General features: G+C 46.7%; 1 protein-coding gene across 4 annotated transcripts; it reads right to left on the reverse strand.

Annotated features, from left to right (window-relative positions):
* Window positions 1-32,753: 32,753 nt before the first annotated feature.
* Window positions 32,754-48,782, reverse strand: SLC52A3 (solute carrier family 52 member 3). 4 transcript variants are annotated; one of them, XM_019016684.4, is made up of 6 exons: window positions 48,564-48,782; window positions 40,922-41,107; window positions 37,829-38,446; window positions 36,180-36,685; window positions 34,383-34,506; window positions 32,754-33,920 (listed from the first exon to the last, which is right to left on the reverse strand). In XM_019016684.4, the coding sequence occupies exons 3-6, from the start codon at window positions 38,393-38,395 to the stop codon at window positions 33,708-33,710; spliced, it is 1,410 nt and encodes a 469-aa protein (XP_018872229.1). In that variant the 5' UTR covers window positions 38,396-38,446; window positions 40,922-41,107; window positions 48,564-48,782; the 3' UTR covers window positions 32,754-33,707. The 4 variants fall into 4 exon arrangements, with proteins under 4 accessions (XP_018872229.1, XP_055228351.1, XP_055228352.1 ...); XM_055372376.2 differs by having other exon boundaries at window positions 40,922-41,104; window positions 48,564-48,622; XM_055372377.2 differs by having other exon boundaries at window positions 37,829-38,958; window positions 48,564-48,622.
* Window positions 48,783-71,405: the final 22,623 nt, after the last annotated feature.

The following is a 71,405-nucleotide window of genomic DNA, read 5'->3' on the forward strand; positions in this document are numbered from 1 at the left end:
GGTGCGCAGGCACACAGGCTTGATGGCAGGGCACGCCCAGGCTGAAGGGGCCAGGTGGGAGCTAACGTGTGGTCTATGGTAGCCCAGCCTCTTTCCTCAGCAACCACGCCATGAAAAGATCCCTACATTATTTGTCAGGTAAAATAAAGCGACCCGTAGCTAGTAGCGCGAGATTCTATCCAGCTTAATACGTGTGTATGTGCAGACCCATTTATGAGAGTGCATGCAGACAAAACTCTCTGGGGAAATACCCCCTAAACTGACAGCCATGGGGAGTGAGGATGAAGCGGAAACAATCTTGTAAAAGAAATTCAAAAACCGAAGCCCACTGCATTGTTTAAATTGGTTACGTCCAACTTGTTTTCCTGTGTTATCTGTCGCCTCTTAATACGCACAAACACACACACATAATAGAATGGGATAGAATACATATATATATAGAGAGAGAGAGAGAGAGGGAGGGAGGGAGAGACGGAGTTTCGCTCTTGTTGCCCAGACTGGAGTGCAATGGCGCGATCTCGGCTCACCGCAACCTCCGCCTCCCAGGTTCAAGCGATTCTCCTGCCTCAGCTTCCCGAGTGGCTGGGATTACAGGCATGCTCCACCACGCCTGGCTAAATTTTCTTTTTTTTTTTTTAATTTTTAGTAGAGACGGGGTTTCTCCGTGTTGGTCAGGCTGGTCTCGATCTCCCGACCTCAGGTGATCAGCCCGCCTAGACCTCCCAAAGTGCTGGGATTACAGGCGTGAACCACCGCGCCCGGCGGGATGGAATATTTCTATAAGGCTCTCTGGGGGACCGGGAAGGGACTGGTGCTTGCGTGCGGGGCTTTTCCACTGCTTCCCTTCTGTACTCAGGCTTCCACCGCTGTTGTTATTCCCTCAACGGGAACACACCTCCACCGCCGTCTCCGGGACAGACCCCAGTCGCGTGGGCCGGGATCCGGGACGCGCGCTCAGCTCGGGCCCCGCGGGGGCGGCGCGGGAGGGAAGAGGGGCGGACCCCGGAGGCGCCGCGGGAAGCCCTCGCCCACCCTTCCCGGCCGGGCCGGGTCCGCAGCTGACGGCGGGGGTGGGGAGCAGATGGACGGGGCGCCGGACGGCTTGGGGGTCCCCTGGTCCCGTCCAGGTGGCTCGGGCCGACTCCGGGCCAGCTGCGGGGGCCGGGGAGGGGACCCCGTTTTCCATGACAATGCCGAGGCGGCGCGCACAAAGGCGCCGCGATCAGCGTTTTATTGGTTCGAGTTAATTATCTGAGGCGCGGAGCGGGCGGGCGGGGCGAGGCGATTCCCTGGTGGGGCTGGGGAGGGGGCGCTGGGAGAGCAGCTTCTCCGTCTCCTCCTCCGCCCCGGGCTTCGTGGCCAAGCGCCGTCGCCGCCTGGTGGGGCCTCACTCGTTCCTCACTCCCTCATTCGTTCACCCTTGCTCAGCCTTGTACCGGCTTGCTCTACGGTACGAGTTTAGGGTAAAGTGCTGAGAACACGGCAAGTGGACCATATTTTTAAATGCCCTGTCGGGAGCTGGGCCCCTCTCAGTGGCCATCCTCACCAGGAAAGGGCGCTCAGCCTCGCGCAGCAGATGGACTTGTAAACAGACCATCAGAATGCAGCCCTCCCTGCACGTGATAGAGTAAGGGCCGCACGGGGGATGAGGGCCCGGGGAGGCCCTTCGGGAGAGGAAGAGTCCCAGATGGCTCTCTGGAGGAAGTCTGGCCTAAGATGACCAGGTGAAGGGGTAGGGGTCAAGGGAGATGAGGGCATTGCAGGTAGAGGTTTCAGCTATTGCAAAGGGGTTGCAGTACGGGCAAGTAAGGTGCACTCTGGGGAGAGTAACCTGTACTTACTGTGCGAGGGGAGTGGAGGTGATCAGTGAGGTACGTAAGTGGGCCAGGGCCAGATGGCACAGGGCCACCTGCAAGCGTGGGCTGAGGGTGGGTTGTCAGGTCGTTTCATCATTTCCAGTTTATCCTTCTCCCCTTTAGATTTGGAGAGGATTTGGCTGCCCTCACCCTTGTAAGGGTTTAGGCATCATTCGCCCTTGACTCCTGTCCAGTTGTCTCACTGGTCTCCCTGTATCCCTTATTTTGCCCTTCAATCTGCCTGCACCCATCCTCCAAAATGACCTTTTTAAAAGCAAAGTTTGGTGGCACTACTTTTCAAAAATCACAAATGCACAGGATCTGTAACCTGGTGGTTGCACATGACAGAAACCGCATAATAATCATGGTTTAGGCCGGGTGTGGTGGCTCAAGCCTGTAATCCCAGCACTTTGGGAGGCTGAGGCAGGCGGATCACTTGAGATCAGGAGTTCGAGACCAGGCTGGCCAATATGGTGAAACCCTGTCTCTACTAAAATACAAAACTTTGATGGGCGTGGTGGTGTACATCAGCTACTCAGGAGGCTGAAGCACGAGGAGAATCGCTTGAACCCAGGAGGCAGAGGCTGCAGTGGGCTGAGATCACACCACTGCACTCCAGCCTAGGTGACAGAGCGAGGCTCCTTCTAAAAAAAAAAAAAAGTCCTGGTGTTAGAGGCATTTTTCTTCTCCTCCTCCTCCTCCTCCTCCTGCTTCTCCTCCTCCTCCTCTTCTTCTTCTTTTCTGAGACAGAGTCTCCCTTTGTCACCCAGGCTGGAGTGCAATGGTGTGATCTTGGCTCACTGCAACCTCCACCTCTTGGGTTCAAGCGATTCTCCTGCCTCAGCCTCCAGCTAATTTTTGTATTTTTAGTAGACATGGGGTTTCACCATGTTAGCCAGGCTGGTCTTGAACTCCTGACCTCAGGTGATCCACCCGCCTTGGCCTCCCAAAGTGCTAGGATTACAGGTGTGAGCCACCACACTCAGCCAATAGAGGCATTTTTCTGTCATGTAAATAAAGTCTAAAGCAGGCAGTCTAAAACTGGCATGGTGCTCTACAGTTCAGGAACCTAAACTCCTTCTGTCTTATTACACTACCCCCTCAGTACACGGTTTCCACTTCATGGCCCAACATGGCTGCTCAAACAGCAACCCTCACATCTGCATCCCCAGATGGAGAGTCTTTTTTTTTTTTTTTTTTTTGAGATGGAGTCTCCCTCTGTCACCCAGCCTGGAGTGCAGTGGCCTGATCTTCGCTCACTGGAACCTCCGCCTCCCAGGTTCAAGTGATTCCCCTGCCTCAGCCTCCTGAGTAGCTGGGACCACAGGCACGTGCCACCACACCTGGCTAATTTTTTGTATTTTTAGTAGAGATGGGGTTTCACTGTGTTAGCCAGGATGGTCTCGATCTCCTGACCTTGTGATCCACCCGCCTCGGCCTCCCAAAGTGCTGGGGTTACAGGCGTGAGCCACCGCGCCCAGCCCCCAGATGGAGAGTCTTTTAGTCATTAGAAAGGAGAAAGGAGCCAAGGAGGGAGGGAGGTTCCCTTAAAGACTCTTTCGGAAGTCACATACAATCTTCTTGTTGATGTTCCATTGGCTAAACTTGATCACATCACTACACTAAGCTACAAAGGAGGCTGAGAAATATGATCTGTGTTCTAGGCACCATGTGTCCGGATGAAAATTGAGGCTCTTATTTCAAAGGAAAAAGTTCAGTCCATGGCCAGGTGTGGTGGCTCATACCTGTAATCCCAGCACTTTGGGAGGCCGAGGCCAGTGGATCACCTGAGGTCAGGAGTTCGACACCAGCCTGGGTAACATGGAAAAACCCCGTCTCTACTAAAAATACAAAAATTAGCCGGGTGTGGTGGCGTGTGCCTGTAGTCCCAGCTGCTCAGGAGGCTGAGGCAGGAAAATTGCTTGAATTTGGGAGGCACAGGTTGCAGTGAGCTGAGATCACGCCACTGCACTCCAGCCTGGGTGACAGAGCAGAACTCTGTCTCAAAAAAAAAAGTATCAGAAAAAGTGCAGTCTGGATATTGGGAAATGACCATCAGTCTATGCATGCTCAGGAGTTCCATGTCTAGCAGTGTGTCCTATAGGTTTGCTTAACCCATGTGACATTTGACACGTTTACAAGGTTATTCACTGCAGCATTGTGACAGCAAAAGACTGGAAACAACCTAAGTGTCCTGTAATAGGGGACTGGTTAAACAAATTATGGGACATTTATACAATGGAGAATGATGGCCACAAACACACATGAGGAAACTCTCAATGCACTGATATGAAATGGTATTTAAGATGTTTCACTTTGGAAAACAGTTTGGCAGTTTCTTATAGAGTTAAACGTACATCTCTCCTATGACCCAGCAAGTTCACCCCTAGGTTTTTGCTCAAAATAAAAATATATATGTATATATAGCTCCACAAGGACTTCTATGCAAATGTTCAACAGAGTTTAACATGTGATAGACAACAATTGGAAGCGACCCAAGATCGAACAGCCAATGAATGGCTAAACTGGTGAGTCAAATATTACACTGGAGTTTAAATGAGTGATCCAATGTCTGCAACCACATGGATGAATCTCAAAACATGCTGAATGAAAACAAGCTGGATACAAAAAATAGCATGTTGTAATGATGCCGTTTATATGAAATTCTAGAAGAGGCAAAACATACCAATCTATGATGACAGAAAGCAGAGCAGTGGCTGCCTCTGGGGTGGAGGGATGGACTGGGAAGGAGCATAGAAGAATTTCTTGGGATGCTGGAAATGTTCTGTATCATGATTGGGGTGTTGATTACACAGGTGCATTTCACTGCATGTAAATTATACCTTGATATTTTTAAAAAGCAGGGTGCAGAACAATGTTTAAATTATGGAATCCGGTATGTTTAAAAAGCAAGGAAATTTGCTTGTATCTGCATTGACTGTCTAGAAGAGACTTGTAATAGTGATTGTCGGTGGGAGAGGAACTGGGTAGCTGGGGGCTGGGGAAAAGGGACACTTTGGGCCATATCCTGTTATACCTGTTGAATCTTAAGCCAGTTGAATGTACTACCTAATTAAAAACTAAAACTCAAAAGATCAGTTAGAGGCATACGTGACATCACCACATTCATGTTTTAAATCTCCTAATGGCTCTTCCCGGCAATCTGGACGAAGTTCAGACTCTGAGCTGTCCTGGCCTTATGTGGCCCCACTCAGGCAGCATCCTCTCCAACCACTTTTCTGTTCCCTGCAGAGACAGCTCAGTGCCTGGCTCCCTCTGGTCTGCCTAAGTGCATATGTGCCATTCCCTGAGTGCTCAGCTCCTTGGTGAATTCTCCCCAGCCCCCTGCCTGAGTTGGCCCCTCGGGTCTCACTGGACCTGCTGCACTTTGCATTCCCGCTTCCTCATCTATCAGATCAACACGTGTTTCCCAGAGCTCTCTGTGAGCTGGACCCCAGAGTCCTGGAGATGTGTGGGAGCCACCTTTATGGGGGAACCTGCTTCCTTGTTTCTGCTTCAGACAGCAGGCTTCTCCTGCCCTGAGACTCCCAGCAGCGTCTCCTCTTCCCAGGCCCAGATCTGGCCTGGGGTAGAAACTTTGATAAAATGTGCTGTCTTTAAGTTAAATATGGCTCCATAAAGAATGCATTCATGGCAAGAACCAACAGAGCCCTGGTTTCTTAGAAAATATAGAGAAAACACACTGTTGTGGGAGAATTGTGTCTGCCAAAAAGATACATCCCAGCTCCAACCCTGGGACCTGTGATTGTGACCTTATTTGGAAACAGGGTTTAGGCAGATGTAGTCAGGTCAGGGTGAGGTAATACTGGATTAGGGTGGGCTACTCCAATGACTGGTGCCCTTGAAGAGGGAAACAGACAGAGGAGAACACCACGTGACCACAGAGGCGAAGATGGGAGTGATGCATCCACAAGCCAAAGAAGGCCAAGGAGGCTTGCAGTCATAAAAGCTGGGGAGAAGCGAGGAAGTGTCCTCCCTTAGGGCTTTCAGAGAGAGCATGGCCTTGCCAGCACCTTGATTTCAGACTTTTAGCCTCCAGCACTGTGAGAATACATTTCAGTTGTCTTAACCTACCTGGTTTGTGGTTATTTGTTCTTTTTTTAAATTTTTTGTTTATTTATTTATTTTTGAGACAGAGTCTCACTCTGTCACCCAGGCTGGAGTGCAGTGGTGTGATCTTGGCTCACTGCGACTTCCACCTTCTGAGTTCAAGTGATTCTCCTGCCTCAGGCTCTGGAGTAGCTGGGATTACAGGCACCTGCCACCACACCTGGCTAATTTTTGTATTTTCAGTAGAGGCGTGGTTCCACCATGTTGGCCAGGCTGGTTTTGAACTCCTGGTCTCAACTGATCCGCCTGCCTTGGCCTCCCAAAGTGCTGAGATCACAGGCATGAGCTACCGCACCTGGCCTGTGGTTGTTACTGTAGTCCCAGGAAATGAATACACACACAAAACCAGTTAATACCTAAGACAATTCCAGCTAGTGGCAAGTGCTTTGGAAAAACAAAACAAAACAAAACAAAACAAAACAGGTGAGAAGGGCATGGGATGGAGAGGGACTGGGAACGGTGCCACATTAGCCAGGATGGTCAGGGAAGGCCTCTTGGAGGAGGAGGCGTTTCAATGGAGAGGAGAAGCCCAGCATGTGAGGACCAGGCAGAGGTGCTGGTGAGGGGGCACTTGGTGGGCGTGAAAGCTACTGGATGCAGCTCTGACAATGGAGGATACCTGACTGGGATTTTGGGGGAAGTCTCCAGGAATGAACCAGGAAGGGGCTATCCTCTCTTTGCCTCTGCAGGTCTCAGAACCTGCTGCATGGCTGCTGCAGGCTGTCCCTCGGCCTAGGCCGGCTGGCAGCCGATGAAGGAGGCCAGCCTCGCAGCTGACATGCTGCTCTCTAATTGTGATTAACTACCAAGTCCTCTCCTGCTCGGGCCTGAGGCCGCTGGTGTGACAGCTGCAGAGTGAAGCAATGAGGCCAGGAAGGGGTTAATGGGCAGCCCCTCCATCTGAGCCCTTCAGACAATAAGGGGAGGTGGGGAGGCCTCTGGTGGGGGTGTGTGGCATCAGCTGGGGTGAGTGAATGGAGGGGACAGAGGCCTTGTCCCTGGGGACAGGGTGTGAGTGCTCTGTAGGGAGAGGGGTCAGACCCCCCTCCCATTATTTTCATCCACCTCCATCGTCCTCTCCCCTCCCCCACCCAGCCAGAGCATCCCAGACAACTGCCCTCTTGGCTCCAAAGTGTGCAGCATCTTCAGCCTTACGGAATTCTGAAGCAGAAATTCTAAAAGCCAAAGAACTGCAGAATCGTGACATGTCACCGCTGTGGGAGAGTCCGTCTAGTCCTGTCATTCTGAAACTTTCTTTTGCAGTGGAACCCACAACTCCCACCCCAGCTTATTTCTCCCCAAAATAATAGTGCATTGATAACATTGAGAACAGACTCTGGTAGCAGCCTGCCTCATTCATCCTTCATTCAGCCCTGGTTCTACCACGTACAACTAGGGTAACTTGGGGGTATAATGCATAGTTTATAGGGTTGTGTGTGTGTGTGTGTGTGTGTGTGTGTGTGTGTGTGTGTGTGTGTGTTTTCCCTAGAGACAGAGTCTTGCTATATTGCCCAGGCTGGTCTTGAACTCCTGGGCACATGCAATTCTCCAGCCTTGGCCTTCTGAGTGGCTGGGTCTTACAGGCTCACACCACCGTATTCAATAGTTCCATAGGTTTTGACAAGTTTGTAAGTTATGTAACCACCACCACAATTAATATATAGAACATTTCCATCGCTGAACAATGTTGCCTCATGCCCCTTGTAGTCAATACCCTTCCCTGTATTACCTGATATGGTAGCATGAATAAAGGTCATCTAGAGTTAGTGACTCTAGGCCGGGCAGGGTGGCTCATACCTATAATCCCGGCATTTTGGGACGCCAAGGTGGGCAGATCACTTGAGGCCAGGAGTTTGAGACCAGCCTAGCCAATATGACAAAAACCCATCTCTACTAAAAATACAAAAATGAGCCAGGTGTGGTGATGCACACCTATAATCCCAGCTACTCTGGAGGCTGAGGCAGGAGAATTGCTTGAACCCAGGAGCTGGAAGTTGCAGTGATCCGAGATCACATGACTGCACTCCAGCCTGGGCAACAGCAAGGCTCCGTCTCAAAAAAAAAAAAAAAAAAAATTAGTGATTCTAATCTTTGAATTGTGTAAATGTTACCTTATTTGGATAAAGGATCTTTGCAGATGTAATTAAGAGGCAGAGGTTGGAGTGATGTGGCCCAAAGCAAAGAACACCAGGAGGCACCCAGAACCAGAAGGGGCAAGGAATGGATTCTGCTCTAGAGCCTCCAGAGGTAGAGTGGCTCTGCCAACACCTTGATTTCAAATGCCTGGCTTCAGAACTGAAAGAGAATACATTTCTGTTGTTTTAAGCCTCTCAGTGTGTGGTACTTTGTTACAGTAGTCTTTACAAACAAATATACCTAGCAACCACCATGCCTTGTTTTCTGTCTGTATAAGTTTTGCCTTTGCAAGAATGTTACACAGACAGAATCCTGCAGTATGAAGCTTTTGTGAGTTTGGCTTCTTTCACTCAGCATAACACAGTTGAGATGCATCCATGCTGTTGCATGCATCAGAAGTCTGTTCCTTTTGGATGCTGAGTAGTAGTTCACTGCTGGATACACCACAGCTTATCCATTCACCAGTTGAAAGGCATTTGGGTCACTCCTAATTGGGAGCATTATAAATAATGCTGCTATGAACACGTGTGTATAGATCTTTGTGTGGACATACACTGTCATTTCTCCAGAGTAGATACCTTGGAGTAGAATTACTGGGTCATATTGTAAGTGTATTTATAATTTTATCAGAAATTATTACCCGGGCATGGTGGCATGCACCTATAGTGCCAGCTACTTGGAAGGCTGAGGCAGGAGAATCCCTTGAACCCAGTAGGTGGAGGTTGTAGTGAGCCAAGATCATGCCACTGCACTCCAGCCTGGGCAACAGAGTAAGACTCTGTCTAAAAAAAACCAAAAAAACAAAGAACAAAACTACAAAGAATCTGATGTGGCTCATGCCTGTAATCCCAGCACTTTGGGAGGCCGAGGTTGGAGGATTGCTGGAGCTCAGGAGTCTGAGACCAGCCTGGGCAACATGGCAAAACCCCATCTCTACTAAAAGTACAAAAATTAGCTGGACGTGATGGTGAGTGCCTGTAGTCCCAGGTACTTGGGAGGCTGGGGTAGGAGGATCACTTGAGGGTGGGAGGCAGAGGTTGCAGTGAGGTGAGATTGCGCCAATGTACTCCAGCCTGGGTGACAAAGTGAGACCCTGCCTAAAAAAACCCCCAAAAAACAGAAAGAAACTGACAAACTGTTTTCCAGTGTAGCTATGCCATTTTGCATTCTCTCCAACACTTAGTATTGTCAGGTTTTAAAAAATTTAGATATTTTAGGCCAGGCGCTGTGGCTTATGCCTGTAATCCCAGCACTTTGGGAGGCAGAGGAGGGCAGATCACTTGAGGTCAGGAGTTCGAGACGAGCTTGACCAACAGGGAGAACCAGATACTTGGGAGGCTGAGGCAGGAGAATTGCTTGAACCTGGGAGGCAGAGGTTGCAGTGAGCTGAGATCACACCATTGCACTCCAGCCCTCCAGCCTGGGCATCAAGAGTGAAACTCTGTCTCAAAAAAAAAAAAAAATTAGATATTTTAATAGGTATGTAACAGTCATAGGGTTATTGTGAGAATGAAATGAACATATCTGAGAATACTGCCTAGCACACGGCTCCTGGCTTGGAAGGGTAAGCTCCTCTTATTGCCATCACTATGGGGTTATGTCCTGTCCAGGACAAAACCAGAGGTGAAAACTCAAAAAAAACTCAGGTGGGCCAGGAGGAGGCTGTGGGGACCAGTGAGCTCATGTCCCATCTTGAAGGTCAAGGTCCCGGGAAGCAGCTCCTGAGATGGAAATCTGCATGTGGGTAGTTTTCCAGGTAGTGCTCTTAGGATCTTGGAGAAGCCAGGGAAGCAGGCTTGGGCAGTTGCAATAGAGGCCTTGACCAGTCCCATCAGGAGCTGGGCCAGCCCTTAGGACATGTCACAGCCTGAGACAGGGAGGTCACGCCTCTGTACTCTGCAAGATCAGACTTTGGAGTGGTTGCCCACAGGAGAGATGTTATTAATATCTTGGGTGAAGCAGCCCTTTTAAGCTGGTGCCTTGATCCGGGTGATGGCTTTGAGGTGGAAAACAAGCCTGAGTGGTTTCAGCTTTCAGCTTTTCAAGAGAAGCTATGTATCTAGATTTTGATGTTAACTCTCCAAACTTTTTTAAAATGCTGGAAATTCTACACTTTTCAAACCTCCTGTGAGGGGCTCACATGCCAGGCACAAGGGCTGGAGGGGGCCTGAGGCTGCCTGTCGATGCCCCTTGATACAAAACCAGGCTGGGCGCAGTGCCTTATGCCTGTAATCCCAGCACTTCGGGAGGCCGAGGTGGGTGGATCACTTGAGGTCAGGAGTTCGAGACCAGCATGGCCAAAGTGGTAAAACCCCGTCTCTACTAAAAAATACAAAATAATAATAATAATAATAATAATAATAATAATAATTAGCTGGGTGTGGTGGCTCACCCCTGTAATCCCAGCTACTCGGGAGGCTGAAGCAGGAGAATTGCTTGAACCCGGGAGGCGGAGGTTGCAGTGAGCCGAGATCGCGCCATTGCACTCCAGCCTGGGCAACAAGAGCAAAACTCTGTCTCAAAACAAAACAAAACAAAAAAGGAAAACCAAACAAAAAACCCCCCAAAACCTGCTGTGTCATCTGACATCACGCTAGTGTCTGGTTGCCGCACTGGAAAGGACACCCCATGGGGCAGGAATCTTTGGGTTTTGATCTCCACCACATCCCCAGCATCTAGGGCAGGGTCCAGGCCTGGATGCAGCACGAGAGAAGAAACGCAGGGCCCAAATGAGTGATTTGCCTCAGTGTGCAGGTTATTTAATTGCAAAGAGAGGAAAAACGACAACAAAAAACAACCAAATGAAAAAATGAGCAAAGGATTTGAATAGACATTTCTCCAAGGATGTACAAGTGGCCAATAAACAGAGGAAAAGATGCTCAGTGTCACTAATCATCAGGGAGATGCAAATCAGAATTGCAAGCACGAGATACTGCTTCACACCTATTAGGATGCCTATTAAAAAACAAAAACAAAAAGCAAAACAAAACAAAACAAAAAAATCAGGCAGAGTGCTGTGACTCACACCTGTAATCCCAGCACTTTGAAAGGCTGAGGTGGGCGGATCACCTGATGCAGGGAGTTCGAGACTAGCCTGACCAACATGGAGAAATCCCGTCTCTACTAAAAGTACAAAATTAGCCGGGCGTGGTGGCGCATGCCTGTAATCCCAGCTACTCGGGAAGCTGAGGCAGGAGAATCGCTTGAACCCAGGAGGTGGAGGTTGCAGTGAGCCGAGACCACGCCATTGCACTCCAGCCTGAGCAACAAGAGCGAAACTCCGTCTCAAAAAAAAAAAAATCAGATCTGACTGTGTGACCTTGGGCAAGTTGCTTGACCTCTCAGTGCCTCCATTTCCTCCTCTGTAACGTGAGAGTAAAAATACTACTCATACCTACCTCATAGGGCTGTCATGAGGGTTGAATAAGTGCATAGGTACAGACATGCTTAGGACAGTATCAGCATATGCAGGAATTACATGGGAGTTGGCTGTTAATATTATTACAGGAGTGGATCAAATCCATCTCTGCCATGGACTTGCTGTGTGACCTAGTGCAGGTCACTTTGCCTCTCTTGGTCCAGTTTTCTCACTTGTAAAATGGGACCATACTGCCACTATCCATAGGGCAAGTGTGCGGATTCGAGGAGCTCATATGTGAAAGGCCTCCTTCAGGCGCAAGGTTGGTCCTTGGTTATGCACGTATGTGAGCCTCTTGGCGTGCCTTCATATGTGGGGCATAGGCAAGCACTCACGTGGCCTGGACTCCTATCTCGGCTCTCAATGCCCCCGCTTCCTGGCCTGGGATCAGCAGGACCTCAGTGGATCCACCATCCAGGCACATCCCTTTCTTTCCCTGCTTTTTTCCTGCTTCTTGGGCGGCACCACCACCTACTGGCCCAAAGCTACATTGCAGCCAATGTGCACAGGAGGGCGGAGGGAAGGGAATATGGCCTTGGGCAGCTGCTGTGCGCAGAATATTTACCTCTGTACACGCTTAGGGAGCTGAGGCTTAGGGAGCTCACACGGAGAGAGCCAGCTGTGAAGCTGGGGTTAGAATCCCTGTCTCCCTTTCACCTCACTCCAAACACCCTCTTAGAATGGGAACCCAGTTCAGGTTCTGCCTTGGGCCCTAGACGATCCACCCCTCCCTTCTGAGCGGGGAGCCAGGAGCTGAAGTCCAGGGTCCTTGGAAGTATGTCAGGGTTGTCCCCCCAGGGTCCTGATTACAGAAGAAAGAACACGGGACTCAGAGTCCAGAGGTTGGGGGTCTAGCTTTGCCTTCCCTACCCCCAACTATCAGCAAAACAGCCTTTGGAAAATCCTCACCCATTTATTCTAGCACTTGTCATTTCGAAATATATTTACTGTGGGAGAGCATTTAATGTGAGTGTTAGGTTCTAACGCAAGGAGAAAATTATAAAAATAAACAAAAACTTTTAAAGAACTCCTAAAAATCCTTTAAGTCACTCATAAAGTATAATATGGGCAGTTTCCTAAATATAGTCCTTTGCAGCAATAAATGCACGAACCGTAAAGAACAGCAGTGTATGGTGGTGATTGCATGCATTTGCAAACTGTAATTTTAGGTTCTGTTCTCTCTCAGGGGTGTGTGGGATTCCAAGCTGTGGATCCACACCCCCACATCTCGCTCACAGCTGGGATCATGTCCAGGCAGAATCGCCCACATTGTGTACATCATTCTCCCTTCTCTCTCTCTTTCTGAGCACACATAGCTGCATTTCCGAAGTTACGTAATAAAAACAGCTAACATTTATTGAGCTTTCATTATGTATTAGGCCTGCTCGGAGCCCTTTGCTCATGCATTAATTCATTAATTCAGATAATCCTCCTAACAATGTTATGAGGTAGGTAGTATTATTATCTCTTCTCTTTACAGATGAGGAAACTGAGGCACTGAATGGTTAAGTAACTAGCCCAGGGTCAAACAGTGTACCACCCAGCCCGAAGGCGTTCACCTTGTTCCCGGGTAGGTTCGCAGAACTGGTTAAGCTAGGTTACCAATCTGGGTGGTGTCAGCTGATCCATCAGCTGCTGTAGTGCAGGGTCTGCAAAATATCTCAAGCACTGATCTTAGGTTTTGCAATAGTGATACTGTCCCCAGGAACAACTTGGGGAGGTTCAGACCCTTGCTGTCGGAGGCTGCATGGCCCCTAAACCTTGATTTCTAATCTTGTAGCTAATTTGTTAGTCTTACAAAGGCAGACTGGTCCCCGGGCAAGAAGTGGATCTTTTCAGGAAAGGGCTATTGTCATAATTTCCTCAGTTACAATTTTTGCAAAGGTGGTTTCAATAGCCAGTGAGTGGTACAGCCTGAATTTGAAGGCAGGAAGTCCGGGGCGAGAACCCACACTCTTGACTGGCATGCTTGCCACCTGAATGGAGGCTCCATAGAGCCATGTGTGCATGCTTGTGTACCTGTTGTCAGCCTGCAAGCTCCGTTAGGCAGGCTAGAACCTGATCCAGGTTAACTTTGCATCCTTAGTGCTGGTTCTTTCCATCCAGGGCCCCACTCAGGGTATATGCTCAGTGACTGTTGTACAAATGCATAAAGCTCAGTTTGCATAAAGCTCACTTCAGCTTCTGTATCTGTAAGACAAGAATCAGAGCCAGGCACAGTGGCTCAGGCCTGTAATCACAGAACTTTGGGAGGCTGAGGCGGGTGGATCACGAGGTCAGGAGTTCCAGGCCAGCCTGTCCAATATGGTGAAACCCCGTCAGTAGTAAAAATACAAAAATTAGCCAGGTGTGGTGGCACGCATCTGTAATCCCAGATACTCGGGAGGCTGAGGCAGAAGAATCACTTGAACCTGGGAGGCAGAGGTTGCAGTGAGCCGAGATCATGCCACTGCACTCCAGCCTGGGCGACAGAGCGAGACTCCATCTCAAAAAAAAAAAAAAAATCGAAATCAGCTCTTCAGATTGCTGGAGGCTCCGACAAGCCCATTGGTGGGAAAATTCTCTTTAAAGACACTGATGTGGGCTGGGCACAATGACTCATCCTGTAATCCCAACACTTTGGGAGGCCAAGGTGGATGGATCACTAGAGGTCAGGAGTTTGAGACCAGCCTAGCCAACATGGTGCAACCTTGTCTCTACTAAAAATACAAAAAATTAGCCAGGTATGGTGACATGAACCCATAATCCCAGCTACTCGGGAGGCTGAGATGGGAGAATTGCTTGAACCCAGGAGGCAGAGGTTGCAGTGAGCCAAGATTGCGCATCTGCACTCCAGCCTGGGTGACAGAGCAAGACTCCATCTGAAAACAAACAAACAAACAAAACACTGATATAGTTTGGATTTGTTTCCCCTCCCAAATCTCAGGTGGGGTTGTAATCCCCAGTGTTGGAAAAGGGGCCTGGTGGGAGGTGATTGGATCCTGGGGGCAAACATCCCCCTTGCTGTTCTTGTGATAGTGAATGGATTCTTAAGAGATCTGCTTGTTTAAAAGTGTGTGGCACCTCCTCCTACCCCGCTCCAGCCGTGTAGAACGTGCCTGCTTCCCCTTCGCCTTCTGCCATGATTGTAAGTTTCCTGAGGCCTCCCCAGTCATGCTTCCTATACAGCCTGCAGAACCGTGAGCCAATTAAACTTCTTTTTTTTTATGAATTACCCAGTCTCAGATAGTTCATTATACCAATGTGAGAACAAACGAATACAGACACTAAATTTTTCCTTGCCCACCTCCTGCTTGGTCCCTTCTTGAATTTTCAAGCTGCTCAACCAAGTGGCCTGCACCAGCTTGGGAGAGCTAATTGTGTGTATCTGTACCCAACTCTACATTCAGTAACATCACGTTTGTAGCTTGAAATCAGCAATGGTGAGTATTTACACTATGGCAATTGGCAAATGCTTCAAACAGGAGTTTTCCCCTCTAGAGATGTTAAACGTTTGCCAGGAGGAAATCAATCCTCTAATGGCCACCTTCAAGGAGGCAGCACAGTGGAGTGATCATGCTTGTTGGCTCTGGAGCCAGACCACCTGGGTTCAAAGTCCAGCTCTACCACTTACCAGCTGTGTGACCTTGTTCAGTTACTTAACCTCTCTGAGCCTCATTAGTCTCATTCATGATTACCTATTTCATTAGGGACTCAATGCCATCTTCCATATAAGTGATCTCTCAATTAATGTTATATATTAATATTATCAATCAACTTAGGAGGTGGGGAAACTTTCTTGTTTTCCATCCTAGGAAAGGGGGTGCTGAGGACAGGACTTGCAGTGTCAAAAAGGAACCTCAAAAATGGCAATGTGTAACTCCAGGTCTGGGCCATTTTTGAGGGTCTCTTGAGCACTGGCAGACCAGATCTTTATAAGCCAACACAGGCTGTGCATGTGGGGGTTAGAGGAGGAGAGGCCTTCTCAGTTCTTTGCAGGAAAGGCTACTGTTAGCTCTAGAGCCCAGAACAGATTTAGGGGGAGAGGTGATCTAACCATACTTTCCCTCTGCCCTCAGCTTGCCAGTCTTCTCACTAGTGAACACTCCCAGTGTGAGGTAGAGGGTTCCCTGTTCCACCTCCTTCCTCCCTCTGTAGAGGAGGTATGCATTGGGGCAGGTGTGTGTAAGGCCCTCCTGGGGTACCCCTCCAGGGAATCTTCCCGTCTTCTCCAGTACTGCCCCATCTGACATCCTGCCTGAAGCCACAGGTTTCCCTTGCAATCACTAAAGAAGCAGGAGGGAACCAGCAGAACTCCCTGCCCATGTGCACAGGAGGTGATCCAGAAACTTCAAGGGGAAAAATCCTGCTCTCCACCCCAGCAGGCATTGATTTTTGGCTGCCAAGATTACAATCTCTCTCTCTCTCTCTCACACACACACACACACACACACACACACACACACACACTCCCGTGTGCCAGGAGGTTCCTGGAAGGTCCTCACTCCTTGCACTCAGGTGCTCCAGGGCTAGCCCACTCCTGGGAGGTGCCCACAACTGACCACGATGCCCACAAGACTGTGGGAAGGGTTGCCCCATGTGCCTTCGTGCCCCTCCCACTGAATCCCAACGAAGGCTCTTTTCAGAACAGGAATCAGAGCATGTCACTCCCAACCTGCTTAAACCCTCCAATGACTCCTACCACTTTTGATCAAGACCTAAATCCTTTCTGAGTCCACCCCATCCTTACAGGGTCTAACCTTGCTTCCATCCCTGTCTTCACCCCTTATTCCTCCCTCTGGGCTCCTCTTCAGGCCCTTGAGGTGCCAAGCTCACTCCTGCCCTGGGCCTTTGCTGCTGCTGTCCTCTTGGCCTGGAGCACTCTTCCCTGTCCTTTTTGCCCATGTGAGGCTGAGAGGCAGACAGAATCATGGTTGCTAGTGTAGAGAGGCCACACTACTGGAGTTTGTATTTCAGTTCTGTCACCTTGAACTGGGTGACCTCACCCATCTCTGCCTCCCTTTCCTCCCTCTATACAGTGGGAAAGATAATAGCACCTACATCTTAGGGTGTTGTGAGGACTGATTGAGATAATCTATATGGTTTGTGGCAGTTTCTGAGATGCACTGTAAACTGTCTGGTTCTCCTCCCATTGGAAGGTGAGAATCTGACTGCTCCCCTTGACTCTGGGTGAGAGGGTAGGGCAACAGCAATGCTCCATGATTTCAGAGGCTGGGTCATAAAAACGGTCTGCAGGGGATTCACTTCCAGAACAGTGGAGTGAGGAACACTGCAGACTGCTTTCTGGTGAAAACAACTGATGATGATTTCTAGAAAACAATCATTTGAAGTCTCTGGAAATTGTTCTAAGAGCATACAGCAAGTGAAGAAACACTTATTCAAGAAAATCTACTAAATCTAGGTAAGAACAGTGAATTTGTAGAACTTGAAACACAATCCACTCTCTGTCTCCCCTCCATTCCGTTTTACTGTTATGGAAACTCAACTGTGAGCAGCCAGGGCCAAGAAGACGGGAGTCATTTCCCCCCAGGCTCCTAGTCGATGGGGTACAGCATCTCCCCAGGAAGGGAAGGCTGCCAGCATTTGTCATCCTCCCCACAGCTATATCTTACAGAGGCTAAACTCCAGGTAGGTGTGGCTGGGAGACTGGGATCTTCCTTCCTCTACCCAGTCCCCACTCATAGGGTGGTGGCCACGCCAAGTGCAGCAGGCTAAAAATATTGAAGCCCCAGTTGCTTTTGTCTTAGCTTACTTGTTAAAGCAGAGGTTCCATGCCTGGAGATGCAAGCTGAGAAGACCAGAGACTAAGACTACTGCCCCAACTGAGCCCTGCTCATAAAGCAAGAAGGTTACTCTGGGAGAAGTGAACCGTTGTCCCTGCCCCCAGCTCCAGAGCAGTGTCACAGATGCTTTGCCCAAGAGAGAGGCAGGTCATAACAACACAGATCTTTAAAGTTGTCCATAAAGGAACTGACTTTCTTTAGAACAGAGTATGCAGAAATTTAAGCCTAAGAGTGCCCTCAGAAGCAGTGGCGATTTTGGTAGTGATCAGGGACCCAAAGTTGCTATAATATATCATCTTAAATGTTGATTTTCCAGCAAAGAATTTCAAGACTTGCAAAGAAATAAACACATGTGACCCATACACAGGGAAAGACCAGTCAACAGAAACTACCTGTGAGAGTGCTCAGAGGTCAGACTTGCACAGACTTCAAAGCAACCACTGTAAATATGTTCAAAGAAATAATGGAAGCCATGCTTAAAGAATAAGGGAAGGTAGGCTGGGTGCAGTGGCTCATGCTTGTAATCCCCGCACTTTGGGAGGCCAAGGTGGGTGGATCACCTGAGGTCAGGAATTTGAGACCAGCCTGGCCAACATGGTGAAACCCCATTTCTACTAAAAATACAAAAATTAGCTTGGCATGGTGGCAGGTGCCTGTAGTCCCAGCTACTCGGGAGGCTGAGGCATGAGAATCACTTGAACCCAGGAGGCGGAGGTTGCAGTGAGCTGAGATTGTGCCACTGCCCTTCAGCCTGGGTGACAGAGAGAGACTCCATCTCAAAAAGAAAAACAAAAACAAAAAACAAGAATAAGGGAAGCTGTGATGACTGTGTCTCATGAACAGAGAATGTAAACAAGAAGATACTATTTTAAAAAACTTAATGGAAATTTTGGAGTTGAAAAGTGCAAAAGAAAAATTCACTAGAGGGGCTCAACAGTAGACTTGAGCCAGCACAAGGAAGATTCAGTGAATCTGAAGACAGATCAATAGAGATTTCGCAGTCTGAAGAACAGAGAGAAAAATAAGAAGAAAAATGAACAAAGCCTTGGAGAAATGTGGGACACAGCTAGGTGCACCAACATATGCACAATAACATATATAACAGAAGGAGAGGAAAGAGAGAAAGGAACAGAAAAAAATGTGCAAAAATAATCACTGAAGCCTTTGCAAATTTGATGAGAAACATGAATTATGCATTGAAGAAGCTTAATGAACTCCGAGTAGAACAAATGCAAAGTGGTCAACAACCAGATACATAAAAGGAAAATGTTGAAACGCAAAGATAAAAAGAAAATCTTGAAAGCAACAAGAGAAACACAGCTCATCACATATAAGGGAACACCAAATAAGATTGACAGCAGATTTCTCATGTGAAACGATGGAGGCCCTAAGGCAGTGGGACAACATATTCAAAATGCATAAACAAAAACTACCAAGCAAGAATCTTACATCCAGCAAAATTATCTTTCAAAAGTGATGATGAAAGAGATATTTCCAGATAAACATAAACTGAGAATTTGTTGCCAGGAAACTTACCTTACAATAAATACTAAAGGAAGTTCTTCAGACAGTAATTTGAATCCACACACACAAAAGCCAAAGTGCTCTGGGAAAGGCAATTAGGTCGTTATGAAAGGCAGTAAGAATGCATATTTATTCACCTTCTCTTAACAGATTTTTAAAAATAATTTGTATATAATTGTATTGTGGGGCCAAGACATATAGAAATGTAATATATTTTGATAATAATAGCACACAGGAGGTGAGTGGGAGCAGAGCTGTATTGGATTAAGAAAGTGAGACCAGATGGGAACTGGAATCCACAGGAACAAATAAAGAGAACCAGAAATTATAAGTAAGAAAGTTAATAAAACAAAGTCTTTTAATATATACTTGCTCTCCTTTCTTCTCTCAGCTTCTTCAAAAGACATAAAACTATATAAAGTAATAATTATAACAAAGTACTGTTGGTTTTGTAACATATGTAGATGTAATATATATAAAAAGAATAGTGCAAAGAGGAAGAAGAGAGAATAGAGCTATATAGGAGTCACCGGGCACGGTGGCTCACACCTATAATCCCAGCACTTTGGGAGGCCGAGGCAGGCCAGTCTCTTGAGGCCAGGAGTTCAAGACCAGCCTGGCCAACATGGTGAAACCATGTATCTCTACATATAATACAAAAATTAGCCAGGTGTGGTGTCATGTGCTGGTAATCCTAGCTACTGGGGAGGCTGAGGCATGAGAATTGCTTGAACCCAGGAGGTGGAGGTTGCAGTGAACCAAGGTCATGCCACCACACTACAGCCTGGGCAATAGCACAAAAATCTGCCAAAAAAAAGAGATAGAAATATGTAGGAGTAATCTTTCTGTATATCACTGGAATTAAGTTACTGTAAATCTGAAGTCAATTCTGTTAAGTTAAGATGTATATAGTAAGCCTAAACTGGTCATTAAGACAAACAAACAGAACAGTGAAAACGCTATTAAAGAAATTTAAGGCTGGGCACGGTGGCTCACACCTGTAATCTCAACACTTTGGGAGGCCGAGGTAGGTGGATCACCTGAGGTCAGGAGTTCGAGACCAGCCTGGCCAACATGGTGAAACCCCCTCCCTACTAAAAATACAAAAAATTAGGTGGGTGTGGTGGCAGGCACCTATAATCCCAGCTGCTTGGGAGGCTGAGGCAGGAGAATTGTTTGAACCCGGGAGGTGGAGGTTGTAGTGAGCCGAGATCATGCCATTGCACTCCAGCCTGGGTGACAGAATGAGATTCTGTCTCAAAAAAACAAAAACAAAACAAACAAAAAATCCAAAAAACAGAAATTTAAATATTACACTAGAAAATATTCGTTTAGTGTAAAAGATGTCAAGGAAGAAAAGAGGAACAAAAAAGACATGAGACATATAGAAAATAAAAAGTCAAATGAGAGACATAAATCCAACTTCTCTCAATGACAGCATTAAATGTGATTGGATTAAGTCAAAAGGGAGAGATTTCCTGACTAAATAAAAAGCCAAGATCAACTATATACTGTGTGCGGAAGATACACCCAAGATTCAAAGGTTAAAAGTAGGTTGGGCGTTAAAGGCTGAACAAAATATATCACGCAAACAGCAACCATAAGAAAACTTGATTTGCTATATTAATATCAGGAAAAAGACTTTAAAATGAAATACGTTACAAAAGACAAAGGGGAACATTTTATAATGGTAAAAGGATCAATCAATCCATTGGGAAGACATAAAAATTATAGACAGATATGCCCCTAACAACAAAGCCTCAACATGTGTGAAGTAAAAACAGACAGAATTGAAGGGGCAAATAGACAATTCAAAAATAATATTTGGAGTCTTCAAAACCCCACTTTTAATAATGAATAGAACAACTAAGCAGAAGACTAAAGAAGGCAATAGAGGCTGGGCGTGGTGGCTCATGCCTGTAATCCCAGCACTTTGGGAGGCCCAGGCGGTCGGATCACCTGAGGTCAGGAGTTCGAGACCAGCCTGACCAACATGGAGAAACCCCGTCTCTACTGAAAATACAAAATTAGCCAGGTGTGGTGGCGCATGCTTGTAATCCCAGCTACTCAGGAGGCTGAGGCAGGAGAATCACTTGAACCTGGGAGGCAGAGGTTTCCATGAGCCCAGATCACACCACCGCACTCCGGCCTGGGCAACAAGTGCAAAACTCCGTCTCAAAAAAAAAAAAAAAAAAAAAAGAAGGCAATAGAAGACTTGAACAACACTAAACCAACAAGACCTAAAAGACATCTATAGAACATTTCACACAACAACAAGATAATACACATTCTTCTCAAGAGTACGTGAAAAATTATTTAGGACAGATTATATGTTAGACCACAAAACAAACATCAATGATTTTTTTATCTTTTATTTTTTTTTAATATGGAGTCTTGCTCTGTTGCCCAGGCTGAAGTGCAGTGGCATGATCTCAGCTCACTGCAACTTCAGCCTCCCGGGTTCAAGCAATTCTCGTGCCTCAGCCTCCAGAGTAGCTGGGATTACAGGCACCCACCACTATACCCAGCTAATTTTTATATTTTTGTAGAGACAGGGTTTCACCATGTTCGCTAGGCTGGTCTTGAACTCCTGACCTCAAGTTATCTGCCTAAGTCGGCCTCCCAGAGTGCTGGGATTACAGGTGTGAGCCACCGTACCTGGACAATAAATTTTAAAAGATTGAAATCATACAAAGTACCTTCTCTGACTAAAATGGAATGAAGCTAGAAATCAGTAGAAGAAAACCAAGATAATTCACGAATATGTGAAAATTAAAAACACACCCAAACAACTAATGTGTCAAAATAGAAATCACAAGGGAAATTGGAAAACACCATGAGGGAATGAGAATAAAAATATAACATACCAAAACTTATGTGATTCAGTGAAAGCAGAAAAATGTATAGCTGTAAAGACCTGCACTAAAAAGGGAGAAAGGGGCCAGGCGTGGTAGCTCACTCCTGTAATCCCAGCATTTTGCGAGGCTGAGGCAGGCAGATCACTTGAGGTCAGGAGTTTGAGACCAGCCTGGCCAACATGGTGAAACCCCATCTCTACTAAAATATAAAAATTAGCTGGGTATGGTGGCACATGCCTGTAATCCCAGCTACTTAGGAGGCTGAGGCAGGAGAATCGCTTGAACGCAGGAGGCAGAGGTTGCAGTGAGCCGAGAGCGTGCCACTGCACTCTAACCTGGGTGACAGAGTAACACTCCGTCTCAAAAAAATAAAAAATAAATAAAAAATTTTTTTAAAAAAGGAGAAAGGTCTCAAAACAACCACCTAACTCTACACCTTAAAGAACTACAGAAAGAATACAAAAATTAGCCGGGCATGGTGATGGGCACCTGTAATCCCAGCTACTCTGGAGGCTGAGGCAGAGAATGGCGTGAACCTGGGAGGCAGAGCTTGCAGTGAGCTGAGATCGTGCCACTGCACTCCAGCCTGGGCAACAGAGCGAGACTCCATCTCAAAATAAATAAATAAATAAATAAATAAAAAATAAAAAGAACTAGAGAAAGAAGCACAGACTAAACCCAAAGCTAGCAGAAGAAAGGAAATAATTAAGATTGGAGTGGAAGTAAACAAAATAGAGTATAGAAAAACAGTGGTAAAAAATCATCGAAGCTGGGCATGGTGCCACATGCCTATAATCCCAGCACTTTGGAAGGCAGAGGCAGGTGGATCACTTGAGGCCAGCAGTTCAAGACCAGCTTGGCTAACATGGTGAAACCCCATCTCTACTAAAAACACAAAAATTAGCTGAGCCTGGTGGTGCACACCTGTAATCCCAGCTATGCAGGAGGCTGAGGCAGGAGAATCACTTGAACCTGGGAGGCAGAAGTTGCAGTGAACTGAGATCATGCCACTGCACTGCAGCCTGGGCAACAGAGCAAGACCCTGTCTCAAAAAAAAAAAATAAATAAAAAAATAATAAATCAAACAAACAAAAAATTGATCAATCAAATTGACAAACCTTTAGCTAAACTGGCTAAGAAAAGAAGATTCAGATTACTAAAATCAGAAATGAAAGTTTGGACAGTACTACTGAACTTACAGAAATAAAAATAATTATAAGAAAATACTATGAACAATTGTGTACCAGCAAATCGGAGAACCTAGATGAAACGGACAAATTCTGGCCAGGCGTGGTGGCTCACGCCTGTATTCCCAGCACTTTGGGAGGCAAAGGCAGGCAGATCACAAGGTCAGGAGATTGAGACCATCCTGGCTAACACGGTGAAACCCCGTCTGTACTAAAAATACAAAAAATTAGCCTGGCATGGGTGGCACGTGCCTGTAGTCCCAGCTACTCAGGAGGCTGAGACAGGAGAATTGCTTGAACCTGAGAGATGGAGGTTGCAGTGAGCCGAGATTGTGCCACTGGACTCCAGCCTGGGTGACAGAGCAAAATTCTGTCAAAAAAAAAAAAAATAAATAAAAAGAAAGAAAGAAAGAAAGGAAAGAAAGGGACAGATTCCTAGATACACATGATACACCAAAACTGAGTCATGAAGAATGGAAATCTTTATAGACCTGTAATGAAGCAGTGATCAAAAGCCATCCAAAAAAGAAAAACCTTTGACAAGTCCCTGGTGAATTCTACCACACATTTAAAGAAGAACTATCATCAATCTTTCTCAAACTCTTCCAAAAAATTTAAGAGGAGGGTCGGGGAACTGGGAGATCCAACATGACCTCATCCACATGACTGGCAATTGGTGCTCATCGTCAGCAGGAATGTCTGTGTTCTCCTCCTTGCGGTCACTCTTGCTCTGTTAGGTCAGACATCATCCCTTACATAGAGGCCCAAGGGTCCAACGGTCCAAGTCCAAGACTGAAGCTGCAAGGTCTCTTGAGGCAGAGGCTCTGAAAACCACATGATGTCACTTCTGTCACACGCTATTGGTCAAAGCAAGTCACATGGCTCACTCAGATTCAAGTCAGTGGAGAAACAGACTCCACCTTGGATGGGAAGAATAGCAGAGTCACATTGCAAAGGGCTGTGGATAAGGGTTGGGAGGAATGTGTGGCCATTAATTTATAGCAGATAATGTGAGTGTTTGCACTCTACAAGGTCCACAGGTCCACTGATAAAGTTTGGCTCTGTGTCCCTACCCACATCTCACCCTGAATTGTAATAATACCCACGTGTCATGGGAGGGACCCCATGGGAGGTAATTGAATTGTGGGGCGGGTTTTTCTTGTGCTGTTCTCGTGATAATGAAGACATCTCAAGAGATCTGATGTTTTTATCGGGGGGAGTTCCCTTGCCTGCCACCATGGAAGATGTCCCTTGACTCTTCCTTCATCTTCAGCCATGACTGTGAGGCCTCTCCAGCCATGTGGAACTGTGAGTCCACTAAACTTGTTTCCTTTATAAATTACCCAGTCTCAGGTATGTCTTTATTTTATTTTATTTTATTTTTGAGACAGAGTCTTGCTCTGTCACCCAGGCTGAAGTGCAAGGGCACCATCTCGGCTCACTGCAACCTCCGCCTCCCAAGTTCAAGAGATTCCCCTGCCTCAGCCTCCTGAGTAGCTGGGACTACAGTGCACGCCTCCACACCCGGCTAATTTTTGTATTTTAGTAGAGACAGGGTTTCACTATGTTGGCCAGGCTAGTCTCGAACTTCTGATCTCATGATCCACCTGCCTCGGCCTCCCAAAGTGCTGGGATTACAGGCATGAGCCACCATGACCGGCCTCAGGTATGTCTTTTTTAGAGCGAGAGAATAGACTAATACATCCACCAACCCTAGGAAGTCAGTGGAAGGGTATTTCCGTATTTCATATGGAAGTCATTTCCATATGAAAATTTAGCCAGAGGATTTCATGCTGGTTGTCTGAAAGACAGGAGCTTCTAAAAAACTTTCAGGGCAGCTGTCTAAGCATGACCTTATGTCATCCTGTTGTGAGTACTAAATTAGTTAATTCAGGGAAGGCACTTAGAAAAGTGAAGAAATGGAAATCTTTCTTATATAAATCTTAGAAATCTTATAGAAATCTTAGGAAAGTGCCTGGCATGCAGTAAACACGTGATACATCTCAGCTGTTATTATCTTCACAATAATTTTTTGGGTCAGGCTTGTTATTTTCCCTGTTTTACAGATGAAGAGGCAGAGACTCAGAGATGCGCAGTAAGTCGCCTGAGGGTTACGCAGCGAATAAGCAGGGAAGCCAGATGAGAACCTACATGAGAGAGTCACCCATGTGTGAGACTCCAAAGCCTCATTCAGGTGCACAGAGAGGCGGGTATGAGGACGTTCACTGCTGCATTGCTTTCAGTAGCTTAACATCAGAAACAGTGCAGATGTCCACCAACAGGGGCCACCCAGTAAACCCCAGCACGCCCAGCCAAGGAGTGCTTTGTGCTGGTTACAAGAAATGAGGTCACGCTATACATAGGACATGGGATCATCTCCAAGACATTCTGTTCAGTAAAAAGAACATCTGAAAAAAAGTTCCATAACCCACAGAAAATACTGCCAAATATTCCAAAAAATCTAAGTCCAAGTGTGTGTGTGTGTGTGACCTCTGGAGGCTGATCTGAAGCAAATGTAGGTGAATTAAACAATAGGATCTATTTATAGGACTCTTCTTTTCCTACTTTTCTTTATTTTTGTTGGATTTTGAAACATGTTCAAAGAAAAATTCAGAGTACAATAAAGTACCAGTCAGGCATGGTGGCTCACGCCTGTAATCCCAGCACTTTGGGAGGCCGAGGTGGGTGGACCACCTGAGGTCAGGAGTTCGAGATCAGCCTGGCCAATATGGTGAAACCCTGTCTCTGCTAAAAATACAAAAATTAGCCGGGTGTGGTGGCAGGCACCTGTAATCTCAGCTACTCGGGAGGCTGAGGCAGGAGAATTGCTTGAACCCAGGAGGCAAAGGTTGCAGTGCCACTGCACTCCAGCCTGGGCAACAAGAGTGAAACTGTGTCTCAATAAATAAATGAAAGAAAGAAAGAAGAAAGAAAGAGAGAAAGAAAGAAAGAAAGAAAGAAAGAAAGAAAGAAAGAAAGAAAAGAACCAAGAAGAAAAAATAATCACCCGAGATTCCTCCCCTCCCCTAGAGCTAACTAGGCTAACATTTTGGTATATATCTTTCCAGTCCGGATCCTGTGTGACTGAGTGTGTATATGCATATGTATTATTTTCAACTGTTGGCTTCCTCCTCGTGGTTCAAGACAGCTGCTCCAGATTTAGCCATTACATCTGTTTCCTGCCAGCAAGAAAGGGAAAATGGGAAGTAGAGGGCCTCTTAAGTATACAACCTAGAATTTACACACATTATTCTTTATCACATCTCATTTGTCTAAATGTAGTCGCATGGCCATCCTGGCCAGCAGGAAGCCTGGGAAATGTGGTCTTTCCTCTGGGCTGCCTTGTGCCCAGTGAAAAGTCAGGGGTTCTCTGACTATGAAAGAAACAGGAGAAAGGCTATTGCGGCAACTAGCAGTGCCATTCACCTTTATTCTCTCAATGGTAATATTTTTCCCCATCAAGAGGGGAAAATTTGTGTCTTACATCCTAACCACTGAACTCCGAGAGAGGACACTGGCCTGTGCCATTCTCTTGCGATGGAGTTTCGCTCTGTCGCCCAGGCTGGAGTGCAGTGGTGTGATCTCAGCTCACTGCAACCTCCACCTCCTGGATTCAAGCAATTCTCAGGCCTCAGCCTCCCGAGTAGCTGGAATTACAGGCACCTGCCAGCACACCCCCTTTTAGACCACATAGGGTAGCTTCAGACTGTTGCCATGGCATTTGTGAATTGTCATGTGCTGGTGGGAGTGTCTCTTAGCATGCTAATATATTATAATTAGCATATATATTATAATGAGCAGTGAGGAGGACCAGAGGTTGCTTTCATCACCATCTTGGTTTTGGCGGGATCTGGCCAGCTTCTTTACTGCATCCTGTTTGTTTTATCAATAAGGTCTTTGTGACCTGTACCTTGTGAAACCAGTCCTGCCTAAGGGAGGGGGGCTGGCGGTTGTTCAGAGTGAACAATTCGAAGTCAGGTCCTCCCTCTTGGAGCTCAGAGACTTGAAGAGCAAGGACCACTGTCAGGACACAACCCCATTTGCAAGGCCGGGACACACATACAGACCCACAGGCCATTGTAGAGAAAGTGTTAAAAGATGTAAGTCAAGCCACGGCCACTGGAAGCGGTGTGCCCTGAGAGGCAGAGGGTTCTCCCTAAGCCAGGGAAGGACAAGGCAGGGCAAGACAGAAACTGGGCCTGGGGCCAGGATTCCTGAGCTGGGGCTAGATTTGCCCAAATCTAGGGCAGGGCTGACTGGGTCAAGCACAGCAGGGGGCCAGGGTGGGTAGATCCCCCTGCCACACACTTCATTCTTCTGGCTCTGGTTTCCAGGCAGTTCTAAAAGCCTCCCAGTGGCCCAGTGCAGTGGCTAACGCCTGTAATCCCAACACTTTGAGAGGCCGTAGGCGAGCAGATCACTTAAGGCCAGGAGTTCGAGACCAGCCTGACCAACACGTCAAAACCCCGTCTCTACTAAAAATACAAAAATTAGCCAAGCGTGGTGGCAGTGCCTGTAATCCCAGCTACTTGGGAGGCTGAGGCAGGAGAACCCAGGAGGTGGAGGTTGCAGTGAGCTGAGATTGTGCCACTGCACTCCAGCCTGGCTGATAGAGCGAGACTGCATCTCAAATAAAATAAAATAAAATAATCAAATACAATAAAATGTCTCCCAGAATACACCACCCCAGCAAAATGGCAGGAGGGAGTGTCACCTGGGGACCTCCACTTTGGAGGTTTGAGTGGGCAGCTTTAAGCTGGAAGTCACTCTTGCTGTGGGTTCTCAGGGCGGAGACTGAGCCCCCACCCTGCCTCCTCACATGCATTTCCTCTCAGCTCCCACCTGCCAGCCCAGGAGAGAGGGAGGGCCATTCTGTCCTTTTCCTGCAGAGTCCGTTTGTTCAGTTGGTGACCAACATCCTGAAAAACATTCTTAGGAGATCAAAAAGAAGAACATTTTGGTCTATGTGGTAGGTTGGCCCAGTGCACCACGCCCAGTGCAGGTCCCTCTTGAAACCACCTTTGCAAAATTATGACTGAGACAATAAGAGATCTTTTTTTTTTTTTCCTTTGAGACAGAGTTTCACTCTTGTTGTCCAGGCTGGAGTGCAATGGCGTGTTCTTGGCTCACTGCAACCTCCATCTCCTGGGTTTAAGTGATTCTCCTGCCTCAGCCTCCCGAGTAGCTGGGATTACAGGCACGCACCATCATGCCTGGCTAATTTTTGTATTTTTAGTAGAGACGGGGTTTCTCCGTGTTGGTCAGGCTGGCCTCGAACTCCCAACCTCACACCTGAGGTTGCCTCAGCCTCCCAAAGTGCTGGGATTACAGGCGTGAGCCACCACGCCTGGCCCACAGTAAGAGGTCTAACTTAACCTACTCTACCTTGCTTCTAACCTCCAAGCTGTCCTTGTTCATTCCTGGGCGTAAGCTGAACTAACCTTGGGAGAAACTTAGTTTATACTTTAAACAGCCCTTTCCCAAAGCAGACCTCCTTCTTGCCTGGGGACTAAGCTGCCTTTGTAGGACTAACATTAGCCACAAAATTAGAAATTTTGGTTTAGGAGTCATGCAGCTGGAGGCTACAAGATTCTGACCCTCCCTAAACTACTCCTGACATCAGTGCTTGAGACATTTTTCAGACCCTGCACTGGATGGATCAGCTGGCACCACCCATGTCAATAAACTGGCTCATCTGATCTTGCGGCCCCCATCCAGGAATTGATTCAGCTCAAGAAGACAGCTTCGACTCCCTGTGATTTCATCCCTGACCAATCAGCACTCCTGGTGCACTGGCTTCTCCCCACCCACCAAGTTATCCTTAAAAACTCTTCTCCCCAAATGCTCGGAGAGACAGATTTGAGTAATAAAACTCCGGTCTCCCACGCAGCTGGCTCTGTGTGAATTACTCTTTCTCTATTGCAATTCTCCTGTCTTGATGAATCGGCTCTTGATGAATAGGCAGCCTGCAAGGTGAACCCCTTGGGCGGTTACACTCTTTGCCCAGGGTGATGTTATTTCTCTCCAGGATGGCTGCAGTGGCTTCTGAGCCTGCTTGCATCTGGTGTGGTCCCTTTCACTGTCACGCAGGCCAAAGCAGCCCTCCATCTCTCCATGAGCTTGGCTTCCAAGGTACTCTGTCCCTCTCTCTGGGTCCCCATACTGGCTTCTATCAGGCCCTGGAATGCATCCTGCTGGTTCTATCCCTTGGCCTTCAAAAGTGCGGTTTCCTCCTGGAAGGCACCTTCTGCTTTACCTCACACTTCCTTCCCTCCTACCTGCCTTGAGATACCTGCTTGCAGGGGCATTCTTGGGAAAGCCCACCCCTTGGACTGAGTCTGGAGTTTTGATCTCTCTCTCTCTCTCTTTTTTTTTTTTTGGAGATGGGGTTTCACTCTTGATACCCAAGCTGGAATTCAATGGTGTGGTCTCGGCTTACTGCAACCTCTGCCTCCCAGGTTCAAGTGATTCTCCTGCCTCAGCCTCCCAAGTAGCTGGGCTTACAGGCATGTACCACCATGCCTGGCTAATTTTGTATTTTTAGTAAAGATGCGGTTTCTCCATGTTGATCAGGCTGGTCTCGAACTCCCAACCTCAGGTGATCCACCTGCCTTGGCCTCCCAAAGTGCTGGGATTACAGGCATGAGCCACTGTGCCTGGCCTTTTTTTTTTTTTTTTTTTTTTTTGAGATGGCATCTCACTCTGTCACCCAGGCTGGAGTGCAGTGGCACCATCATGGCTCACTGCAGCATTGAACTCCTGGGCTCCAGCAATCCTCCCACCTCAGCCTCTTGAGTAGCTGGGATCACAGGCATGTGCCACCATGCCTAGCTAATTTTTATATTTTTTTTGTAGAGACAGGGTCTCATTATGTTGCCCAGGCTGGTCTCAAACTCCTGGGCTCAAGCAATCCTCCTGCCTCAACCTCCCAAAGTGCTGGGATTACACGTGTAAACCACCACATCCAGCCCTGATCTCATTCTTCAGAGAATTTACCTAGCTGGTCACTTGGTGTCTGTAGGAGCATCGCGTGTCTCAGGCCTGCCTCAAAACTGCATTTCAGTTGGGAGTGGGGCGGGGGCAGGCAGAGTGTAGTTTGGGGACATCAAGCGTCTGTGGTGGATCTCCTCCCAAAGTGAGACAGCTTTTTAACGATATTTATTGAGCACTTACTGTTTGCCAGTGCGGTGCTAAGCACTTTGCACATGCTAGCTCAGTGCATCCTTACAGCAATCCTGGGAGGGAGGTGCTTTTCTCATCCGCATGTGCTGACAAGGCTGAGAAGAGCTGGGTCTTGCAGGGTACCTTAAGGGCTAAAGACCTGCAAGGATGGTGCATGAAAGCAAACCCAGAGAGGCGCCTTTTCCAAATGCCAATGCACCCTCCACCCAGTCCTTCACAAACCACATCAGCATGGATAGCGCCACACTCCACATGCTTTTCTGCATCTCCTTTGTGTGTGTGCACACGTATAATTAATTCTGGGGCAACTTCCTCCATCAGTACAGAGAAACTCCTTGATCATTATCCACTTCAGCATCCTTCCTGGGAGGGACTGACTGGAAACCCAAATGCCCTTGTAAGGGCAAATATAAAAACTAAAATAATTCTCCCTGGTGCAGAAAAAGGAAAGAACCCTCCCGTTTCCTGTTCTTAAACACTCTAGAGCAAACACTTCAGAAAACTTCTCAATTATTTCTCTGTTCCTTTAAGACGTGAGTCTTTTTAAAAGCCAGGTGAACCTCCTGCCAGTTTTACACGCCAGGAATGTTTTCCCAAGGACCTAGGAGCCATCTCTTTGGAAGGTAAACATCAAGATTGCACCCTTCTCATCCAGTCTCCATGGGCGGATAGGAGCCTAACTTCAGTGCCTGGCTCCAAGTTGCAAAACAATCCATCGTCTATCATAAAGATGTGAGTTTATATTTTCTCTGGATAAAGACAATTAGCTAACACAGATGGCCACTCCAATTACCAGGTGAATTCAGGATGAAATAAGTTGCAAATCGTGTTGTGCAGTCATCTGACTCGAGAATTATTTTTTTTTTTGAGACAGAGTCTCACTGTGTTGTCCAGTCTGGAGTACAGTGGTATGATCTCAGCTCACTGCAACCTCTGCCTCTCAGGTTCAAACAATTCTCCTGCCTCAGCTTCCCGAGCTGGGATTACAGGTATGCACTACCACATCTGGCTAATTTTTGTATTTTTAGTAGAGATGGGGTTTTGCCATGTTGGCCAAGCTGGTCTCGAACTCCTGACTTTAAGTGATCTGCCCACCTTGGCCTCCCAAAGAGTTGGGATTACAAGCATGAGCCACCACCACGGCCCTAGTTATTATTTGAGGACATGTATGCAATAGGTTATACCTGCTTGGTTGTATAGGAGGATGAAATGTATTTCTCTTTGTAATCTCTTTTGTGGATTGCCTGTGACGCCCACTGCAGTCTGGTTTAACGCTTATTTAATAATAAAACTGTTTTCTCTTCTACTTTTGTGGAAAGGTTTTCTGGATTAGATCTTTAATTTTGTCTCCAGCATCTTCAAATGTCTTTCTGCAGAGGGCTGGTTAAATAAATGTGGCATCTCCACAAAAGAGAATACTACACAGCCATGACAAAAACACAAGGAGCCTGTTTTCGTTGTTGAATGAAAAGTGCAAGGTGCACAACAGTTTACTACTTTTTCTGTAAAAAAAGAGGTCTGAGAAGGCTGTATTTGCCATTTGTATAATCTCTGGAAGGGTAAACAGGGACTGATAAAAGTGCTCGTGTGTGTGTGTGTGTGTGTGTGTGTGTGTAAGAGAAACTGGGCAGATGAGGGAGAGGAAACGGATGAAAACCTTTCTCTGTACACCTTCTATTTTCTGATTTTTTGAAACACGTGACTGTATTACCTATTCACAATAAGTTAACAGGGAAGGGAAGCATGGTGGTGGCAAGCAAACGAAACCTCTAAAAAGAAGTCCCAGGGGCCAGGCGCAGTGGCTAACTCTTATGATCTTAGCGCTTTGAGAGGCCAAGGTGGGCAGATTGCCTGAACTCAGGAGTTCGAGACCAGCCTGGGCAACATGGTGAGACCTCGTCTCTACTGAAAATACAAAAAATATGCCAGGTGTGGTAGCGCGCACCTGTAGTCCCAGCTACTCCGGAGACTGAGAGGCAGGAGAATCACTTTAACCTGGGAGGCAGAGGTTGCAGTGAGCCGGGATCACACCACTGCACTCCAGTCTGAGCAACAGCAGGACTCTGCTTCCAAAAAAAAAAAATTAGCCAGGTGTGGTGGTGGGCACCTGTAATCCTAGCTACTCAGGAGGCTGAGGCAGGAGAATCACTTGAACCTGGGAGGCAGAGGTTGCAGTGACCTGAGATTGCACCACGGCACTCCAGCCTGGGTGACAGAGCAAGACTCCATCTCAAAACAAAAAAAGCCCCAGAACCAGACATCCTTAAGCACTTCATTCTGTTCATTTCTGAGCTGAGCCTTGAGCTTAGAACCAAGTGAAAACTAATTACACATTTTGGGAGTTCACATTAAACTTCTTCTTTTTAAAATTATTATTTTTGAGACAGAATCTTGCTCTGTCACTGAGGCTGGAGGGCAGTGGCACGATCTCAGCTCACTGCAGCCTCCACCTCTGGGGTTCAAGCAATTCTCAGTCTCCTGAGTAGCTGGGACTACAAGCATGTGCCACCATGATCAGCAATTTTTTGTATTCTTAGTAGAGATGGGTTTTTGCCATGTTGGCCAGGCTGATCTCAAACTCCTGGCCTCAAGTGATCTGCCCGCCTTGGCCTCCCAAAGTGCTGGGATTACAGGTGTGAGCCACTGTGCCATGCCTGAACTTCTCCTTTGAAGGAAGATGTGAGTGTAAAAGCAGGGAATGCCTTTATTTAAAAAAATGAAAAACAGAAACTAAAACAAAATAACAATCACCTCTGTTGCCTCCATTTGAGAGAATACTTCCAGGGGCTCTGCATGTCTGGTCCCCAACCTGGTCAGGGAGTTCACTTTCAGAGGCTCAGGGATGGGCCTTCCCCAGCCCCACCGGCAAATCATCTCTCCCTGCTTCCAGGAGGGTACTTACTCTCCAACAAGTGGGCTTTATGGGCCAGGAAGGATGACAGGAAGGGGTGTGTGGGGTAATACATCCCTCCACACTGAGAATCCGAAAGCCAAGATGCCCAAGATTCTACCGCTAGCTGCTTGTCTTGTAGAAGCCCCTCTGTGAGACTGAGGGGCAAAGGAGAGAGGGCAGGGGCCTGTCTCAACCCTTCTGGCCACTTCTAGGTTGTGCAGACTGCCACTCTTGTTACCACGATGGACTGTCAGATCAGCAGGTGGCCCAGGAGGGCTTGCTTGATGCCGGCTGCTTTTTCCTTTTGTCTCCGTGCCATGCCTGTGAGGTAGTTGGTACTTACTGGAATCCCCATTGCATGCATGAAGAAACAGGCACAGAGAAGCCAAGTGACTTTCCCAAGGTCACACAGCCTGAAGGGACAGCTGGCCTTCCCAGCTGTTTCCCTTCTAACACCCTTGGGCCTGCCTCCAGCTAGATGCTGCAAATCAGTCCTCTCTTGAGAGTCAAAGCAAAGGAGATCTGAACTGGTAGTCACATGTACTGTGACACAGAGTTGGGGATAGAGCTGCACCTTGCATTTCCAGGTGCCATCTTCCCCACAGTCCCTAGTGGGCACTTGCGTTCATGATTCAATTACTCAGGCTCTGTCTCTGTGTTCCTGCCACTTGCTCTGTGACCTTGCCTCTCTGGACCCCAGTTCCGTCCGTTAGCGATGGGGGCGGGGTCGGTGGCCTGCCTAGGCGGGACAGTGCAGATTGCAGAAGTCAGCGGACGAGAAGAGCCGCAGCACGTTGACCAGAGGGAACATGAGCAGCGCTCCGAGCAGCGAGCCCAGCTGCACCGCCGCCCCGCACCACAAGAGGGCGCTGCGGCTGAGGTCGCGCAGGATCACGCCCAGCATCACCTTGACGTAACTGAGGCAGCCGCTGAAAAGCACCCACGAGGCCACCTGCGGGGACGGGAGGGAAGAGGTGCAGAGTGACGGGGCTTGCGGGGCGAGCGCCAGAGCAAAGAACTCTCACAGGGCTCAGGGAAACCCACGGAATACTCTCTAGGTGCAAGGAGAGCCTTCCGGGGGTGATCCTGCGGGGCTGACGGGTCCCATGAGTTGACCGCCCGGGGGCAAAGGAGAATCCAATGGCTTTTCTGGGTTCATGTGCCCATGATCAAGGCAAGGGCCCTTGAGAGAAGGCCACTGCTGAGGTACACATGGTGGGAAGAGGCCTACCAGTCACCTCGATTCCCTAAGCCTCCACTCCCAAATGAGGAAGGGGCACTTCTCCCACCTGGGGCTTCCTGGGAGAGCCCTGCAGACCCTGCTCGCTGGAAAGGGCTGCGCCCAAGCTCTCCCAGGCCTTGGCTAGGGGTGAGGGGTACAGAGCGGGAGCAGCCCCACCGGCCGGATACTCACAATGAGGACTTCCCCACCCCAGTGGCCCTGCAAGAGGGGGCAGGGGCTCATCACCGCCATGGCCATGTTGTAGCCCCCAAAGCAGGTCCCAAGCATGGAGAGGACCCCCAAGAACAGCAGAGACCTAGAGGAAAGTAGGGGAGGTGAGTGGAGGTGAGAAGCCTGACCTCTGACCCCCCGCCCCACTGGGCGGCATGTGGATGGCCAGTGTCTCCATAGTTAGTTTAGACCCGTATGGAAAATTCCAGGTGGCCTGGCTCACGTGGGTCAGGGAGGCCCCTGAGCGGGCAGGGCTGGCCTGAGTCATCCCCAGCATTAACGGCAGGACCTGGCACCCCAGCAAGAAAAACATAATGGACTCTGGCACCGGATGGTCCTGGTTCAAATCCCAGTTCTACTGTTTAAGCTGAGACTGGCCTCTGAGCCTCCAAATCAGAGTTTTGCAAGGCTGCATGACCTCCAGGAGCAGAGCATGCAGGCCTGGCTCAGCTGTGGGCCCACCTGGTGTTTACCTGCTGGCATTTCCTCCTGCAACACACCCTCAGCCTCAGCCAGGAAGCTGAGTTGAAGTGAAGATGGCTGGATCGGGCATTGGCACAGTAGGGTTTGCTGTGCCTCCTCAGGGGACCCCTCCCCGTCTGGCCTCAGCTACCTGCGTCTGCAATGTGGAGTTTGCTGATCTCCAGGGGTCCTGGCAGCTGGCTTGTTGCTGCTAGGAGCATCTCTCTACAGGTGGCCTTCCATGCAAACCTACATCTGGGACCACTGTCCTTCCTCAGAGGTCTTTGTCCCTGGGGTCCCAATCTCTAGAACCCCAAGACTGGTCCACACCCTGGGTAAGAACAGACGGAGGTCTGCCTATACCCTTAAAGACTCTTTCTGCTCCAAGATTCTTGGATTCCATGACTCAGATTCTGTAATTCTAATATTTGGGGTTTCTTGGATTTGCAGGTCTGAGCCTTTGGTCCTGCTTCCCTCAAATCCTCCATCCTCTTTCCAGTTTCTAGGTCCCAAGGTAGAAAATCCAGCTTCCTGGCAAGCTTTCTGTCAAGCTCTTCTGTCCTCACTGTCCTTCTTCTGGGCTGGGAGAGTGGGTGTAAGCAGGCCAGTGAGGACAGGCAGGCCAGCATGGATACGAGGCTGTAGGACCTACCTCAAATATCAAGATCCCAAGGTGGTATTTCTCCTACAGGGGTCTGAAGCCCCTGCCTCAGAACCTTCTGGGTTCCTTACTAAAAATTGAAATCCCAGGTCCCAGTCTAGGCTGGTTCAATCTGCATTTTATCAACTTGCCCAGCCATTCTTCTAGAACTGTGGCCGTAAGGGAACCAGCAGGAGGTTACAAGCAGGAAGGCAGGGCCAAAATCCTGGGAATTAGACCAGGTCAAGCTCTTTCGCCAAGCCTCAGGGTTTCCCCTTATAAATGGGAACCTCAGTGGCTATCTGCTCCTCCTCATGGACTGATGACAATGATGGTCAACACTTAGGCTGGACCTGCCACGTGCCAGGCACCGCTCCAAGAGCTTTATAGAATCGGCTCATATCATGCTTCCAGCAGTCCTAGGAGGTGGAATGTTACTACTCCCACTTTCCGATAAATATCCCTGAGGCACAGAGAACTGAAGTGACTTGTCTTACACACAGCTGACAGGTGGCAGAGCTGGGATTTGGACCGGGGTGCTCCCCAGACATGTTCTTAACCACTACATGTACAGCCCAGTAGGTGCGTTTGGAATTCTGGGTTCTGAAATGAAGTGTTCCCCCACTAGGATTCCCTAGGACCAGATGAGGGCACACCTGTTAGGCAGGAACATGGAGACCAACGAGGCAAGAGGGTTGGCCACAATGCTGAGGGTGGCAGCCAGGTGGTAGGCAACTGGCCCATAGGACAGGCAGGAGTAGGTCTGCACAGAGGGCAGCACGCCGTTGGTGAGCGCGTTGACGAAGGCCACCAGGGTATAGATGAAGGCCAGGTGCGCCGGGCAGCAGGGGGCTGCTTTCTCCTCTAGATGCCCCTGGCCCTGGCTGCTGTCCACCGTGCCTGCAGGGCCCAAGTCATTCTCTTCCCGCGGCCGGATGGAGTGGAGGGTGACCTGGTCATTGAGGAGGTCTTCCACGGAAGCCTCCCAGCACCTGGGTTGACGCTGGAGGACAAAGAACGCCACGAGGCAGCAGGCCATCATGATGGATAGCAGGAGGAAGAAGACCAGGGGTGAGAAGTGGGCAGGAAGGTAGCGGCTCTCCAGGTGGGACAAGGGTGCTTCCATTCCGGGGAGGGCGGACACCAAAGCTCTGGGAACTCCCTGCAAAGGACAAGACAGGTCAATCAGATCCCTGGTCAAGGGAGGGGATCAGGCTGCAGAACAACAATCATGACAGTGATAATAGAATACAGATCACCTGTTATTATTAATAGATAATTAATAAATAAACATAACTAACAAGGTGGCAATAATGACTGCTCATACTGACTGCCCACTGAGCAGGGGCACTGTGCATGGATAAGCCCCTGTGCCTCCTAACAGGCCTGCACAGTGGGGACCATCATCCCCCATTTTAGAGGGAACTGAGGTATCAGAATGCTTCGTCCCTTACCTGAGGGTCACAGGGAGAATGTGGCAAAGCCAGACTCCACCTGGTGCTTTCTGACTTGGAAGCTACACCTTTTATCACTCTGCTACCCCACAGCAGTGGCAACCACAAACACGTTCAGAGGAGGAGCTAGCTGGAGACTGAGCAGTGGAGCCGCCCACCTAAGAGGAGAATCCCCACCTAAGAGGAGAGCCCCCACCTAAGGAAGAACACTGCTCCACCCACCGTCTAGGAAATAAGGGCCTTCAGGACATGCCATCCCAAAATATGACTGTAGGAGGCCAGAATATGCCACCCCAAAATTGACCTATTGGCATATTTTTTATTTCTAGCTGGTTATTTTGAAAAATTGCAGGCTAAGGAGTAGCTCTGAAAAGTTGCCATTTTGTAAGATAAATTTACATCTAAAGGAAATTTTTATTAGTAAAGCTATCTTATCTGTACCAAGAAGGGGTATCTGAACCAGGAAGAGAAAGGTGACGGCCTTTATCACCCGAGGAACTTTTATCTGCATAACAGTGCAATGTTTATTCACCATAAGTTTCCTCCCTTCACTCTCCCATAATTTGTCTCCACCATCCTGCAGTAGCCCCAAGCCCCTATTCCCTTTTGTAGCTCAGGATGCTATAGAAGCTGAAATCATCTGGCCCTTTTTTGAGTCTCATATTTTTTGGGGACTCCCATGCATATGTATGTAAGTAATTAAAATGGGTTTCCTGCTGTTGATCTGCCTTATGTCAGTTTAACTCACAGGCCGACCAAAGAACCTAGAAGGATGGAGGTGAGCAGTTTTTCCCTCCCCTACATTTGTGATAAAGCCAAGTGCTGAGATGGCTCCAGGTGATGCTGGGTACCTGTGCGATGTCAGTCTCCCTCGTGGGTACAGGGCTTGGTACGCTGTCTGATATCTCAGTGACATTGACGCAGGTAGTGAGACCCGAGCCCTGGGCAAGAGCCACCAGGGCAGGCAAGAGGCCGCTGAGTCCTTCACCCACAAAGAAGGTGGTGAGGTAGTAAGTGGGCAGCCGGCTCATGAACGGCAGGAAGGTCACCGAAGAGGTGCAGTCCACCAGGGCCAGGAAGAAGGTGAGGACAAAGAAGGCGATGCTGTGGTGGCCATCCAGCACCCAGGAGGTCATATTCCAGAGGAAGGCAAAGATGATGCAGGTGACGGTTCCCACGCCCAGCAGGGTGAAGATGATGGGCACTTCGGAAAGGCAGCTGGGCCGGAAGCGATGGAGCAGGGTGACCAGGAGGGGCCCGATGTTGGCCAGCTGGATGACCACTGTGAGGTAGGAGGGCAGGTACCAGCCCTCGGGCAGCTCCATCACCAGCAGGGGCAGCTCTACCCAGAGCCCATTGATGGTCACCCAGGAGCCCATTCCGAAGATGCAGACCAGCAGGTGCATCAGGAAGGCCATGGCGGTATCTGCCCTGGGCCAGAGGCTTTCCCAGATCAGGCTGCAGCAGGGCTGGCAGAGAAGGACACCAGGTGAGTAATTTCAGCTTCACCACCTAGCAAGATGCTGGGACCCGGGGCCCAGAGTTTTCTCTTATTACTCCCCTTCCTGTGAACAAGCTGGCTTTTTTTTTTTTTTTCCTTTGAGACATAGTTTCACTCTTTTAGTCCAGGCTGGAGTGCAATGGGATGATCTCGGCTCAGTGACCCTCTGCCTCCTGGGCTCAAGTGATTCTCCTGCCTCAGTTTCCCAAATAGCTGGGATTACAGGTGCATGCCACCATGCCAGCTAATTTTGTATTTTTAGTGGAAACAGGGTTTCCCCACGTTGGTCAGGCTGGTCTGGGACTCCTGGCCTCAGGTGATCCGCCTGCCTCAAATCCCAAAGTGCTGGGATTACAGGTGTGAGCCACCACGCCTGGCCCAAGCTGGCTTTTTATTAGCAGAAAACAAGAGAAGCCTTTCCTAACCGTGATTCATGAAAGAAAAGTTCAATCCAACACACAAAAGCAAACAAAGCAGCTTCTGCAAAAGATACCAACAGCAAGATCAAAAGTTAAATGAAAATATGGGGAAAATATTTGTCACATAAATCACAGACAAAGGGCTCATCTTCCTTGTCAGGCCTCTGAGCCCAAGCCTGCGCGTATACATCCAGATGGCCTGAAGTAACTGAAGAATCACAAAAGAAGTGAAAATGGCCGGTTCCTGCCTTAACTGATGATATTACCTTGTGAAATTCCTTCTCCTGGCTCAGAAGCTCCCCCACTGAGCACCTTGTGACCCCTGCCCCTGCCCGCCAGGGAACAACCCCCTTTGACTGTAATTTTCCACTACCTACCCAAATCCTATAAAACTGCCCCACCCCTATCTCCCTTCGCTGACTCTCTTTTCGGACTCAGCCTGCCTGCACCCAGGTGAAATAAACAGCCTTGTTGCTCACACAAAGCCTGTTTGATGGTCTCTTCACATGGACGCGCGTGACATTCCTAATATATAAAGAGTTTTTAAAAATCAAGAACAAAGAGACCCCATATAGAAGAGGGCCAAGGATATGAACAATTCAGAGAAAAAGGTACAAATAAGCTTTAAACACATGAAAATATTATCACCTTCATTCACAATAGGAAAACTACTCCAGGTGCCATTTCTCACCATGAGATTGTCCCAAAGCCTGACAAAATGACTCATGTTCAAGGTTATTATAGATTGCGATCTTGTTGGTAATAGCAAGTTATGGGCAATTTTCTCCTGGGTGGCTACCAACAGAGAGGGGGCTAATTAAAGGGACCTGCTGGAATACCACATACCTGTTTAAAGGAATAAGAAATAAGGAAAGCAGATCTTGGTGACTGATAAGGAAAGGTCTCCAGGCTATAATGATAATCTTGAAACAAAATCAAGGCAGGTAAATGGAACCAGGAAAAAGTGTACTGCCTTTTGGTCATAGAAGAGGAGGAAAAACATGTTTTCTTTGCTTGTACTTGCACAAAGCAACCCTTGAAGGACACACAGGGACTGCAGGGATGTTGGTGATGCCTCTGTATATCTTTTTTTTTTTTTCTTGAGACAGAGTCTTACTCTGTCACCAGGATGGAGTGAAGTGGCACAATCTCAGCTCACTGCAACCTCTACCTCCCAGGTTCAAGTGATTCTCCTGCCTCAGCCTCCCAAGTAGCTGGGACTACAGGCGCCCACCACTACGCCCAGCTAATTTTTTGTATTTTTATTAGAGATGGGGTTTCTCCGTGTTAGCCAGGATGGTCTCAATCTCCTGATCTTGTGATCCACCCTCCTCAGCCTCCCAAAGTGCTGGGATTACAGGCATGAGCCACCGCTCCTGGCCCTGCCTCTGTATATCTTTTAATAAGAGTTTTGATTTGTGAACCATGTAAACATATTACCTGATGCAAATATATGGTTACCTGAAATAAGATTTCAATCTGGCTTTTTTTCCTCCTGAAATTATATCACTCTCTAGGTGGCCTTTGGAGATCACTTCCTCTAGCCCTCCAGAGCCATTCTGCCATCTGTTTACCCCTTTGTCAGCTACCAGTGGCAGCCCACCTGTGCTGTTACTAACAACTTTCTTCTATCTACCCTTAGTCTGAGCATTAATATGGGAGATGCCAGGAGTGAGGCTCTGGAGCCAGCTGTTTGAGTTTGACCCTGGCTCTGCTGCTTACAATCTGGGTGACCCTGGGCAAGCGGCTTTGCCTCTCTCTGCCTCATCTCCTCATCTGTAAGTAGGGGATAGTGATAGTATGAACTCCGTGGTTTGTCATGAGATATAAGGATGCTGGTGAGTTTATGCTGTTTCCAGCAGTCCCAGCATAGGGTAAGCACCACTAAGGGTTACTGATCATTATCGTGAAATGGCAGGTTTGGTGACATCGTTATTTTTGTCTAATTCACAGGAGAATTAATACATGACTATGAAAATTTAAAAAAGGAAAAGATTCCTCTACTAGGTATCAAGTGAACTCACCAGTGGTATATGCACCTTTTGGTAGAGACACGCCAACTGGGACAATCTTCACGTTTTGCAGATGGGAGACGAGGTCCGAAGGGGCAGAGGGGCTCTCCTGGGATCTGGACTGGATCCTCTGCAGCAAGCGGCCTGTCTGGGACTCCTCAGTTCACACTGCAGTCGTTAACTCCATACTTCTTCCTTCTAGTACAAAGCAGGAGTGTCCGTTGTGGCCACACCTCACCCAGGAAACTCCTGAATCCTGGCAGCTCCTCCCCACGGTTCCCACACACGGAATTCCCTCACAGGGCTGGGACTTCCTTCCTCATACCTTCACTGAGCGAACCCAATGCTCAGTGGCCTTTCTGGTCACCTCCTTTTCCTCTCTGGGAGGAGCCACTCCTGGGGTGTAACGCAGTCAGATCCCCTAGCAGTCCCGCTCTGCCCCCTCCCTTCTGGGGGCCTCAGACTCCATTCCCTCCCTTAGGAAGCTGACTTGACTAATAGCACAGGTGAGGCCCACTCCAGGTGTGCCAAGAGGATCCAAGGAGGGAGGGGAAGCTCCCAGACAGCAGTGGCACACCTTTGCCTGTGCTGTCCTCCCAGCCTGGAGCACCAGCCCCCTCTGCTGTCCACATCCAAGCTTTCTACAAGACTCCGTCCTCCAGGAGACCTCTGGCTGCCTCACCTTCTCAGGTGTCCTCACCAGGGCCCATGACCCCTTCATTTCAGGTTGTTCTTGTGTGGGTGCATGCAGGCACATACCTTGAGAGTGAAGCTTTTTGAGGGCAGGGGCTGCTTGGGAATCTGACATTTTGAAGGTGGAAGGGCCTTTCTCAATGACTTAACTTAGGATTTGTAAATTGTTAACTCACTGGCCACTGCCAGACAGCAGATTTATTACTTTGGTTTGCCCAGTGTGTTTAACAGTTTGTTACTGTAATCAGCAGTGGAGGGGATGGCAAGCAACCTTCAGCATTTCTGGCTTCTCAGGAATATTTTGGAAGAAGTGGCCACCCACTTTGGCCTCTTTCTGTGTTCTAGACTCGGGCCATCTTGGAGCTCTCCCCTGCGGTAGCATCTGGAACCAGTTGCCTGGGTTCAAATCCCAGCTTCAACCCTTACAAGCTGAGCAAGTGACTTAACCTCCTGTGCTTGAGTCTTCTCTTGCAAAACAGCTAGGCTGTCAGTAGCAACATCAGAATTGTTGCTAGGAACATGCAAAGTGCTGAAACTGTGCCTGCCACATAGTAAGGGCTCAATGAACCATCATTATAAGATTACTATTTCAGCAAACGTATCAGTTGCATTCAAAAACATGTAGTTATTGGCCAGGCGCGGTGGCTCACGTCTGTAATCCTAGCACTTTGGGAGGATGAGGCGGGCGGATCCCTTGAGGTCATGAGTTCGAGACTGGCCTGGCCAACATGGCAAAACCCCGTCTCTACTAAAAATACAAAAATTAGCCCAGCATGGTGGCGCACACCTGTAATCCCAGCTACTCAGGAGGCTGAGGCCGGAGAATGGCTCCAACCTGGGAGGTGGAGGTTGCAGTGAGCCGAGATCATGCCACTGCACTCCAGCCTGGGCAACAGAGCGAGACTCCATCTTAAAAAAGAAAAAATAAAAAAAAGACCCAGTTTTTGTTAGACAAATGGCCACTCAACTAAAGGACTACATTTCCCAGCCTTCCTTGTAGCTGCACATGGCCATGTCATCAAGCACAGGCCAATGAATTCAAATGCGACTTTGAGTAGTCTCCTTAGCCCGTTTCCTGTTTAGAAAAAAAAGTGCAGCTCGTTGCCAGTGCTCATTTAATTTTATGTAAACATGCTATTTGAGGCTGAAGCAAATCTGACTGATTCTGACTGCTGTTTTTGTTTTTTTTCTCTTTTGAGACAGAGTCTTACAGTGTAGCCCAGGCTGGACTACAGTGGCTTGATCTCGGCTCACAGCAACCTCCGCCTCCCGAGTTCAAGCAGTTCTCGTGCCTCAGTCTCCTTAGTAGCTGGGATTACAGGCGTGCACCACCATGTCCGGCTAATTTTTTATATTTCTTAGTAGAGACGGGGTTTCTCCATGTTGCCAGGCTGGTCTCGAACTCCTGGGTTCAAGTGATCCCCACGCCTCAGCCTCCCAGAGTGCTGGGATTGCAGGCGTGAGCCACCATGCCCAACCCTAAATCTGACTGATTTTCAATGTGAAAATGACATGTAAAAACTGTTTTTGAAATTATTTCTAACCAGAACTAACATCAGACTCATCTATTTCAGAAAAACTGGATTCATCAGATGAATCTTTGGTCAACAACTGTTCGAGAACAATGTTAACATCACACACAGGAATGCTAGGATTTGCTATTTTCAGTGATCGAGAATTACTTTGTTTTGTAAATGGAAATACCATGACTAAAACCAGAATGCTACAAATAGAGTGATGTCTTTTGTTTCCAAAGTCAATATACTAGAGCAAGGCAAAAATAATAATAAAAGCGAGGTATTTTGTGGCAAAGTTATCTTGGGGTAAACGCTGCAGTCACAAGTGCGTATTCCTTCTGGCAAACAGGGAAAGAGTTAACAATAAGGGAGTGTGCCCTTCTGCTCTTCCTCCATTTGGCTGTCTGGAATCAGATGTGATGGCCAGAACTCCAGCAACGATTTTGTGCTATGAGGTATGTGGTGGGGGTTAGATGCGTACTAGGCTCCTTTGGGATTTTGTGGCAGAGAGCACCCATACCAGCCCTGTTTTGCCTGTGTTGAACTGTTTTGTTTGTTTAATGTTGTTGTTAAATTGTAAAAAAACTTCTATGTTGTTTAAGTCACTCTTATTTTATATACAACAAAAGTACTCAGAGGCTGGGCGCAGTGGCTCATTCATATAATTCCAGCACTTTGGGAGGCTGATGCTGGCAGATCACTTGAGGTCAGGAGTTCAAGACCAGCCTCCAACTGGTCAACATGGTAAACCCTGTCTTTACCAAAAACACAAAAAATTAGCCAGGTATGGTGGTGGGCACCTGTAATTCTAGCTACTCGGGAGGCTGAAGCAGGAGAATTGCTCGAACTCGGGATGTGGAGGTTGTAGTGAGCCAAGAGCACGCCAATGCACTCTAGCCTGGGCGACAAAGCAAGAATCTTGTCTCAAAAAACTAAAAGAAACAAACAGACAAAAACTACTCCATACTAAGTGCACAGAGATACACGTTCCAGGATATATATTGACAGATTATAGTAACCAAAAACTAATGAATACATTTATCTCCTTTACCACCTACTTTCTGACTCTGAAACTTAGGTCCTGTCCCAACCAGGATTTGATCAAAAATCAAAATTTAACAAAAGTAGTTGTTTAGACCCTTGGGGGCAAATGTCTTGCAGAGATATGAAAAAAAAAAAAAAAAGGAGAAGAGAGAAAGAGGGAGGAACAGAGGAACACAGAGCCCTCCATATAGCATTTGGTACCAAAAGTATAAATTGAGACCAAGAGTCATTTCATATATCAAAACTCTAATTCATAAAGGAGTCAAAATTGTAGTGACTATCTGTATTCTGAATATTTCCTGAAATAGCCTCAGACATTCCAGGAGAAATGGACAGAAGCACAGTCCAGCAGTACAGGCCTGACTCACCCTTCCAGGTCAAGACAGCAGACGAAGGTGCAAAATAAACAAGGATATAGCAAAAGCAATAAATGATATACCTAGTAAAGAGGGCTAAGTCAGTAGTTAAGGGGAGTAGGCGAATTTGCAGATGATGGTGACCTTTGCCATATGAAAAGCTATTAAACTAATGAGAGTGTCCAGTTAAACATTTACAAACATCAGTAGCTTTCCCACAGAGGGCTGGATGGGGAGATGAGGGCAGACAGGGCAGAAGGAGTCTGACTTTCTTGTATGTTCGACAACTCCTGAGCACTGAACGCCTAAATCCCTGCTCCCCACAAAGACGAATTCTCTGGTTTTGACCCAGGTGCTGCCACGGCTGTGTCACTTGAGGGATGGGATTTGGCTCTGGGGGTCTGTTTCCTTGTCTGGAAACCAGGCACAGTGGGGGTGTGTCCCCACGTGACCCATCTGCCCTATGGCCCTGGCCCACTCCCAAATTATCTCCTTCCTCAAAAGTGAGGTGTGCTTTTGGACTTCGGGGACACAGTGAGGAACAGTCATCAATGACAACGAAGGGGATGTCTTAGGCAGAGGGAACTAGAACTACATGTGCAAAAAGGCCCCAGAGAAAAGGAGAGACTCAGAATGGCTGGTGTTCGGAATGTGTTGGGATACTTTTAAAAGATGCATATCTGTATTTTCTGTTTTTTTTTTGTTGTTGTTGTTGTTTGTTTGTTTGTTTTACAGTGACCTTGCAGTTCTTATTTATTCATTTTAACCAATATTTCTTGGGCACCATCTGTGTGCTCAACCACAATCCCTGCTCTCAGGAAGGTGGAGGAAGCAGTCACGAAGCAGAATAAAAAACAGAAACATAGAGCAAGTCAGATGGTGGCAAGGACTCCAGAGGAAAGCAAAGCTCCTGAATGGGGAATGTGTGTCAAGGAGAGGACACGAAGGGAGTGTGGGAGTGAGCTGTCTGCGGAAAGCACGGTCCAGGGGAGAAAACAGCAAGTGAAAAGGCCCTGGGGTGCAGCCACACCTGCTCTGTCCCGGAAGTGGATTTTGCTGTTCAAAGGACAGCTAGGAGGCCAGTGTGGCCACAGCAGTGGGAGCAAGTTTGGAGGGGAGGAGACAGGGCAGGTCCCCTGTGGCCCTGTGGTGACAGCTTGGGTGTTTTCTCTAGAGCAAAAAGCTCCGTGAGTGGGCAGAAGAGACCAGCTCTAATCTAGTTTTTAACAGGATCGTGCTGGCTGGCTGTTGTGAGGAGAAACATGAGGCGCCAGGGAGGAAGCAAGAGTAAACCTTCGGAGGGTTAGGAAGCTGTAGCAAAAGAGCTAACAATCACCATGACAACAGTGACAACCATAGCCGCCACTCATCAGCTACTTATTGTGCCAGACCCTGTGCTAAGCTCTTTGAACACATTACCTGTCAAATCTTGTTCCACAATCCTGAGGCTGGCATTATGATTATCTCCATTTTACAGATGAGGAAACTGAGGTTTAAAAGGGAAATAAATTTGCCTAGGGTCATACAGCTGGGAGCTGAGCTTTACATCCAGGCATGCTTGACTGTGGACCCAGCCCTGAGAAAGGCCTCAGGGTGAAGGGGTTCTGAAGGGGCCATGGGGGTCAAGCTGAGCAGGATCTCTTTCTGCTCACAGATGGCCTCCCGAGACTTGGGCCAGAGAAAGAGAGAAATGGGGTACAGGCTCAGGAGAAGCTGAGAGAGGCTCTGAGACATATCTGCTTCCCAAGGATCCAGGACCCCTTATGTGATCACCAGAGACCAGAAACCTAAGGCTTCGCATGAGACAGTTAAGATGCCCCATAACGGGTGGGCGACAGATAGAGAAGCTAGAAGGATCAGTTCCAGGCAAAGGTTTCTCTTTTGCATTCTGGCATCAGAAGCTGTGAGCCCCCAGCCCAAGAAAGTGAAGAGAATTGGGAGTGAGGTTCTGACCAGGGCCAGTGCACCCTCATTGTGTGGGCTGGGCCATCTCCTCCAGGGAGCTCAGGCAGCTTCCATCCCACCCAATGTCCCCCGCCCCCCTCCACATTCTCCTGCCCTCTGTTTTCCTCCGTCAAAGTATTACTGACACCAGCTCAGTTACGGGAGTTTATCTGTGTCTATCTGTTGAGCGCTGGTCTCTCCCATTGGAATGTAATCTCCATGTGAGCGGGGGCTTGTCCTCTCCCCCAGTGCCCAGGTGACCATCTGGCTTGCCACGGGCTGGGCCACCTGAGCTCCTGGCACCATGGCTGGGTTCTCGCTCTGCAGGGATAATCTGCCAGCTGGTAGGCACCTAGCCCTGTGGGCCAGACTGGAGGAAACCCGCCTCAGCTATGAGGGTTGTGTTGGCCAGGGTGACCCCTGGGGCAGTGCCAGGTGGCAGCCTGACACTAGATACATCTCACTCCTGGGCAAGGGTCTGAGCCAATGCTTTCCTGGGTTCCGGGCTCCTGGAGAACTTAGTGAGGCCTGTAGGCGTCTACCTAGGGCCTGGCCTCACCCTCATGAGAGTGGGTAGGAATGGATTGACTTTGAGCCCATGAAGAAGGGAGGCTGAGAGGTCAAAACCACAAAACCCACAGGGAGAGATGGGGGAGATGAAGGGAAGTGAGAGAGAAGAGACTGAGACAAAGAGACAGAAAGAACCAAAAGCTAGAAGCAGAAATGGGGAGAAAGGACAACAGAGGCACAGAGACAAGGAAAAATGAGAAGCTGCGGCTGAGAGGGAGGCAGGAAGGTGCCAGGAGGCAGGAGGCAGCTGGGGCGCTGGGAGCCTGGCCTCAGCCACCCTCACTGTTCACAGCCACATGTAGCAGAAGGCCATCTCTACCTCTTGTTGCTGGGACCTCAGAGTTCCCCTGAAACTCATCCCATCTCAATGTCCCTATTGCACAGGTGGGGAAACCAAGGCCCAGGGAGGAGATAGTGCTTCCCCGAACCCTGCCCCACCCCTGGTCTCAGGCCGTGGCAGACATTCAGGCCTGTGCTCACCGGCCGTGCAACCTCAGGTCAGCTGCTCACCCTCTCTAGGCCTTGGTTTCTCCATCTGTGAAAGGGTCTGGGAATGCCCAGCCTTTCTGGGCTCAGCAGACCAGGAAAAAGGGAATGAGATAACAGGGGCTCAGCCTGGACAGTAGAAGCGGACAGTGAGTTCTCTTCCCCCTTCTCCTCCCTCCCAAGGCCAGGAAGGGCTTCAGGCCTCCCATGGGGCTGACCTTGGTGGAGCAGCCTCCCCCAGGCCAGTTCCCCTCCCCTCCACGTCCATCCCAACTCCCAGCCTCCTTCCCAGGCTCCTGCGGCTTCAGCCTGGTCAAGTTGTTCAGAGATAGCATGGAGATCGCCCTGGGTAAAGTCAGTGGGGGCCCAGTCTTTTTTTTTTTAGACAGGATCTCACTCTGTCACCCAGGCTGAAGTGCTGTGGCATAATCTGAGCTCACTGCAGCCTCAACCTTCCTGGCTCATGCGATTCTCCCACCTCAGCCTCTGAGTAGCTGGGACTATTAACCCATGCCACCACGTCCGACCTGGGTAATTTTTGTATTTTTTGTACAGATGGAGTTTCGCCATGTTGCCCAGGCTGGTCTTGAACTCCCTGAGCTCAAGCGATTCACCTGCCTCAGCCTCCGGAAGTGCTGGGATTACAGGCGTGAGCCATGACACCCAGCATGGGCCCAGCCTTTTGGTCTGGAGGCACCAGGGGTCTGGAATTCACCTGGATGGCTCAGCCTGTCCCGACTCCAACATGCCAGCTGAGGAGGAAACCTTTCTTCCCTCCTGTCTCTTTGATCTCTCACCTGGATGGCTCAGCCTGTCCTGACTCCACATGCCAGCTGAGGAGGAAACCTTTCTTCCCTCCTATCTCTTTGGACTCTCCCGACATGGCAGCCTGAAACTAGGGGAAAGGCCACGGGACACCTGCTGGCTCCAGATAAGTGCCCCTGCCATATCCCGGTCAGTGTCCCGTGCTCCTAGCTAGCAGCCGGCCTTGGTAGCTGCAGCTGCACCCTCACAGGCCTGAGCCGCCCCGCTTTGCCCACTTACCTGCTGGTCCAGTTCCCCAGCCGCTCTGCATGGGAGGGGCCAGAGGCAGCTCGTTTTGTCTAAAGCTGTCCCCGCCCAGAGCTCGGGGAAAGGCAGGCGAAGGGTGGGTGTGGCTCCCGGCAAGACCAGGAGCCTACTATGTGTCTCTAATCTGCCCTACAGCCCAGCTAGGACGAGGATCCAGATGGTAGAACTGTATAATAAAGGGCTTGCTTTGTTGAGGCTCTCTGCCATCCAGATTTCATGAGGGTTGATCCCCAGTTGACAAAAGCTATGTGCAAACAGTTGGTTCTGGCATCACCCTGAGATCTCCATAATTCCTTTCACACAGGAAGAGAGTTCCCTGGAGCAAAAACAGTTCAAATACTGGTGCTTCAGTAAGTCATGTGGAAAGCGGGGATAATAATAGTGCCCTCTTCATAGGACAGAAATCCTAACTGCCAGTGTGTACTGAGCTGACTCAGTGTCAGGCATGTTCTTGGGGCTTGATACGAATTAATGCATTTAATCTTCATGGCCTTTTGGAGAGATGCTATTACTATCCCTATTTTCCAGATGGAGAAACAGGCCCAGAGAAGTCGAGAGCCTTGTGTAGGTCACACACCTTGTATATGGCAGAACTGGTCTCTGATGCACACTGAGCTACCCTGACAAATACTGTAACCACCTGAGGGGTTCTTTCTGCCCACTGCATAAAGAAAGACCATGAGGCTGGCCATGCCACGGGGGAAATGAGTTTGTTCCCAAATCATCTTCAAAGCTTGTAGGTGAGGGGTTTTTCAAAGGCAGTGTAGGGGAAGAGTTGGGGGTGGCCAGGTAACAGGTGCTTGCTGCTGATTGGTTGGGGTGGAGATGAAATCATAGGGGGTTGAAGCTGTGCTCCTACAGGCTGAATCGCTTCTGGGTGGGGCCACAGGAGCAGGGTTGGCGGTCCTGGTGGAGACATCAGGTTTAGGTGGAGCCATGGGGTGTCAAATCTGCAAAAAACCTGGAAAGATGGCGGGGCGTGGTGGGTCATGCCTGTAATCCCAGCACTTTGGGAGGCCGAGGCGGGTGGATTACCTGAGGTCAGGAATTCAGGACCAGCCTGGGCAAAATGGCGAAACCCTGTCTCTACTAAAAATACAAAAATTAGCCAGGCATGATGGCGGACACCTGTAATCCCAGCTACTGGAGAGACTGAGGCAGGAGAATTGCTTGAGCCCGGGAGGCGGAGGTTGCAGTGAGCCGAGATCGCGCCGTTGCACTCCAGCCTGGACAATAGAGCAAGACTCTGTCTCAATAAAACAAAAACAAACAAACAAACAAACAAACAAAAAACAAACAAAAAAAAAACACCAACTGGAAAGATATCTCAAAAGGCCAACCTGCAACAGTGGTGTTATTTGCAGGAGTAATTGGGGAAGTTGCATATCTTATAACCTCCAGAATAATGGCTGGCAGTCATTTATGTCTACACCTTAGGAGGACCCAGGCTCCTCTTCTTTCCCCAGCCTGATGGCCTCTCATTAACTTTACAAAAGTGGTTGCTCACAGCGCTACGGCCTGTAAGTGCAGGGCCAGGATGTGAATGCAGACTCAAATTGGTGCCTCCATGGATGTAAAACATATTGCACAGATTCTGACACCTAGTAAATGCTCAGTGCATATTGACTTCTACAAATAATTCTGGCCTGCCTGTTGTGTTATTTTCCAAGACATTCATTTACTTAACAAGCAATCAATCACTCTCCAGGCTAATGCTTGGGGCGAGAGGTGAGCAGGCACTAGGGAAGGGGCCAGACTCCTCGCTTAGCAGGCAGGTGTTCAGGAAGTGTTGCCACTGTTGGGGCTCAGGACATACACACCCCCAAAATATGACTGTGGGAAACCAGAATGTGCCACCCTCAAATACACCTCTTTGACATACTTTGAGCTGGTTCAGAGAAACTGCAGACACAGGAGTAGCTCTGGAAAGCTATTCTTTGGTAAAAGAAATTTACATCTATCAAGGAAATCTACATTAGTAAAGGTGCCTGTATCAGGAAAAGGGCTGCTCCAGAAGAATTACCCTAGAGACTTTCTTTTTTTTTCAGATACAATTTCACTTTTTTTTGCCCAGGCTGGAGTGCAATGTTGCGATCTCGGCTCACTGCAGCCTCCGCCTCCCGGGTTCAAGTGATTCTCCTGCCACAGCCTCCCAAGTAACTGGGATTATAGGTGCATGCCCAGCTAATTTTGTATTTGTAGTAGAGACAAGGTTTCACCATGTTGGCCAGGCTGGTCCCAAACTCCTGACCTCAGGTGATCTGCTTGCCTCTGCCTCCCAAAGTGCTGGGATTACAGGCTTGAGCCACTACACTGGCCACCAGAGAGACTTTTATCTGCACAGCAAGACAACCATTATTTACCATACAACAATTCTTCCCCTCACCCTCCCATAACTATGTCTCCACCAACCCCCCAAAGCCCTAAGACCCTATTCCTTAAACTTCAATCATCTGACCCTTCTTGAGTCTCATATTTTGTGGGATTTCCACGCACAGATATGTAATTAAATATGGTTTCTCTCTTGTTACTCAGTTTCATGTCAATTTAATTCATAGCCCAGCCAAAGAACCATGAAAGGTGGAGGGAAGCCATGTTTCCCTTCTCTATAGTACCAAATACTTTGGATCTGTTAAAAAAAAAATTGCAGGACTCTAAATTTATGATGCCAAGGGAGAAGTTAAGCCTTGCAGAGTGTGAGTTATGTGGCTTGCAGGATGGCCACTTTCTTCTTCTTCTTCTTTTTTTTTTTTTTTGAGACGGAGTCTCACTCTGTCGCCCAGGCTGGAGTGCAGCGGCCAGACTGGTCTCGAACTCCTGACCTCAGGTGATCTGCCTGCCTTGGTCTCCCAAAGTGCTGGGATTACAGGCATGAGCCACTGCACCTGGCCGCAATTTCATACTCATCTCTGCCAAATACTATAAGGTGTCAAAATTTGGCATAGAGGGTACAAAACTATAACTCAATCCAAACAGAATAATCTTTGCTTGTATAATTTTTTAATAATGAAACATCAATATTGGTTTAATAAAGACAGCTATATCTTGAACTATTTAGTTAAATACCCTAACTTCTAATCCTGTGGCCTTAGGAAGTCTAGTCTACAGATGTGAAGGAAGTTTCTTTAGGGAAAGGACTTATCATCTTTGATATTAAAGAAAAGAGAATTTATATAAAAAATAATCTTATATGGTAAATTCTTATTCTAAAGTAAATGAACTGGCTGTTTAAAAAGAAGGATGTTTACAACGAGTCAGAAAGTTGAGGCATGTCAGAGATTGTGTAAATTGTAAAAATTTTATAAAAGGGAATTTATGCAAGAAATGTTGTACAGTTTAAAAGTGATTAGGGGGCCGGGCACGGTGGCTCACGCCTGTAATCCCAGCACTCTGGGAGGCCAACGCGGGTGGATCACCTGAGGTCAGGAGTTGGAGACCAGCCTGGCCAACAAGATGAAACACTGTCTCTACTAAAAATATAAAAAATTAGCTGGGCATGGTGGTGGGTTCCTGTAATCCCAGCTACTCGGGAGGCTGAGGCAGAATAGCTTGAACCCAGAGGCAGAGGTTGCAGTAAGCTGAGATTGCACCATTGCACTCCAGGCTGGGCGACAAGAGTGACATTCCATCTAAAGAAAACAAAAACAAGAGCGACTAGGCCTCCTGAATGCTTTATAAAATGCCACCATAACTCTTAACTGTACAACTTGCCTGCTTTGTAGCTGGGTAAGACCTAGCACACATGGAGTTAAATGCTGGAATAAGTCAGACCTTATCTGCACTTCTGTCTAGATCCTAGGCTCTACATCTAGTACATAATTACAATCTCAAACTTACTAACAAAAGTAAAAGTTGCTAAAAGTTAACAGTGTAACATGTATTGTTCCATAGAAAGAATCTAAGATAAGACTGTAAAGCTGAGCCTAGCCATGGAATTGTACCATTAAATACCTATGAGTTTCCTCTTGAGGTTGCAAGATAACCTAGGGTTCCTGGCCTCTCAGAAAGGGCGTTCTTTGCTTACCACAGATCAGAAGCCCTGTACAGGGACTGTGTACACAAAATATAAGGCCAGTTTCCAAGGGCTTTCTTGGCTTTGTAAATCAAGTTTGATTCCTTAAAGGAAAGCATACCATTCCAGTCAAGGCCTTGGTAAAAAAACCAGTTTTTCCAATTGTGTCCTGTTACAAAAGAAAACAGATTCTTATTACACTTGTGCAAATAACTGTATCGCCATAACTTAAGAATACTCACAGATAGTTTCCAAATTCTGGAGAAAATCAGGGAGAGAGAAACAAGTATGCTACAAATTTTGTTCATGGGAGTATACTAAATTGTTAAAAGCTGTTAATAGCTCAAAAGAAAAGTTTCGAGGCCGGATGCAGTGGCTCACGCCTGTAATCCCAGCACTTTGGGAGGCCGAGGCAGGCGGATCGCCTGAGGTCGGGAGTTAGAGACCAGCCTGACCAACATGGAGAAACCCCATCTCTACTAAAAATGCAAAATTGGCTGGGTGTGGTGGTGGCACATGCCTGTAATCCCAGCTACCCAGGAGGCTGAGGCAGGAGAATCACTTGAACCCAGGAGGAGGAGGTGGTGGTGAGCCAAGACTGCACCATTGCACTCTGGCCTGGGCAACAAGAGCGAAACTCCGTCTAAAAATAAAATAAAATAAAGAAAAGTTTCTTTGACTTTGAAAAGCAAAACAAAGTGTTAGCAATATTTTAAGCTAAATATCAAAAAGATCACTCCAGTCTCCTATTAGTTCAGTTCGTGCAGTTAATTCCTGTCCTGCTTGATATTAATGAACATTTTAGCTCTCTAAGAGTCCTAACCATTTTTCCTGTATTCTGATGTCACAATCTCCAAATTTATCAGAAACCTGCATTCAAGAGCACCTGTTAGAACTTTATAGCTGAGTATAAAACCCTTCTAAAGAGGATCAAAACAAGACAACAATTGTTTATGGATGACCAAAAGTTTTAGGGTAGCCATAGTTAAAGACACAATTGACAAGGAAATCTGTTACTTCTGTGGCACACAATAATTTTAACATAACAATTATAATTACTACTGAAAATGCACACTAAGACATATCAGAATTATAGGAGTCTCCCATAACTTTGGAACACATACCAATAACATATTTATACAAATATAGCCCAAAGAAAACCAAACATTATTTTATATTTGACAATGCTTCCTGTATGACTTCATACCAAATAAGCCAAATTTTACCTTTATATTAGTGTGTTATTAATGTTAAACTCAATTTTAATGTTTTGATCATAAGGTCAGATTTTCATGGACCCTTTTTTTTTTTTTGAGACAGAGTCTCGCTCTGTCTCCCAGGCTGGAGTGCAGTGGAGCAATCTTGGCTCACTGCAACCTCCACCTCCTGGGTTCAAGCTATTCTTCTGCCTCAGCCTCCTGAGTAGCTGGGACTACAGGTGCCCACCACCACGCCTGGCTAATTTTTTGTGTTTTTAGTAGAGACGGGGTTTCACCGTGTTAGCCAGGATGGTCTCGATCTCCTGACCTCGTGATCCGCCTGCCTCGGCCTCCCAAAGTGCTGGGATTACAGGCGTTGAGCCACTGCGGCTGGCCTATAGACCATTTTTAACCCTTTATAATTTTTGTCAAAGAGCAGGTTAGTGCTTTAAGAAAAACCCATTGTGCTTTTATTTTAATACTCAATTTACAGAAAAACTGGATGATACAACTTTAACTTTAGCCAAGATGTTTACACACAGTATTTCCTTTACAATTAACCTTCCAAAAGTTGCTTAAACCTTCATTTTTATTTTATTCAACTTAAAACAATTCTTTAACCTTTTAATCTAGATAAAAATCCACATTCTCATGCCTCCTTATAATCTTTTTACCAAAAGTATATGTAAACTGTTTTTTTCAATAGTCTTAAATACATGTTACACTGTTAACTTTTTTTTTTAAGGCCTACGTAACAAATAATTATTCTTGGCTGGGTGTGGTGGCTCACGCCTGTAGTCCCAGCACTTTGAGAGGCCGAGGCAGGTAGGTCACCTGAGGTCAGGAGTTTGAGACAAGCCTGGCCAACATGGCAAAACCCTGTCTCTACAAAAATACAAAAATTAGCTGGGCGTGGTGGTGGGTGCTTGCAATCCCACCTACTCGGGAGGCTGAGGCAGGAGAATCACTTGAACCCGGGAGGCAGAGGTTGCGGTGAGCTTAGATTGCACCACTGCACTCCAGCCTGGGTGACAAGAGCGAGACTCCATCTTGGGGGGGAAAAAATGGGAAACCGGAGAGAGAAAATTACATTTCAGAAACTATAACACACCTGTTATTAAATTCCAGTGTTGCCTAATGTTTTTCAATTTTTATTACTTTAAATTAAATTCTAATTTTTCTGACTACGAGTTTCCAAAATAAGCTTTGTTTCCTTAAAGCCCTATGAACTGAAAACTAGACGTTTCAGCAGGCACTGCCTCTAAACGCCCCCCCCAGCCATCACAGGAGGAAACCTCTTCACTGCTGGAGCTGACAACTAATAACTGAGGGTGCCTGGAATCCTTCGCCCCCACATCTAATGAGTCCATGGAACCCAGGGTAATTGAGATGGCATCTCTTACAAGAATCAACTTCTGGGTCAGGTGCGGTGGCTCACGCCTGTAATCCCAACACTTTGGGAGGCCAAGGTGAGTGGATCACTTGAGGTCAGGAGTTTGAGACCAGCCTGGCCAACATGGTGAAACCCCATCTCTACCAAAAATATAAAAAAGTTAGCCGGGCATGGTGGTGCATGCCTGTAATCCCAGTTATTCGGGAGGCTGAGGCATGATAATCACTTGAACCCAGGAGGTGGAAGTTGTGGTGAGCCGAGATCGCGCCATTGCACTCCAGACTGGCGACAGAGCGAGACTCCATCTTAAAAAACAAAACAAAACAAAAAAACAGGAATCAACATCTGGATACATTACACTCGAGTCAAAGCCTGGAAAGCTGAGGAAGCAACCCCTGATAGCCAAAGGAACATCCTAAATATCAATGTAAAGAAATAGGAAATTTTAAGCTCATAAAAGGTAAGTAACTGAGTGAGAACTACTTATCTTACTCAGTCTCACCCCTACCTCACCAAATACTTTTAGATGTTCCTACCTCTCCTTTTAAGACAAATATTAAAACTTTTTAATGGAAATTATTCACTACACCACCATTGTGGGAACTGCTTTACGCACTCTATTATTTGCAGTGGGACTATGTACTACAGCACCCTCAGGATGGAATATCAGACAGAGAATCTCAGTTATGGTACCATTTTGCTTAATTATTATCCTCATAGCAGGAATAACAGTTACTAACAGAAAATAACACATGGGCCTTTCCAAACATGTGCCTCTGCCTGTCATTGGGTGAGGAATGTTGTTTCTATATCAACCAATTAGGCCTAGTAAGAGGTGCTGTTGAAAAACTTAAGGAAAGGGCTATACCAAAACAACCAAATAGATTCTTGGTTTAGGAACAAAATCATAGCATGGGTCATCCCATTCCTGGGACCTCTCCTAATAATATGCCTAGGACTAATGTTCTTACCCTGCCTAATTAACCTTTTTCAAAGATTTTTAACTGACAGGATCATGGCCATTTCACAGACAACTACCCAAAAACATCCACAGACAGCGTTACTGCTACAGTTAATCCAAGACCAGAAAACTCTGTCCCCTCATCAGCAGGAAGTAGCCAGAAAGAACACCCTGCCTTTCATCCTTTTTATAACTATAAGGTCTGGATTGACGGAGCAGGAGCATTGCCATCTTGGACAAGCACTGCCATTCTAAAGTTCCCCTTGATCAAAAACCACCTAAATCCAAAGGGCATCAGCCTAATGGCTAAGGTCAGCATGACCATAAACCACAAATGACATCTCTGACCAGAAACATTCCAACCATAAGTTAAAGCCCTCCCCGACCAGAGACATGCCAGCCCCAAGATAACCTCCCCTCCAGGTGGAGAGATGTCAGCCGCAAGATACCCTCCCTTCCAACCAGAGACATTCCAACCCTCAATAGACTTCTCCCCTACACAGGAACATTCCAAGCCTGTGATAAGCTCTCTTACCCTGAAACCAGTAAATACCCTTAGTATGTAAGAGAGAGCATTCCTGACTGAAATTGGACAGAGGCCCCTCTCAGGTTTATTCTTCAAAATAAACCCATCTTTGACTGTTGAGCCTCTTTTCATGTTTCTTTCCTCTTTCTTGAACTCTTACAACACCTTTGTTAGAAGCAAATTTTCAGTGCTGCAAAAGAAATAGCACTCGAACATAAATTTAATTTTCTCAGCAAGGCAATTTTACTTCTATAGAAGGGTGTGACTCGTGGATGGAGCAATGGTGAGAGAACACCTGAACAAGGGAGGGGAAGGGGTTTTTATTCCTGATGCAGGTAGCCCCTACTGCCGTGTGGTTCCCCTGTTGACTAGGATTGGACCACACAGTCTAAGCTAATTTCGATTGGCTATTTTAAAGAGAGCAGGGGTATGAGTCGGAGTAGCGGAGTGAGTAGTTTGGCGGGAAGGACAGTTAGGAACAGGTGACTAAAGGTGACTCAGGTCAGTGCAGGTGACCAGGGGTGACTCGAGAAGGAGCAGGTGATCAGGGGAATAGATGTGAACTACTGATTAGAACTGGTGGAAAAGGTTGTTTACTGAAACTAGGGGCAAGGAGGCAAAGAGAATGAGAAAGTTAAACTTTAAAGTGGAGAACAAAGAACAGGGGACCTGAATATACTCATACATTGGTTCCTTGGAGAGGATCTCAGAACTCATTGTACTTAACAATTTACAGGCTGAAATATTTGAAGAGGAATTTATTATATCCTACAATTTCCCCCTTTCAATTTTCATAGTACTTCCTCTTCAGACTTTTTAAACATGTCTTGGCTTTGCTGCTCGACTTAATCCTCCAAAAGAAAAAGCTTATCTGAATAAGGTGGAGGTGAGTTAAGGAAGATTTTAGTAAGTGCTGCTTTTATAAGTCTTTGCACTAGCCCACAGATGCATGGTATGACATAACACCTAACAAGAATGAGTACAGCTATTACGGCTGCAAGAGAAGTAAGAATTGAGGCTGTGATTTCTTTCCATTTACTGAACCCCGTTTCTAGCCACCCTGAGAAAGGGTTATCGACTCCAGAATTTTAGCTAGTTCATTGGATAGAGTGGTAAGTCTTTATAAGGCCCTTGTTATGTTCCCAGTGTGGGCAGTGTTATTTGGGATAAAGGTACAACACTGAGTTTTAATCATAATACAAACACCACTTTTTCTGCTAATATCATATCTGGGGCCATTCTGTTTTCCCAGGCCATCTGGCTAGTGGGCCCCAATTGTTCTGCTATCCCTTTGACAGCATCCCTGGTGTAATTAATAAACTGCTGCTGATTATAATAGATGTAATTTATCCAGTCTACATTTTTATTAATCGTCACCCATGAAAATATTGACTTAAATCCTGCAGCTATTTGATCTCGGGCTTTAAATTCATCTGGTACTCCTAGTGGAACTCCAGTAATGTTTATATAAACATGGGGGTCAAGCGACTCATGTAAGGCACTTCTTTTACAATTTTCTTTTTTATCTTGTTGACGGAATGCTAGAGTGAAAGGGATGGCCAGTTGGACTAGAGCATGAGTGCTGCTCTAATTGCTTGGCAGAGTATCCAGCAATAGTGCCCCACAATACCACCACACACCTGCTCAGGGATGAACAAGGGCAGACTGATGGGTAAGCTCCTGAAAAGGCTTGGTTTCACCGCACCCTGTTAAGTCTCCAAGGAATGCTAACTTTTCCCCCTGCCGTGAAAGGGACAGGTGAACTTAACATCAGGGGCTGGAGGCTGGATGGCCCTCCGGGCTGACCCACAGGGCTCTTGACCTCGGGGAAGAGCAGTGAAAGCGAGAGTTTTGCCTGACTCATTGCCCCTGGCTGTGGGGTTCTGGAAGAGAGCTACCATACAGCTCATGCCCTGTCCATGAGAGGACCTCCCGAGGGGAAAGGGGACAATTTGGGTCTCTGGCCTGCCTGTCGCACAAGCAGTCACTTTTGTTTAGCATGCGAACAGAATATTTAATCCATTTCAGCCAAGCATTTACGTCCTGGCACTCTGTTTCAGTTGCTATAGTTTGTTTTAAATCTATAACTTCTACAACAGCTACTTTGGTTTTATCATTGGGTATATAACGAAAGAAGATCTGGTTAGCGGAGAACTTAGGAGTGGGAGAAGGGGGTGCAGGAGGTGAGGAGGCAATGAAGCACATTTCAAAGGATCCTCTGGGGTCCTTCCCTGAGACTTCTGCTCCTATACCATAGAAACGGTACTCTGGGGAGCAGAGGTGGTAATCTGTACTGGATTACATTGGTTCATCTGACAATGGGGCGGTCCATACTTGCTCCTTGGTAGTCCATAAGCCATTAGACCAGCTAAAAGTTCTGTTCTAGGAGGGCAAGATTCCTAGTTCATACTGGGACCATCATCAATATCTTCCCAGACTAACTGATCCCAGTTAACAGATTTTCAGTCTGAGGAGAGCCAGGAAGGACAAAGATACTTTTCTGAAGGGGAGAGTTGCCTCTGGTTTGGCAGATCTCCACAGATCATCACAAGGCAAGCATCAAAAGTAACAGTTTGGGGCGAACTTGACCTAGTTACATAAAGAACGAGAAGACTAGCAATAGAAGGGGAAAAGAAAGATGCAATGTAAGAGGATCAAACCCGTTTTAGCTTTAGCTTGGTTGGAGTTGGCCCTGGAACAGCTGTCCATGATTCTGGAGGGGGTGGTGCTCTTTTGACCCAGGTGTGATGAGTCCATCCTCTTTCTGCTGTTTGAACTGTGGTCTCGGTGGTTAGAAGCAACAGGTAGGGTCCTTCCCAAGCCAGTTCGAGTTTCCCTTCCCTCCAACTTTTGACAAGGACACAGTCCTCAAGCTGATGTTGGTGTACTGGAAACTGTAGGGGTGGTACCTGTTCTAAAAGACCTTTAGTTCTGAGGGAAGAGAAAGTGGAAAATAAACCAAGTATATAATTTCTGAGAAACTCATCTTTTGTTTTGAACGTAGGAATGTCAGCAGTGGAGTGTAAACAGGGCAACCTACACAACATTTCATAAGGGGATAAGCCAACATCTCTCTGAGGAGCAGTTCAGATTCTCAAGAGGGCAATGGGAGAGCATCTATCCATGGCAACCGAGTCTCTAAGACTAATTTGGTTAGGTGGCCTTTTTTTTTTTTTTTTTTTTTCTTGAGAGGGAGTCTCGCTCTGTCGCCCAGGCTGGAGTGCAATGGCGCCATCTCAGCTCACTGCAACCTCCACCTCCTGGGTTCAAGTGATTCTTCTGCCTCAGCCTCCCTAGCAGCTGGGACTACAGGCACGTGCCACCATGCCTGGCTAATTTTTGTATTTTTAGTAGAGATGGGGTTTCACCATATTGGCCAGGCTGGTCTCGAACTCCTGACCTCGTGATCCACCCGCCTTGGCCTCCCAAAGGGCTTTTTTTTTTTTTTTTTGACAGGGTCTCGCTCCGTAGCCCAGGCTGGAGCGCAGTGGCGCGATCTCGGCTCACTGCAAGCACCGCCTTCCGGGTTCACGCCATTCTCCTGCCAAAGGGCTTTTTAAAAAAATAGTTTGGTTCATTCTTTCCACTCTTCTTGATGAAGGTAGGTGCCAGGGAGTATGATATTCCCATGTTATATCCAGTACCTGGGCTAATTTCTTAATGACATGTACAGTGAAATGAGTCTTATCTGAATCAATATTTTCTATTAATCTAAACTTGAGTATAAGATTTTCAACTAATGCCCTGTCTATGTTATTATCAGTTGTACTTGAAAAGGAAATAGCTTCTATCCAATGAGTAAGGTGATCTACTATACTAATAAATACTTCAGATGATCAGTTGGAGGCATCTCTGTGTAGTCAGTCTGGATACTTTGGAATGGCCTTAAGCCTGGACTCCTTCCCCCAAGGGGTAATGTTTTACTAAACAACTGTCTGTAACCTGTTTGGCCAGGGTATAAATTCCTATGCACCCATAAACTCTGATGAGTGTGTCACACGTGGCTTGGGGCCTCCAATGGATCCTTTAATGCAGTTGGAATAAGACTTCCCTCATAAGGGGTTTGGATAACATTTCTCTCTGGTCTAGCAATATCCATTTTCCTTCTGAATTCTCTTTAGCACCTATTTTTATTAGTTTTTAAACCAAAGAAAGCCAAACACCATTTTATATTTGATAATGCTTCCTGTGTGATTTTATACCAGATAAGCTAAATTTCACCTTTATATTAGTGTGCTATTAATGTTAAACTCAATTTTAATAAAATCTTGTAGACATGTTTATTCAATTTTAATGTCTGACCATAAGGTAAAATTGTTATAGACTCTTTCTAACGCTTCATAATTTTTGTTAAAGAGCAGGTTAGTACTTTAAGAAAAACCTGTTGTGCTTTTATTTTAATGTCCAGTTCACAGAAAAACTGGATGATACCCCTTTAACTTTAGCCAATATGTTTACACACAGAAATTCCTTTACAATTAACATTTCAAAACTTGCTTAAACCTTCAAAACAATTTTTTAACCTTTTAATGTAGGTAAAAATCAACATTATTATGCCTTCTTATAATCCTTTTACCAAAAGTATATTTTACTTTCCTTACACACCTTGAACATAAACTGTTTCTTCAATAGTTTTACATTCAGGAGGCCTAATTACTTTTAAATTATACATTTCTTGCATAAATTCCCTTTTATAACATTTTCCACGACTTTCACAGACAATCTTTGACATGACTTGAATTTCTGACTTGTGAACATTCCTTTCTTTAAACAACCAGTTAATTTATTTTAGGATGAGAATTTACTGTATAAGATTCTTTTTACATAAATTCTCCTTTTTTCTTAATGGCAAAGATGATAACTGTTTTTTCCCAAAGCAAACTTCCCTCATGTCTGTGGACTAGACTGCCTAGGCCACAAGATTAGAAGTTAGGATAATACATGTTACACTGTTAACTTTTAGCAAATTTTACTTCTGTTGAAAACCTTGTAAGTTTGGGATTTTAATTAAAGGATGGCTTTTTTGGTGTGCGGGGACATGGACAATAGTTATTTTTTTGGCACCTGAAGGTTATTTACTACTTGGGTGATTAATTCCTCGTGGACCGGGTCTTGGCCTTTGCTATTAATAAGACCTGGTTCAGTCCGAATTTTTCCACATGCATGAGCCACTCCCAAGGCACACTTAAAGTTGATATAGATGGTTCCTTCCTGGTTCTGTAAGTACTTTAAGGCTTGGCTGAGTGCAAACAGCTCACACGTTTGAGCAGACCAATTATTAGGCAATTTTCGTAACTCTATCTCTACACCTTTAACCATTGCTCCCTATTTCTCATTCAAACTTGGACATAACGGTATGTGAAAAAGAGCCCCTTGTGACTGTTACCTCTTTACAATGGAATGTTAAGCAACCCCTCGGAAAGTAGGGAGTAGCAAATCAAATCTTTGTAACTACATTTCAGCCTTTGCCGGTTGAAATGTCAGAGCCCCGGCATCAGAAAGTGGTCACTCAAGGGCTGATAAGAAGAATTTACCAACAACAGTATAGGTTTGAAAAGTAAAGTTTTATTAGAAAGAAAGAACATTGCAGAAGAGTGCAGCGAGGTGCCTCAGCAAGAGGGGACTGAGAAGGCTGTGGTGGGTATTCCTTAGGCGCATTTATGAACCTTAAGGCAAAAGCTTGAGGGTAATTTGGAGCACACTAGCCACGTAGGTTATGATAAATGGTTACATTTGTAGTTATTTTGGTGCCTTAATGTCAGCAAGGATTGCACAGTGAGTTTCGCATAGAAATTCTGGTTACTACGAAATTTTTGAAAGACACCTGGAACCAGATGCCAACTTTAGATATGTCGATGAAGAGTCAAACTCTGTAAAATATTTGAAGAGATTTATTTTGGGCGAAATACGAGTGACCATGGCCCATGACACAGCACTTAGGAGATCCTGAGAACATGTGCCCAAGGTGGTTCGGGTGCAGCTTGGTTTTATACATTTTAGAGAGGCATGAGGCATCAATCAAATACATTTAAGAAACACATTGGTTTGGTCCAGAAAGGTGGGACAACTCAAAGTGGGAACTTCCAGACTATAGGTAAATTTAAACATTTTCTGGTTGACAATTGGTTGAATTTGTCTAAAGACCTGGGATCAATAGGAGGGAAATGTTTAGGTTAAGATAAAAGATTGTGGAGACCAAGGTTCTTTTGAAGTCTTATAGTGGCTGTCCTTAGAGACAGTAGATGACAAATGTTTCCTATTCAGACTTTTAAAAGCTGCTAGACTCAAAAAAAAAAAAAAAAAAAAGGCTGACAGACTCTTAGTTAATCTCAGAGGGCCTGGAAGAAAAAGATCTAGCTATATTAGACCTGGAAGAAAAAGATCTAGCTATATTAATAGAGATTATTTACAGATGCAGATTTCCCCCCACAAAGGACAGCTTTGCAGGGCCATTTCAAGATATGGCAAAGAAACATGTTTTTGGGTAAAATATTTTTGCTTTCTTCTTTGTCACATAATGTTATGCCAGAGTCAGATTGGAAAGCAAGTCAGATATATAGGGTTAAATAAAACCCATCTGATGAGAATTTATGGTTTGTAGGGCATGACTCCCCAGACCCCTTAGATAGGAATTTCAGCAAAATAAAAAGATCAGAGCTTAGTCCTCATAATCAAGAAATAACCATAAAAATGGGCAACCCTATGGAGTAGCCATTCTTTTATTCCTTTACTTTACTAATAAATTTTCTTTTGCTTTGCACTGTGAACTCGCCCTGGATTCTTTCTTGTGTGAGATCCAAGAACCCTCTTTGGGGGTCTGGATTGGGACCCCTTTCCAGTAACGATTATACTTCTAAATTCCTCAGATAAAGAGTTTTTGTCTCGGGGGCTGCTTGAGGGTCACCAGGTGATTTTTGCTCTCCTCACCCCTTTGTTCAGCTTCTCTGTTTTTGCCTATGTACACAACTCTCAGATTTGGCCACTGGGGAGAGCAAAGTTATACCTGGTGACCATCGAGCAGACCATTCAGAGACAAAACTCCTTATCAGAACTCCTTATTCAGAAGCAATTAGACTTCCCTATTATCTAAAGCAGGCATCTCATTCCAGGCTTCTTTCCCCCAAATTTATAAGTAACTAGAATTTCTATGCATCTCTGGAATGCATGCATATCAAAACTCACGGTGCTGAAAATTTGCATCTGTAAAGAATCTCTGTTAACATAGCTGGATCTTTTTCTTCCAGGCCCTCCCAATCCTGAAGAGATTAACTAAGAGTCTAACACCTTTTGAAGGTCTGAATAGGAAACATTTGCCATCTGTTGTCTCTAAGGGCAGCCAACATAAGACTTCAAAAGAACCTTGGTCTCCACAATCTTTTATCATAACCTGAACATGAGTCTCTTGCTGACATTAATGCATTGAAACCACCTTTGCAAAATTATTACAGACAGCGTCATTGCAGGAATCCAGGACACTGGAGTAGAGGATGTTCCAAACCTTTGGGTTACAAGCCACCCCCAGGACCTTGTCCTCATTGCAAACAAGAGGGTCATTGTGATATGGAAGGGGGGCAGGAGAGTGCTGGGTACAGAAATGCAGGGTTCCTGGTGAGGGCTCCACCCTTGGGCCTGTGCCTGCAGACCTAAGTAAGAACAGGCACTCCTGTTTTCATGCCTGAACGTTGTATTCTCCAAGACCACTCTGGCCCACCACACCCCCTTCCTGTGTCCATATTGTTAAATATGAATTCTAAATTTCTCTTCAAATAATTAATATGTCAGTATGTTCAATTCTTTGACTTCTGCTTTTAAATTTAACTTCCTCGTAAAGCAACCTTTTTCGATTACCTACTCCACCCTGACTCTTGCAGGTTACTTGCTACCTGCTCCACCCTGACTCATTATTCTCCACCCTGCATAACCATTTTTTTCCCGCCAAAGCACTCATCCTGTCACACTCTTTAAATCAGCCAATTGGAGTTAGTTTAGCCTGTGCAGTCTAACCCTAGCCAATAGGGGAACGACACAGCAGCAGGAGCCTTGTGCATTAGGGATAAGAACCCCTTTCCCTCCCTTGTCCAGGTGTACACTCACCATTGCTCTATCAGTGAGGGCGCACCCTTCTATAGAAGTACCTTGCCTTGCTGAGAATTAAAAAGAAAATTTTATATTTGAGTGCTATTTCTTTTGCGGCACTGAAACTTTATATGTAACAATTTGGGGGCTCGCCCGTGATTACATTCCTCTCTGGGGGCAGTCTCTGGTTCTCTCTTGTGAGGAGCGCTCCGCCCCTTGTGGCGGCCTCAGCCGGGAGAAATCAGAACCCACCCAGTGCGAGGAATAACCCGAGCTTTCAGCAACAGCGGAGGGAAAAAACTGGCCAGCAACCTAGCTTAAAGAATCCTCACATACTGCAGCGATGACTCTGCGCACAGAGCAAGGAAGGAGAAGCCGCGGGAGCTGGTAAAGTATTTCCTTGGTGGTCAGGACCAAGGTAAGAAAGCCACGGGGATGGTGGGCGGTGAAGTACTCCTTGGTCAGGGTGGCTTAGAGGTTAAAAAGAGGTGAGACATCCCCATTGGCGGGGATTGAACCTCACACAAACCTCCAGTAGTAGAAAAGGCAAGAAATTTCCAGTGGGGAAATTGAGCCTCACCCCAAAAGGTAAGAAATTTCCAGTAAGGGAAAGTGAACCTTGAACCTTACCCCAAAACCATCAAGATGGGAAACATCCCAAGCAAGACAGGGAGCAAGGGGGATAAAGATGGTAACAAAGGTATCCCTGCAGATGGCCCCCTAGGTCTCATGCTAAAACACTGGAAGGATAATGAAAGGATACACATAGGAAAAAGCAACAAATGGTAAAATATTTCTGTTTTATTTGGACTCAGGGACCCATCCTCAGTCCCTCAATCTTCTGGTCAAAGTTTGGGTCGAATGAGAATGTAATGTGTCAGCTTCTAACCCGATATGTTAATGATAAAAGTCCAGTGTCTCAAGAAGAACTAGGCTATGCCCTTTGTTGGAGGCAAGGACCTGCCCTCCTATTTCTCTTAAAAATAAATAGGCAAGAACCCAATCTGGCACCTCAAAATGAAAAGTCAGGGGAGCCAGCTTTCATGCCTAAAGACTCCAGTGCATGGGATCCCCTAGACTATCTTCCCCCACTCAGTGTCCCCAAACTTTCCCCTCAGACAGCCACTGCCACCTCAGATCACCACTGCCACCTCAGATCCTGTTCCAAATTCCCCCTGTACTCATGTTATCCCTTCTCCTTATAACCCTGACTGTTGGGAATTACCGTCCCACTAGCCTGTTCTCTCCCAACCTAAAGACCCCTCTCTAAAAGGACTCCAGCATGAGGTAGAACAATGTAAAAAAAGATATTCAGGATTTCCTATTTCCCTCCGTACCTAAGAGGTCAGCCCCTACCCTCTTCCCTTTGAAAGAGGTACCACAAGTCAGGGGCGGGGGAGGGGGGCATTGACTTTGTAAATGCTCCCTTAATCAGTTCAGAAGTCCAGAATTTTAAAAAGGAGCTTAAACTGCTGCTGGACGACCCTTACAGAGTGGCAGACCAAATTGACCAATTCTTAGAATCTCAGTTATACACTTGGGTCAAGTTAATGTCCATCTTGGGCATCCTCTTTTCAGGGTAAGAAAGGAGTATGATTCTTAGGGCTGCTATGGTAGTTTGGGAATGTGAGCACCCTCCCAGTGAAAACGTTCCTACCACGGACCAGAAATTCCCCGCCCGGGACCCCCCATGGGAAAATAACAATGCAGGTCACCGGGAAAATATGCAGGACCTAAGGGAGATAATAATAAAAGGAATTCAGGAATCAGTGCCCTGAACCCAAAATCTTTCTAAAGCATTTGATATACAACAGGAAAAATATGAAGGGCCTATGAGATTCCTAGACAGACTGAGGGAGCAAATGAGGCAATATGCAGGCCTCAATTTGGATGATCCCCTTGGGCAAGGAATGTTGAAACTCCAATTTGTCACTACAAGTTGGCCAGACGTTTCAAAAAAAAAGTTACAAAACATAGACAATTGGGAAGACCATCCCCTAAGTGAGCTTCTCAGGGAAGCTCAGAAAGTGTATGTGAAAAGGGACAAAGTAAAACAGAAACAAAAGACAAAACTTATGTTTTTCACCTTCCAACAGATGGCTCCAAACTCAGGTACTTCTAGATAGAGTTTCCAGGGAGCCAGAAACTATAAAGGGTCCGAACCCTCTTTTAAAGGACCCCAGCCTCCATCTGGAGGACCAAGGTCCTCGTCTACCAGACCCCCTAAAGAGTATGGGGGAGAAGGGTTAAAGAATCCCAGAACGAAGGGGAGGAAGGACAAGATAGGTGCTATAGATGTGGAAGAGCAGGCCACTTCAAGAGAGGATGTCCTGAACTAAGAAAGGAGAAAGAAGCCCTTCCACTCATGACTTTCAAGGAAGAATATCGGGGTCAGGGGCTCTGTCTCTTTTATCTTGAGTCCCACCAGGAGCCCTTGACAAATTTGGGGGTGGGACCTAAACATGAGCTTATCACTTTTTTAGTTGATTCAGGGGCTGCTCGCTCCTCTGTTTCCCCCCATCTAATGTTGTCTCCTTCTCAGAGGAACTTTTAGTCTCCAGGGTAAAAGGGGTAGGATTAAGAGCAAAAATTTTAGAAAGCACTGAAGTTAGATACCAGGATCGCTCAGCTTATATTCAGTTCTTGTTTATCCCTGAAGCAGGAACTAATTTACTGGGGAGGAATTTAATGTTAAAGTTGGGCATAGGTCTACAAGTCAGCCCAAGAGGATTCCTCACCTCATTAAACCTACTCACCACCGCAGATGAAAAATATATTAATCCTCATGTCTTGACCAAAGAAGGAAACCAAGGGAAACTCCAAGTCCCTCCAATCCACATCAAGCTAAAAAACCCAGGGGAAGTAGTAAGAAGGAAGCAATACCCTATTCCCCTAGAAGGTAGGATAGGGTTGAAACCTATAATTGAAGGCCTTATTTAGGATGGGCTTCTTGAGCCCTGTATGTCCCCTTATAACATCCCAATCAAGAATCAAGAAATCAAGACTGCTACCAGCCAGTCAAGAGATTAGATGGGTCATACCAGCTAGTACAGGACCTTAGAGCTATCAACCAAATAGTCCAGAGTACCCACCCTGTTGTCACCAATCCTTACACCATTCTTAGCAAGATTCCATATAATCATCAATGATATATGATAAATATAATAAATAATATTATATAATAAATTTGAAGGATGCTTTTTGGGTATGTCCCCTGGCTGAAGATAGCTGAGATATATTTGCTTTTGAGTGGGAGGATCCATACTCAGGGTGGAAACAAGAATATCGATGGACAGTCTTGCCCCAAGGGTTCACAGACTCCCCTAAACTTTTCAGCCAAATTTTAGAACAAGTACTAGAAAAAGTTGTCATCCCGGAACAAATATGCCTTCTTCAGTACGTGGATGACATTCTTATATCTGGTGAAGATCTAGAGAAGGTAACTGACTTCTCTACACATATTCTAAACCATCTGCAGTTTGAGGGGCTATGAGTCTCAAAAAGAAAGCTTCAGTATGTAGAGCCCGAAGTTAAATATTTAGGCCACTTAATACATGTAGGCAAGCGAATAATAGGGCCTGAATGAATTGAGGGAATCGTGTCCCTACCCTTGCCTCAAACTAAACAAGAACTCAGGAAATTTTTAGGGTTAGTCAGACACTGTTGCTAATGGATTGACTCATATACACTGCCCAGTAAACTGTTCTATCAAAAACTTGCCCAGGAGAAGCCTAACTGTCTCCTGTGGACTTCTGAGGAAGTTGATCAGATCGAGAGGTTGAAGGGAAGGCTCATAACTGCCCCTGTTTTAGGCTTACCCTCCCTAGAAAAGCCATTCCACCTTTTTGTTAATGTGGACAGTAGAGTACCTTCAGGAGTGCTGACTCAAGAACACAGAGGCCGCCGGCAGCCCGTAGCCTTCCTATCAAAGGTCTTAGACCCAGTCACTCGTGGGTGGCCCCAATGCATCCAGTCCATCGCTGCTACGGCAATACTAGGTGAGGAAAGCAGAAAGTTAACCTTTGGAGGAAAATTGACATTAAACACGCCTCACCAAGTTAGAACTATCTTAAACCAGAGAGCAGTGAGATGGCTTACTGACTTGAGAATCTTAAAGTGTGAGGCCATTCTGTTAGAAAAGGATGATTTAACATTGACCACTGATAATTCACTCAACCCAGCAGGTTTCCTAACAGGGAATCCAAATCTAAGGAGGGAACACACATGTTTAGATTTAATTGATTACCATACAAAGGTTTGACCAGACCTAGGAGAAACCCCCTTCTGGACTGGACGGCACTTACTCATAGATGGTTCCTCCCAGGTGATTGAGGGAAAAAGACCCAATGGGTATTCAGTGATTGTTGGAGAAACTCTTGTAGAAATAGAGTCAGGAAAATTGCCCAACAGTTGGTCTGCTCAAACGTGTGAGCTGTTTGCACTCAGCCAAGCCTTAAAGTACTTACAGAACCACATCTGTACAGATTCCACGTATGCCTTTGGAGTGGCCCATACATTTGGGAAAATTTGGACTGAACGAGGTCTCATTAATAGTAAAGGTCAAGACCTTGTTCACAAGGAGCTGTTCACCCAAGCATTGAATAATCTTCAGTTGCCGGAAGAAATAGCTATTGTCCATGTTCCCGGACACCAGAAAAGCCTTTCTTTTGAAAGTTGAGGAAATAACCTAGCAGATCAGGTAGCCAAGCAGGCTGCCGTGTCTTCTGAAATGCGTGTTTTTCACTTATCTCCCTACCTCCCTTCTCCTACCATAATCCCCATTTTCTCTTCCACCGAAAAAGAGAAACTAATAAAAATAGGTGCTAAAGAGAATTCAGAAGGAAAGTAGATACTGCCAGACCAGAGAGAAATGTTGTCTAAACCCTTTATGAGGGAAGTCGTATCCCAACTACATCAGGGGACCCATTTTGGGCCCCAGGCCATGTGTGACGCAGTTCTCAGAGTTTATGGTTGTATAGGAATTTATACCCTGGCAAAACAGGTTACAGATAGTTGCTTAGTATGTAAGAAAACTAATAGACATACTATAAAATGATTACCTCTCAGGGGAAGGAATCCAGGCTAAAGGCCGTTCCAAAGTATCTAAGTTGATTACACAGAAATGCCTCTGATAGATCATCTGAAATATTTACTAGTGATAGTAGGCCACCTCACTCCCTGGGTCGAAGCTATCCCCTTTTCAAATGCAACAGCCAGTAATGTAGTTAAGGCCCTAATTGAAAATATAGTACCCAGGTTTGGACTAATGGAAAATATTGACTCAGACAATGGAACTCATTTCACCACACACATTATTAAAAAGCTATTCCAAAATATTAGACATTAGATGGGAACACCATACTCCCTGGCACCCACCCTCATCAGGGAGAGTAGAAAGAATGAATCAGACTCTAAAGAACCACTTAACCAAATTAGTCTTAGAGACTTGGTTGCCATGGACCAAGTATCTTCCTATCACGCTGCTGAGAATTTGAACTGCACCATGGAAAGACATTGGTCTTTCTCCTTATGAGATGCTCTATGGATTACCTTATTTGGACTCCACTGTTGATATTCCTACCTTTGAAACAAATGATCAATTCCTTAAAAATTATATACTTGGTCTATGTTCTACTTTCTCCTCTCTTAAAACTAAAGGCCTATTAGCACAGGCACCGCCCTTGGAGTTCCTGGTGCATCAACATCAGCCTGCGGATCATGTCCTCATCAAGAGCTGGAAAGAGGAGAAGCTTGAGCCAGCCTGGGAAGTCCTTACTTAGTGCTCCTAACTACTGAAACCGCAGTCCGTACAGCAGAGAGAGGGTGGACTCACCACACCCAAGTCGAGAAAGCGCCGCCCCTCCAGAGTCGTGGGCCATAGTCCCAGGGGAAAACCCTACCAAACTAAAGCTAAGAAGAATTTAACTCCCTTTCCTCTATTCTATTACTCTTTTTTCTTTCCTCACTCTATTGCTGACCATATAGTTATTAACATAACCAAGTCAATTTCACCTCAACTACTGCATTTGATGCTTGCCTTGTTATATCCTGTGAGGATTTGTCAAGCCAAAGAAAGCTCTCTACTTCAGAAAAATACCTCTGTCCCTCCTGGCTCTCCTCAGACTAGGCATTAGTGAATCGGGACCATTTAATCTGGGGAGATTTCTATAAAGATCCCAGTGGCAACCAGGAGTCTTCCCCCAATGATGTAGAGCTTTTAAGCCATAGTTGGTCCAACGTTCTGTGGACCACTAAAGAGCAAGGATGGATTGCCCCAACCAGTTTTTGTAATTTCCTAAATTCATACATTCGTTTTACTAAAGGGACAGCCCCCACTAACTGTCAGCTAAACCAGTGCAACCCTATACAGGTTATTATTTTGAGCCCACAAAGTTCTTCCCCTTTTCTAAGCTGGTTCCCTTCTTTAAGCCAGTTTTATGGTATGGGGGCTGAAGTTTCAGGGACAGACCCTACTGGATTCTTTGAAATGCACTTCTTTGATCCCCTGCTGTCTGCACCTGCCTCTGAGCCTTTTTCCAAAACCTCTCACAACGGAACCGTTGTTCTTCCTCTATCTAACGACAAGGCCAAGATAGCGATGGTAGAAGTTAAAGACTTAAAACAAACTTTGGCAATTGAGACAGGATA

The sequence above is a fragment of the Gorilla gorilla genome, chromosome 21 (assembly GCF_029281585.2).
Source record: "Gorilla gorilla gorilla isolate KB3781 chromosome 21, NHGRI_mGorGor1-v2.1_pri, whole genome shotgun sequence".
Taxonomy (NCBI): Eukaryota; Metazoa; Chordata; class Mammalia; order Primates; family Hominidae; genus Gorilla; species Gorilla gorilla.

What these genes read in the sequence shown, in the direction of transcription:
- SLC52A3 (XM_019016684.4), bottom strand. Translation starts at nt 38,395, where the DNA reads ATGGCCTTCCTGATGCACCTGCTGGTCTGCATCTTCGGAATGGGCTCC. An exon ending in GGGAGACTGACATCGCACAG is followed by an intron (nt 36,686 to 37,828) that starts GTACCCAGCATC and finishes TGTCCTTTGCAG; the next exon opens with GGAGTTCCCAGAGCTTTGGT. An exon ending in GGGGTGGGGAAGTCCTCATT is followed by an intron (nt 33,921 to 34,382) that starts GTGAGTATCCGG and finishes CCGTCCCCGCAG; the next exon opens with GTGGCCTCGTGGGTGCTTTT.